At 35.3% G+C, this 72,089-nt stretch overlaps 5 protein-coding genes and 3 long non-coding RNA genes across 8 annotated transcripts; 7 read left to right on the plus strand and 1 right to left on the minus strand.

Annotated features, from left to right (window-relative positions):
- The first annotated feature begins 550 nt into the window (after nt 1–550).
- LOC144432386 (uncharacterized) lies at nt 551–1,632 on the plus strand. The gene is made up of 3 exons (XR_013480576.1): nt 551–653; nt 987–1,105; nt 1,386–1,632. It is a non-coding gene; the product is annotated as an uncharacterized LOC144432386 (long non-coding RNA).
- A 2,257-nt stretch (nt 1,633–3,889) lies between these two features.
- LOC144431400 (uncharacterized) lies at nt 3,890–4,758 on the plus strand. The gene is made up of 3 exons (XR_013479979.1): nt 3,890–3,921; nt 4,152–4,260; nt 4,593–4,758. It is a non-coding gene; the product is annotated as an uncharacterized LOC144431400 (long non-coding RNA).
- A 36-nt stretch (nt 4,759–4,794) lies between these two features.
- LOC144431166 (uncharacterized) lies at nt 4,795–7,813 on the plus strand. Its single transcript, XM_078118981.1, has 6 exons — nt 4,795–4,806; nt 5,216–5,398; nt 5,770–5,988; nt 6,584–6,686; nt 7,111–7,248; nt 7,682–7,813. Exons 1-4 carry the CDS (start codon nt 4,795–4,797, stop codon nt 6,647–6,649), a joined length of 480 nt encoding a protein of 159 aa, XP_077975107.1. The 3' UTR covers nt 6,650–6,686; nt 7,111–7,248; nt 7,682–7,813.
- On the plus strand, nt 6,856–10,645 carry LOC120336069 (uncharacterized). The gene is made up of 9 exons (XM_078118984.1): nt 6,856–6,883; nt 7,170–7,248; nt 7,682–7,840; nt 8,095–8,177; nt 8,799–8,886; nt 9,040–9,104; nt 9,727–9,863; nt 10,171–10,264; nt 10,454–10,645. The coding sequence occupies exons 1-9, from the start codon at nt 6,856–6,858 to the stop codon at nt 10,561–10,563; spliced, it is 843 nt and encodes a 280-aa protein (XP_077975110.1). The 3' UTR covers nt 10,564–10,645.
- A 5,150-nt stretch (nt 10,646–15,795) lies between these two features.
- On the plus strand, nt 15,796–17,984 carry LOC144431171 (receptor-type tyrosine-protein phosphatase alpha-like). The gene is made up of 6 exons (XM_078118987.1): nt 15,796–15,853; nt 15,997–16,076; nt 16,343–16,474; nt 16,840–16,980; nt 17,196–17,332; nt 17,843–17,984. The coding sequence occupies exons 1-6, from the start codon at nt 15,796–15,798 to the stop codon at nt 17,982–17,984; spliced, it is 690 nt and encodes a 229-aa protein (XP_077975113.1).
- An 18,106-nt stretch (nt 17,985–36,090) lies between these two features.
- On the plus strand, nt 36,091–37,454 carry LOC144431183 (ATP-dependent DNA helicase PIF1-like). The gene is made up of 2 exons (XM_078119003.1): nt 36,091–37,384; nt 37,432–37,454. The coding sequence occupies exons 1-2, from the start codon at nt 36,091–36,093 to the stop codon at nt 37,452–37,454; spliced, it is 1,317 nt and encodes a 438-aa protein (XP_077975129.1).
- Nucleotides 37,455–37,535: 81 nt separating this feature from the next.
- LOC120333084 (uncharacterized) lies at nt 37,536–38,522 on the plus strand. The gene is made up of 2 exons (XR_013479858.1): nt 37,536–37,807; nt 38,145–38,522. It is a non-coding gene; the product is annotated as an uncharacterized LOC120333084 (long non-coding RNA).
- A 385-nt stretch (nt 38,523–38,907) lies between these two features.
- On the minus strand, nt 38,908–40,387 carry LOC120326476 (uncharacterized). The gene is made up of 4 exons (XM_039392779.2): nt 40,274–40,387; nt 39,363–39,437; nt 39,220–39,279; nt 38,908–39,122 (listed from the first exon to the last, which is right to left on the minus strand). The coding sequence occupies exons 1-4, from the start codon at nt 40,275–40,277 to the stop codon at nt 38,908–38,910; spliced, it is 354 nt and encodes a 117-aa protein (XP_039248713.2). The 5' UTR covers nt 40,278–40,387.
- Nucleotides 40,388–72,089: the final 31,702 nt, after the last annotated feature.

Raw genomic sequence — 72,089 nt, forward strand, 5'->3', positions numbered from 1 at the left:
GTGCATAAAAAAGTATGTATTTACTTTTAGATCCGGCCAGGGTCCTCAAAACTGACGATGGATATTTGCTCGAAAGTTTTCTAACAGCTGTCAAAAATCAATCCACAGCAAAGCATAATTGCAATAAAAGAAACGGCTGGCTGATTAACATAAAAGATAACACAATGCAAAACTACGTGGAAAACCTCGTGAGGTAACTTTAGCATGTCAAATGTCTGTGACCGTACGTAACTATTTGATACAAGTCGTTTTCAAATTATTCTTTATATACCATAACATTTCGGAGAATTCGTCACAAAAATCCATTCAAAAGTTAAAGAAAGTACATTTATGTTTCCATATATGTATTCATTGTTCCCAAATCTTGTATGTTTTACATGATACAAGAATTTTTGGGGGAAATTTACTCTATTAAGACCACGCTTTTCGTTTTCAATTCTGTTAAGTAATTGCTCGTAAATAAATAGGAGTTTGCCGATGCGAAAGCTATTTTAAAACTTCTTTCATCTATCATTACTACTTCCACGTTCGATACTTTACATTACTAGTGGATACATGTGGGGTGGAAATAAAGATTTTTTCATTGGATTGGAATACGATTCAAAGTTAGGATGGCATTGGGCAGATGGTACAATATTGAACTATACCAATTGGTGAGTGATATATTATAAATTTAATGATGTATCTGAAAACTTTTTCTGGTTCTACACAAGTAGCGACTGACACACTTTTGCAGATACATGACGTGAGACTGAACATGGTATACCGATGACAATGTGCTTTCGAGTTAATCAGACACTGACAAAGCCGTATGCTCGGTGACGTGGTTCTTAGCAAATTTGTCTCGCATGTTGGAGGCGATTCCCTATTAGTTGGCCCAATGTCATCTATCGTTTGAAAATGTATATACTCTATGCACAATGATTCTGTTCCTTATTGTAAAACGAAATTATATAATTGAAATAAATAACTTTAATTTATTACAGGGGTGGTTATGAAGGTGGTATATCCAATAGTCAAAACTGTGCTTGTATCTTCTCAAACACAGGAAAATGGGCTGACGTTAAATGTAGTCAGGTTATTAGAAGATACGTCTGCCAGTCAGGTAAGAGAATGATCAAAACATACTGAAGAAATCGTTCTGATACAATATAATATCTGTTGCTCCGAAAACGAGAAATGGGACATTTCACTTTCGTGAATGGGTAATGAGTATTATGAACCCAACGAATACGGGTTAAACAAAAATTATATAAATTTCACGGGGTAGTTTGAAATATAATTTGAAGAAAAAAAATGGCTAAATTTGTGTAAAAAAATTTATAATATTAATATATATTTATTTTATTATATTACAGTTTCTTTTTTAATTTATTTTGCTACAGTACTTTTGACCATCAAAGCTACCGAGACGGAAGTAGTTGTGATACGTGGGAAATCGACATCGATTACGCTGAAAATAAACAGTCAAGATGAACCAGTGAATATAGAAGTTTACAAACTTCCAGACGGAACATCTATTGTTCACTCTGAACCAGATGTTGAATCTACTTATACGTATACAACAGAACCTATCGATAATTCTCAAAACATTACTTATAAGTTTGTCGCGACTCCAACAACTAAGACATACACTATAGAAACACTAGTGGATATTTATGTGCATTGTAAGTTGACTAATCTTTGTGTAGAATTTATACGCACATTATTGTTTTCTCTGTGTGACCCTTTTTGCTCCAAAAAAGGTCACCGTTATTTAACGCAGTGGTTCTCAACCTTCGAACCTGGCGGACCGGTAAAATTAAACAATATGTACTCGCTGACCGGCAAAAAATAAAGTGAGCGGGGCAGAAAATAATACCATATATTTGCGTAATGTAGCCAACCACTACGCTTTTGGAAAAAAAAAGGCACTTAAAAATATTTAACATGAGGAAAAACTATCAAGTAATGTGCCGGCCAAAAATTAAAATTTGTGGAACATAAAATAATAACATATATTCGCGTAATAAAATGCAGTGCTGGGAACCCATTATGACAGACATCAAAAAAGGTTTTGCGACACGAAGCTCTACAGCGGCTCACAATCGAATTATTTTCTTCGTTTGATTAGCGATGGGTATTCGTTATCAAGAGAGCTCAAGAATGAATTGTGATTATTTTATAAATCTGGACTGTAAAGTAGAGGTTTCATCGGGTTCATCATGTCAATCCCTCTACATTTGATCGACGCCCCAAACAAAATGAATTTATATTGCAATGATAACATCGTTGCTAACTTGGCACCAGGCTCAAAATCCTGCTGTGCATCACCTAGAAAAGATATCAGCGGTCCATGCTTTTGTTGCGTGTCGCATGTCCACCTGCAGGTTCGTAACAAGCTCATATCTCGCTGGGTGTCAAGGTGGAACTCTGGAATATTACACTGTTCTTTACAATATTCTGGTTTAAACAAATAAATATTCATAACCTTTTATTTGGATGGTTATACCAAGAAAAGCATGCAGAACGGAAAAAGCAAGCATGCGGATTTTCAGGTTTCTGAATTTTGCGAGATTTGGCGGAGCGCTCTCGCGATGAATCGGAACCGAAAAAAAACGAAAAGTGTGATTACTCGGCGCCAAGACGTCGCCGGGCCGCTGATACCGCACTTATCAAACAGCAATAGAGAAATTGCGTAATAAACAACGTAAGTCTTCGGTAAGATGATTAAAACAACAAACTAAAAAACAAAAATTTTTCCGCGGACCGGCGGTTGGGAACCACTGATCTAACGATATGTGAGGACATACTTATTGGACACGTTTAGTGGCCATAACGATCGTTTCAAAATTTTGTTGTTATTGTTATTTGTCTCAGTCTCCATTTTTAAAAAGTCGCCTTTCTCTTCGAATACTGGACCAATTGCTTTGATATTTTCAGTGGTTAAAGATAAAATTTTTCTCCAGAAGGCTATTACTTTTTTTTTTCTTGCTATGACGTCATCAAAATTATTGCCACTGGGTGGCGCTACGTGTCCATATATTTGAGCATAGCTCTCTTGTTGTTTATTCATTTGTTATTTCTAGTTTGGCATTGCTAACCAATTTTAACACCCTGGTCTAGTTGATGGATTTGAAATTTGAACCCGAGATATGTAATCTTTGGTGCTAAAACAGTCTAATGCTTTATCCAACATAGGTGTTATTCCTCTCCACTATTTTTGGAGTCTCAACACTATTTTTGGAATCTCAACAGAAGAACGCCGAGAACGACTTGAACAGTTCTTTCTATCTGATGTCATGAAATAAGCTTTTATTACTTTTATTTTTATCAATTTTACATATGAATATTTAATAAAGGATTTGTTTTCTTATATATATATATATATATATATATATACAACCCGAACTTAGTCGCAAGCGATGACGTAAATAGGAATCAAAACGTACCTCGGAACTCAGCCAGCCTGCCTGGCCGGCGTGTTTTTTCACAAACCGCAATGGCAATGAAGACAAAATACGAATAATTGACTACCAAGCGATACATTTTTTAAACCTATCATTCAGTGGTACCATGACATTTGAACGTATATGTTTACTATTCCTATACTATTTACTATTTTACAGTTCCGGTGAACATAACAGAATTGTATCCAGTCGAAATTTCCACTCCGGTCACGACTGGTCCGAGTTATGTGACCTGTGAGGCAACAGGTTCGCCTCCTGCAAAGTCAAAATGGTTCAGAGATGAAATGGAAGTTTCAATAAACAAAAATAGTACAATATATCAGAGGAAGAGTGTTGGGAAATCGTTACTTTTCATTGAAAACGCGGTTCTTTCTGACGGCGGTTCCTACACGTGTCGTGGGGTTAATTTTATCGGTGATGCGGCGCAGAAAAGCGAAATGAAGCGAAATAGAACAAAGTATCACGTTATCAGGTAAACCAGTTAGCAAATATCTTTGATCAATTATTGCGGGCGGATATTAACTGTAAATAGACATGTTTCGAGACATCACGATGTGCACAAATACAAAAACTTAAAATATGGAGAAAAAAAAAACATTTATATGCGTGTAGTGGCGCGTGTAGCCCAAATATTGCTAGAAATTGAATTATTCGGTCCACAGATAAATATTCTTCATTCAACTTTTCTGTATAAATTTTTAGTCTATGGATCACCAGAAATTACAAAGAACAAAGTACATGAATGCAGTATTGATGGGAAAATAACAATTGATTGGAAACCTAATAACCAGACTGTCGGTATATTGCACAGGTAAATAGCAATGGTTAGCAAATAGCATAACGGACATCATATTTCCGGGTTGGCATCGCTTTCTAATTCTATTACAACCCGGGCTAGTTAGGTAGTTGAGCATGGTATGAATCAATGAAATCATTGTTAATGAATGATATTTGGCACCACAAAGTCAACGGTTTGAGCAAACTCCAAAACCGCTTAAAATCGTCTAGGTCGGATAAAGCCATTTTATCCGAAGCAAATATCAATGGCCATGAACGCCATGGGAAACCATTGTTTACACTTTGGTCATGAAGATTGATTCGAGTTTAAATAAGCAGACTAATCAATTCTATAATTTTTTCCAGAATCGAAGCCGTCAGTAACAATAACATATCCAGTAACTATTCCCAGATAACTAAGGCTAACGCACAAGAATCCACAGAAATACCAGGACTTACTCCGTATACTAACTATACTATTCAGGTATTCAGAATAGATCGCCTTGTTTAATTTGAATGAACCTCAATTTACATGTGTATGCAAGACTAGCGAATATTCAACTCATCCATGTACGGAAGGGTATGATAAAAATTGCGGTTCCGCAGGAGCTACTGTGTTTTGAAAAGAGCAATTTTGATTCCATTATAGAGGGAGTATATCAAATTTATTACACTCTGTGTTAGACATAACGTTGGAATCATGCGATACACTTTGCTTTGCATCATACACAACGCTAAAAACGTTCTGTTTAAATATGCTAATCTTTGGTCCGTCGTACATTAACGTATATTTCTTCCGCATAGCGACAGCATATTAAATCTATTACACTTTGAGTGTGGCATTGAGTTTGAAAACTTGATTTTGCTCTACTCCAACGCCACCGCCTACAGATAAGCTTCCGTCTGATAAACTAACCTCGGGCCCGCCATTCGGTAACATAGGGTATTCAATTAAAATAAGCACACAAAAAACAATTTGACTTTTTCAGATTACTGTTTGTCCAGATGAATGCATTGCTAAACTACATGCTACATCTACGGTAGAAACAGGAGGTGGCTTGCCAGATCCAGTTACTGACGCCAGAGTTATTCAAGATAATACAAATACAAAATATTGTACGGTAATATGGTCATGGAGCGATCGAACACCGAGAAGCAATGCGATATTCCAGGTATTTCCACTTTCACGAACAAATTACAGAATTGGAACAAAACCGAGTTAAACTCATTCCATCAAGATCAGCTTCATATCAAAATGTTTAGATATTTTAACTACCTGAATAATATAGCAAACATGGAATTTACCTCTTTTTTTCTTATGTGTTAAATTAATTTGAAAAAGTAAAATTGTAAAGTCGAGGTGGTGCAAACATTCTAAATGACGAAATTATTTCATCTGTGACAATGTATATTCCCTTTCAATATACATATCTTAAGTGATAAAGAGGTTCCTAAAATCTTATCGCAAGTAATGAACAAAGCATAAAAATTCAGGCTCCTGCTATTTTCAAGTTTACAAATACATTTATGATTTATATTGTAGATCACTACTGTATCAACTCTCGTTAAACTCTCTGCAAACATAGAGCAACAAACATACAGTAACGAGCAATCATATGCTGGTGGAACGCTGGAATATTTCCAAGTTCAAATTGAAACAAAGCCAAACCGAAACTACAGCTTCTACATCAAAACAAAAATTATGCATGTGAGTCCAGCAACACGTCGAAAGCCGATGGACAATGTGTTACTGATGTGGCGGGTAATAATTACATCCATGGTTGAAATAAAGTTATAATACAGGCAGTTTTTGTTGAATAAAACATATTATTCGGAAATTAAACGACTAGCATTTGTTCTTTATCAGTTTCAAAAAACAGCCCGTTTTAAAACGAGGGATAGTTTTAAATTAATTTGTTTTCTGTATTCTTTATTGAAATACCTCTTGCATCGCCGTGAAACTACGCCAAAATTCGAGCCGCGTTTATATCTGTATCCAAAGCGGTCAAAAATCTGAGAATCTTTCCAATGAAACCAAACTTCACCAAAATATGATATTTAATAACAAGCTTCTGTTAATTCGTATATAAGACTAATCATTTAGTTGAATATGCCATGAATGTGATGAAAGGTTTTAGGATACATTTTAAAAATGACAAAGATTTTAAACTTAACTAAATAAATTTCGAATATGATATCACAATTTGGACATCAACTTCATAGAATCTTTATATTTGTTTTCTTGAGATGTTTTTCAAAATGTCTCCAAAGAAGTCTTAGTAATAAAGCTTTGTTCACGTATAACATCAAACCTGAGCTCTTATCTTGCTAATAATATTTATATATATTTTTCGCAGCACCAGAAACAGTACCCGCACCGAGTACATTATCTTCTACCGGGAAATTGCAAACCCAACCTATAAAAGTCACGGTACCTGATGAGTCAAATGGTCCTATAAGGTAAGACAAAAATAAATTGACCTATTCAATAATTTGACCAAGTGATGTATTACCAGCGATTACTTATCTGCAACTAGTATGAGGAAAGGCTTTATTTGCCCACTAAAAATTTAAATCATTCATTAATGTTCGAATCAAATTGACCAAGTTATCTAGTATCGACGTTGATATGCCGGTTATTTGGTCGATGGAAGTAGGTAAGTAGCTCTTCATCTTACGCACAGGATGAATCCCGGTTAGCTTAGCTAAATAAAATAGATCCGGGTTTTATAAAAATATAGTTTATTCCGTGAGTGATTACATGAAAGTTTGAATGGAGGGAATACTGTATCTGCCATATAAGTATTTAAAGTTGAACAAACCATTAATGTTAGCAGCAAAAAACAGTCAAGTTATTTCTTCACAAATTACATTTTAATTCCAGCTGTATCTTCGTGCTCGTGAAATCCGGAAGTAAATTGACGAACAACGCAATCACAATAGACCATATTGACAAAGCCTCTGAGGCTGCAAGAAATCAATCCGAGAGTGATGAAGATTATCTGGCTATTGCAATACAAAGGTAAGCGCAAGGTAAAATATGGTTAACAAGGAAAGTTCACAATAATTGATTGGGAAACTTCAACGATTTATCTGAATATTTAGTCACAAACCAGCAGTTTTAGTAGTTCACACTATCAATCATCTATCTTCCAGGCAATCTTTGGAACAATTTTCAGCCTGATGGCGGGTGATATATATAGCATAACGGAAGTAATTGGAACAAACAGCTTGTTGGACGAACACCAATACCTTCTGTTACACCAGCTCAAAATTTGATCTATAGGTTTAACCTTATCATCAAATCTCATCATTTTGTGCCAGCAGCAATTGCTTTTGTTTTTACAAAATTTTTGAATGTTTTGTTTTGAAATTTTATGCAATGCTATGAAATACAATGTAATTCTTATTCTAGAAACCATTTAAAGGAAATAAATGAAACATTTATATTTCAGACCTAAAATCTTCGGTTCTTTAATACATGTATCCCTCGGCGATGACACATCTAGTACATGCGATATCTCATCGTCTTCTGCTTTTAGTAGAAGAAAACGTGCAGTAACACAAACAATATCAGGAAGAAATTTAAAACTAGAGATCGGTATAACTTACAGGTATCTCATTCTATATATATTCGGCACAGATTTTCAACATGGGTTAGTTCGGCAATGCTGTAGAAAATGATATGAATGTTTATTCAAATACTTTCCTGTACCGGTACTTCAACTCCATATCACTTTTTTGAATCATAGCAATTTACGGATCATTATTTCCATTTCCTAGCTGAAATGTTGGACAACTGGGAAAGGTCTATAATATAATTTTATTTTAATTTTTTTTTATAAACAAAGACTAATTTTTTATTCAGTTACTATGCAGTATCTTCTGCGTCTGGGAAAATATTTCTTCAACGAAGTATTTCAACTTCATTTTATCATGAATATAATAAAGGTATGTATTTCTGGGACGATTTATCACAGGCATTAATACCTGAAGATTACCAACATTTATTGTTTTTGCAAATTGCATACTACTTTGCCTTAAAAGTTAGATAATGGCTTAATGTAAGATTTTAAATTTCTAGTTTTTGGCATGGATACATGCCTATCTACTTTCAACAAAGCTTATACTAAAGGAGATGAAATGATTTGAATTTAATATGATTAGCAATTTCCTGCCTATCTTTATGGTTTCTTTTGATATATAGCAATGCTAATAAAGCTTCATTTTGCTGTTGTTGGTGATTCAAATATTCACTCTTCTTTCAAACTACTTAACCAATCACTTCCAGAATTATTACACGTAGAACTTCAAGCGTCCACCAGGGCGCAAAAATTTGGTGTTTTTTTTTTTATCTTCACGCAGACCATCGATTTACACCATGTATGATTGACAATGATAATGCTTGAAAAATAGCTCCTCCATTTTATAGTTATCGGGAAGCGAAGAAAGAATTAGGCCATAATATGAGAATGTGTTATTGTCATAGTGTGTAATTTCACGTATTCTAAGGTACGATTAACGCAATTTCCGCTCCAACAAAAAATACCTTTACATGCTACGTTTTCTTAGATCCTAGTTTGTGGTGGATTGCTGGTCTTATCGGTGGTTTGGGTGACTTGGTATCTGTGGTTCTGGTGGTTATCTACATGAAGAAAATGTAAGTCTCTTAGGCTACAAAAATATTTTTTCATTTTTCCACTGCACCATTTTTCTGAATGTGCAATAAATAAAGGATGTTTGTGTCTACATTGAGTTTTCACGCCGTTTAGTCATTATAATCCCATAACAAATGTATGTTCTATCTAAGCAGGCGACGGACTAGAAAATCGACTGATCAAGACGACCAAACATTACAAATTGAAATGACAGATAAAGGTGAATAAGCACAGTATTTTTAGAAGTACAAGTGTGTTTCTTTAAAGTCTGATGCAAACTTTAAAATGTATTGCAGTGTTTCTAGTTTTCACATTGCACCTATACTTGTATTCATAAGTTCTTACTTCTAATCATACCAGAGACATTACACTATTTTTTTTTGCATGCTGGGTAGGGCTCATGTTACAATTATATGATTCGCGTTTTTGACTAATATGTCCGTGAATTACTGACTGTTTTTCTGAACCTTGAACGTAGTGTAGGAAACTTCTTTAATAAACATTAGATTTTCACCTATCAATTTACCTCATCGGATATGAATAACATGTATGATAAGCGTGAGTTCCGGGGAAGTTGAAGCAAATTACATTAATACTAATAGAAACAAGGCATAAAATAGTTTGTAGACGAAAAAGTTTATCACAAATAGTTCAGTAGATTAGATATTGGCAGATAACGTGAATGGATATAAAATATTATTAGGTTTTTTGGATATACCTGTGATTTAAAATCCAAGTTCAATTCAATCTTACTTAACTAATGTGAAAATTACTGACCTGCAAAAGTCCCGATCGCGCCCACGAGACATCTCATATTGACATGATAGCATCCTAATTTTCAGCTACAGTCAATTCCCACTTTCGTACTTATTTTGTTGAGAGGGACGAATCGAAAACCTTAATTGCATTGGAAGAATTACTTTCAAAATTTGAGCAAAAAAATGCGAATGGCGGAGAAAAATTTCTAGAGGAATTCAAGGTAATATATAGTATGCTCACTTTGGGTAACCTTATAAGCAATGATTCATACGAGTTCGCTACTTCAAAAAAGAGCACTTCAAAGTAACCAAGCTGTAAAACGTAACTTCAATGGTTCTTTTCGTGTACTGTTCTGTTCCTGTAATATACAAAAACTCGATATGTCAATTGAAATTAGAATGAGTATTATAGATATAGGTATCAATGCACTCAGAGCGGTTAAAAAGAAAACGGGTCATACTTTGTGGACAAACAAACTGCGCGATAAATCATATTTATTCATCTATTTTATTTATTTATTTATAAAGAATCTTGAACAAGAAGCCGTAACGATGTTTTCAAACAGAATGGCGTTGAAAAATGTTATAAAGACTGAGAACAAACACAATAATATTTTACCTTGTGAGTATGGAAAGTATGGAAAGTGCAAAATTGCTGCAAATGTTTTTATTGTGAATTAAAATAACAGTAATTGTGAGCATAAATACGCGCCAAACTTCTAACTATCTGCTAGTCTACCGAGTTTTGTCAAAATCAAAAATGCCGCGTGCTTTATAACTAAGAATACAAAATGCTCATTCCTTTTTTCAGTGGACTTGTCCCGGGCTCCTTCAAATAGAGAAGAAGAAACACATGCCAATGCCTGCTACATTCACGTAAGACAACATTTTTGTCGTGTGATGCTCAAAACAATTTCTTAATAATCTCATGATGACATAGACGGGGGTTCTCAACCTTTTTTTTGTCAAGTACCCCCCGAGTCACGAAACAATCAACGCGAACCCCCGGTAATCAGACACCGAACAAACTTCGTCTTACAGTTCATGAACGCACAGTTGAACCCCATGAGGGCGCTGTCGCTTGTATTATTACTCTGTGATATGTTGTGATTTTGTTTTTCTATAAATTTTGATTGATTAAATTTGTATAATTTTTTTTCATTCTTTCTAAAACTTCAGCACACAGGTGTCGCTGACTCGATGACTGTCACAGTCTTTCCCGACACCTTATCTATTGCTATGAATCTCTCACTTGTATCAATTCTTATGTGTATGATTACATTTTTTACGATTGTATTGAATTTTTCGTGCTTTAAGTTTTTGTGTTGATTCTTGCATGATAAAAATAATTCACCTGAATCAGAATCTGTGATATATTGACTAACGATTTGTTGAAACAACAATTTATTGACCAGATGTAACTAAATTAAATTTTCGTGTTGATATTATTGCCCTTGTCCCCCGCCAAATTGATGAATTCTTAAAATCTCTCTCAGGTTTTAATAGGCACAATCACTTTCTTCAATGCTTGCAGTACGCTGTCGTATAAGATTTCACAGTTTGGTTGCAAATCCGTGAATTTCACAATGTTGCGTCACAGTCACAACAACGCAACATCAGGAAAAATCTACGTTTGAATTGGCAACTAGTTTCAATCGACACGCATTTTCCTCTGATAGTAATAAAGGATATTAAAAAACAGCAACACACAAAAACTCGACTTCCGTCTAAGTACCCCTGGAAAACTTCTCCTGAACACCTGGGGGTTCGCGAACCCCAGGTTGAGAACCCCTGAGTCATAGATGGATGTATTATTAACAATTTACTCTTAAACGAAATAAAAAATGGTTCAAAGACCCAGCAGAAAACTTCGTAAATCGAAGCGGCATATACACCTCCGAATGCGAATACGATAACCTAATCATTTAGTTGCAGTTTGACATTTTTTGCTAATTTTTACTTCATGAAGTCATAGAACATTTGTTTTATACCTGGAAAACAATGTACCTTTGACATCGTTTATATTGCTTGCCAAATCTAACAAAACCGTTTTTTGGTGAACAAAATGCGAATACGATAACCTAATCATTTAGTTGCAGTTTGACATTTTTTGCTGATTTTTACTTCATGAAGTCATAGAACATTTGTTTTATACCTGGAAAACAAATTTGTTAAGAAAAAGGCCTAGAAACTCCCAAGCAGCTTCGATTCAAATTTCACTTGTTTCACACCTTTTTGAAAGATCTAGAAATAAATTAGCAATATTTCATTTTATAATTTTGTTAATGTATTCTGAATAAGCAAAATATTGGCCAGACCATGGAAAAGATCTAATGTTCGGACATATCAAAGTATCGTGTAACGAGGAGAAATTCTTCGGAGGCTACAAAAAAAGAATTTTCACTATTTCTACTGGAAATGTGGTTTGATTAATTAAATACCTATAACATTTTTATATTACAAACTTCCTACTGCACGTTGCTCCCATCTAATACACTGTCTTTAGAACAACCAAATTATATTGAGTTTTGATGTATAACCCTTATATAACACGATTTGGTACTCCTGAAGTATGCACACCAAGATATCGCACAACCTGAACCTAACCGGGTACGCAACCTGAGTTCAGGTTTTGCGCCATCTTGGTGCGCATACTTAAGGAGGTCCCACAATATATTAGAGATTGTCTGCGATCTACACGGATTTTGATATAAATAATTGAGCCACTATGGAAGTGAAAACGAGAAAATATATAAAATTAGGTTTAATAGGGATATTGCCTATAAGTACCAATTCTTTCTTCGCCTGAGATGGGCAAAAGAATTGATGTATTTGTACCACACGTAAAAATAAATATAAAAGTAATTAAATTATAAATTTCGGTATCGCTCAGTTACGCATTCACTCAAACTTGTTTAATCACAGCCTGCCTATCAGATTGAACAATATCATTTCCTGAATTGGCCTGATCACGGAGGTCCTGTTACAACTTCTAACTATTATCGATTCTATGAAGCTTGTATGGAAAGTCATGGGAACGAACATTACCCCATTATTGTGCATTGCAGGTAATATTTTGCAGGCATAGGCAATATATTTTTTCTTCGCTTGTTGGAAAATAATCACAAGCACACTTCAGTAGTTGAAAAGCAATGTACGAGATTAAATTTGGGCGCTCCAGAAGTATGTGTACCAGCATGGATGTAACTAAGTTTTTCGCCTAATCCACATTAAGTAAGTTATGTAAACGTACTGAAACCTATGGGCAGGGGGTATATTCACTTGGCTAACACAGACGGTCTCTGAACTCGTAATAGAACTAAAATCAAGAAAAGAGGAATAAAATCATGGCCTAACCAAACCCTGGTACACATACTACCGGAGTACCTAAATTTGGCGATCGAGCTCAAAATGCTCGATCCAAAATAACAAAATAATCGACACCACCCTTGTAATCCAATCTAAATATTTAATAACTTTAAAAGCTAGTTTCAATTGTGCACGAACGTCTAGCAGAATGACGTTCCCAGACATGTTCTGGAGTGATTTTTAGATATACAGAGATACTAAATTTAGTTGTCCCGGGCTTAATGTATTACAAACGATCTCTATTGCTTGTTTTGTGTGACAAGTTTACAGTAGCAACAATTGTTAACATTTCAAAATTGATGTAACAGTTGGCAATTTTCGTATCTGACTTTTTTAAATGTTAGTTTGAGGGGATTAATGTTTTGATCGTCGAGTTGTTTAAATGCACTGAATCAATAGTTGATAAAACTATGCGAGAAAAAGTAAATAATTAAATAATTTTTATTTAGCCAACTATATTGTATATTTTAACCACTGAATTTAGAGAATCCGTTCAGTCAAACAGTTTTTTTATTATTAGAAACAAAAGGAATCACTTCTTTTTGTTATTATTATTATATTGTTGTTGTTGAAATTCTTTTCTTGTTTTGGTTGTTATGAAAAATCGCTTTTCTCATAAGTACAGACCAATTGCTTTGAAATTTTTAGTAGTTAAAAATTTTATTTCCGATAGAAAGCTGTCATTTTTATTTATTTGAAAAAATTCGTTGGACTTTGATGGATTTTTTTTTATTTTGTGCGCTGACGTCATCACAGTTAAACATTAAACACCTTGTGGTGCTTACGCGTTCACGTTAGCGATCTGGTGGTAAGGCGGTATCAGTAGTCTACAGATATCTGTGACACTTTGCTTTGATTTTTGTGTCCATATATCTGAGAAACGCTTTTTTTGTTTTGCCGTGATATGTTTTTGTGGTGTGTAAAATCCAAGATCGAGGTATAATCTAATCTCTGACTGGGAATGTTCACATTCGTTTCTTACTTGCAGTACTGGAGCAGGTCAAACAGAAGTGTTCATTGGTTATGATTGCTTAATTGAAAAAGCTGCTTCTGCAAATCGTGTTGATATCTATCAGTGTGTTCTTAAGATAAGACAACAAAGAGTGGACATGGTTCAAACATGTGTGAGTACTTTACAATATTATCGAATAATGGATTTGAAAATTAATGACTTTTAATTTTAACAGAAGCCTTTCCAATAACTTCAATCCACCCGATCCATCCTGATTGTCTCTGATATTTTTGGAGACATAACATAAAACTAATGAAATTCATTCCTTTCCTTATCAATTTAAACTTTATAATAGTGTACTTTTTGTATTCAACAAAACTTTCTAACTGTAAGCTGCATTATCGCCAAAACTGGGCTTATTTGATTCCACGCATACTGGTGTCAGAATTAGACTGAAGAACCATCAATATTAGATATATTCTTTGGACTGATTACAATCAAAATTAATTGACAATTCATACAATTGATTATTTAACGGTTCGAATACTTTACTAACTTTAGATACTTCTAACTCTACTGAAATTTCTAGTTGGTAATAAATATCTCCAATAGTTTGAAAGAACAACGACAATTCTAATTTTTATTATTATTCCACAGGATCAATACAAACTTCTTCATAAGTTTTTGGTCGAGTATCATTTGTTTGACAAATCAGATACAGATGGCATTGGACTCGAGGAAAAGATTCAGGAAGACAAAGTGTAAGTGACTGATTTTCTCGTTTTCACAGTAATTTAGAAATGTTAGACCAAAACATGGCTTTACGTCGCTTACGTGGTAAAATACTGTTAGAGCGCCATGGGGTGTTTCCACCCTCACGATGAGATGTATATGAAGGTTGTTTGAGAACAAAAAAAGGTGTCGGTAGGCAGATCTAGCATGTGTATGTCCATAACGCTGGGTGAAAAAGATCATTGCACAGTGCTTTTGAATAATATTGTATTTAGCAAAAACTATAATCGTAAAATAGAAGTTTGTGAAAACAAAACAAAATGAATTTGAATCATCAATTACTTTAGGTTAGCGCAAACTTCCAGGATAAAGAAAGAGTTCGAAAACCTTGATGTGACTGCTAGTATCAGCAAGATCGATGCGAAGCATGGTATGTATCCTGCTTTTACCTGAAGGATAAGCAAATAACATTAATATCATTGCAGGCAAAAGATTACCAAAACGAAACGAATCGTATGCTAACTACACCATCAAGCACGGGTACTACTATATCTAGGGTGACAATAGCTTATAACTGGTTGACTAATATTAGGTTATTAGCTATTTTGCAAATTATTAATAAGCCCTAATGTACACTAATATAATTGGTAAACGATTGAAATATTATTCAAAAATTTTACCCATTGCAGATGAAATAAATGATTTTCATCTCATATGATAATATCATTAAATAAATAGGAATTGGTAATCAGTATAAATCGGCGTGTTGATTTCAAACTATAATCCCAGTTATCATCCTTTTTGGATTTATACAAATATAACTGAGACGATAGGCTTCTACTTTCTAGTACAAATCTTTTACACTTGGCCTTTCTAGCAGAAACTATTTAACCTCGTACTCATCAATAGTATGATCATTTGGTAATACCCATCGAATACATTATATATAATGAGAAGATATGTTTTAATTTTGTGATAACTGTGAGTGATCGTTAGGTAATTGATAAAATAAGTACGCTGTATAAAATTGTCTGTTATTGACCAAATCTTCTTAAACAACTTACATGATTTTTGTCTCTTTATCTGTTTATTAAAGCTTCATGGTTGTATCATGTAAAATGTTCAAAATGCAATATGATGTTTTTATTGTTCTTGATGGTATTTATTTAACAAAGTTTTCAATTAACTGCAAGTGTACATTTTTACTGTCGGCTTCATTGATGGCAAAAAAGTTTTATTGACAAAGAATTATATGCTTGTAATTAAACTTAATTTACTAATCGGGAACAATTTCATTACAGCTGAGAACTCTAAAATCATTTTATTGTGGCAACAGGGAGATGGAAACGTTATACCAAGAATAACCGCTAATCATCTCGAGGTATTTTTTCCAATATGCTTCTATTTTGATATCATTTTTATAACGAATTCTATATCACGTACTTATATCTCTCCTAGAGTACACATCTGTTTCTAGTGGTTAAAATTAGTCAGACACCAAAAACTTCTTTTTATTTAATTAAACTCGGTCTGAAGTACTATCTTGGATCCTTTGTTGTTTTAAAAATACCATATATTAATGTACAGTCAAATATAAAGTCTTAACTAAAGGGTTTTTCTATTCTATCAATTTTTCTACTTTTGCAGATATACGACGAATCTATTCGCATGATTGCTTGTGAAGGGCCAACGTTGTCAAATGTGGAATATTTCTGGAGAGCTGTTATTGATAGTGACGTCACTACGATTGTGATGCTAAAGGAACTCGTAAATGAAAATGTTAGATTATTTGATAATTAATTTATTAGGAAACTACTTGACAATTGTTTTTGGGCGCGATTTGACACAATTATCGAGGCATAGATATATTCAAAAAGGTTATTATCAATCATCAGTATATGTTCTAATATTAACATTTTATCTCAATCTAATTCCCTATTCATGAAAATAAGTTTACTTTTCTGAAAAGGTATTTGATACAAGTTCGAAATAGTTTACAGGATGATCAATCATTGATTGCAATTTTTACCATCATGACCATAAAAAAAATTAATTAGGATTTACACCGAATACTCACACACACTGAAGGTTCGTTCCGCCTTTTTCTCTAGTTATAGAAGTTACAATAATATCTAAAAATTTAGGGAGACAACATACAGTACTGGCCATCAGAAAAGGGATCCTTGAGAATATTTGGAAAAGTAACTGTTCAGTTGAAAAACTCGTACGCCACGGGGGAATATGTGCAAAGACATTTTAAAATTGCGCGTGGTGATGAACAAAAAGTGAGTTTGTAAGAATTCATAAAAACAGTTTTTACAGGTTGTTAAGTTACTGTGATATACAACATGACTGATGCACAAAAGATTTGTTCATTACAAAGTCTAATACAGCATCAGAATATTGATATACTCTGACAAAAATATGTCAAATCACCAGCGATCCATGAAATATATGAAGTGTATCACATGTTCAACAAAAGTTTTTGTTGTTTTCATAGGAAGTAACGCACTATCAAATCGTGGGATGGACATCCAACGCGTGTCCTGATGATACTATTACCGTCCTCGACATAATCCAGGAAATTCAGACGAATTTTAGGAGTCGAGATATTTCGACGGTAATGGTGCACAGCAGGTATATAAATAAATTTGAAAATGTCACAAATTTCATGTATTATTATTCAACGTTTTAAATTGTTCCAAGAAGTAAAATAGTATGTTTGGTTGAACCGATATTAGTGCTTGTTATTCATTCAAGTTCGCAGACGCGGAATTCCTAAATATCTCACTCAATTAACCAATTGGAAGTTTTACAAAATTATTGCTCATACTATTATAAGCAAACTCGAAATGGCTGCCTATGCTCACAAACATTCATACAGATGTATAGAAATATATAAAAAAAAAAATTCAATTCAATATTCCAGAGTAAACTTTTCATTGCACTGATAGTAAACAAATTATATTTTGAAAACATCAAATAGTAACTTTCGGTTGAATATATTAAATTTAATTGTGTTTTTCACTGTTTTTGAGCGTGTTAGCAAGGTTTCTAATATTTTTAGACGGTTTTTTACTGTTTCTAATGTTTTTAGACGGGTTTTCACTTAATTATCTATATCTTAAAATCATTTTATATTTTCAGTGTTGGCTTTGGAAGAACCGGTACATTTTGTGCCATAATGAATTTGATTTCCTGGGCGACTGTTGATGGAAGAGCCGATGTTTTTCGAGTGGTGAAGGATTTGGGAGATTGTCGACCAGGGATGGTTCAAACATTGGTATGATATTTTTTTTGAATATCAAATTATATATACTTTAATAATATTATTGATGACCTTTATTTTGCTAACAATTTCCCCCACGCAAATTGAGTGAAATTTTCTCATGAAGAAATTAAATTAGAATCGAAGTTTTTGTCACCAAGTTTAAAGTACAAAGATAAAATCGGGTCGGAATTAGCAATTTGCAAACTGTATTTAGATTGTAGTTTTGCTCCACCGTAGTACGAATTATTGACTGTAGCTATATAATGGTCAAACAATAATCCGCGTAGTTCGTCCAAGAGATCCAAGTGATCCATGAGAAAGTAGATCTAGTATTTGATGTATTCTATGGCAATTGTTTTTAATTTTGACTTTATGCTTCGACCATAAGTCCAACTCGAGCACTATCTGGAAAGCATTCCCACAATAAAATCCTAACACATTTTCAGGATGAATACCGGTTTTGCTACCGAGCTGTTGAGCAGTATCTATGTTCCACTAACGTCTACAAAACTGTGAAAACATGGTGAAAGAGAAAACATACGGAAAGCCTATGCAGTTGCATGGCCGTGGAGCAATTTACGAAAATCATCAGATGTCAGATTGATTCAAATATCAATAAGAAAACGTCGATATAGGAATTACTCAATTTAATTGAATTTGAAATGTCGTTATGGCTCTATGTACTATTGAAGTGTACCACTATTCTAATTTATTTTATAAATATATTGGTAATTTCGCAATATTTTCCTCGATGTTATTTCCCATAAAATATTTGTTTCCGTTGCAATGGTTTTTTTCCATTTGTTTCAAATCAAAAGCAAAATTATTATTCAAATAAAACTTATTATTTAAACAATTCTGGTTTCATCATCAGACGCGAGACTAGATTTGGCTTAATTTATCATCGGAAAATTTTCGAGATTTATTGAATCTATTAATTAACAATTGTTTTTTACGAGTAGTAATCATGTTATAGGGGTTCATTGTATAAATTTGTGATTAAATTTTTATACCAATATATATCATGTTCCAATTCAATTCAAATTTGTCTATTTTGAAAAAACTTTTAGAAGACAAAAGTAGTAGAAGTTTTATTTTTTTATATTTGCTCCTATGACCTGTTCCGCATATTTTCTGTAAAATGCTTTTGAATTGATTCTGATATTGATTTGGCGAGGTCTAACCAAATTGGCAAAGTCAATTTTATTTTGCACACGTACTAAGGAACAATCACAATAATTATATAAAATGCAATATTAAATAGAAAGAAACGCATGTAACTGGAAAGAAAGAAAATTATGTAACGTCATACCTGATCAAAACTTATACGGTTAACTAAGTTCTAAAATGAAGTTAAAATCTTTGCAAAAACCGAATTTTTATTTTTTAAAACGCATTCCGACATATCCTAAGTTTTGTCAATGATGCATGAATTTTGGTTGTTTATGATATTTCAAAAAGTATTACAAAGTTATATTTATATGTTTAAATTATGTTTTGGTTTATTGGCCTTATGCATAATGCATTTTAGCAGTCAACGCTACCTATTTCAAAATGTATTCCAAATTCTCGGTTTTTCATATTTTCTTATTTCATGTATGCCACCAACATACGTAGCATGAAACAATAACTGTAAATAAATTGATGATTCATTCATTAAATTGATATTTTAGAAAAATAAACAGAAAAGCTTAGTTATATATGTCTATCAGATTACTGAAGATTATATACAAAGGGTCGTTATTTTAGAAATGAAGCGATAGTTGTAGTACAATGTATTAATTACGACGTTAACCGTCGAGGCTTCTGTTGCCGATAAAGACGAACGGGAGAGTAACGCTCAAATATATGGACACGAAGACCAAACAAATATTTCACCGGAGCGCCAGCCCAATGTAGTTCTATTACATATATATTAATATTACAGTGTATATTTGTGACAAACCGTTAGGGAATAGTAAGGAAACAGACTTTGATATCATTATTTTGAAGACAACTTTGTAGATTCTTTACCTTTATCAACCACTCTTTTTTCATCTGTGCTGTACTAGCTAGTATTTAATTTGGGAGTCAAATCCAATCCCACCCTATCAATAAAGATATTGTTCCAATCAAAGATTCATCAAAATAATTACAAGAAAATTTTCATCAACACCATATACATCTCTATTTAATTGAATTACGGCATTCTCAGCTGTTCATCGCCAAAACTCCTCAAATATTAGTTGTTTTTTGGCAAATGGACAATGGGATAATGCGCTCGTGTGTGAACGTAAACATTTTGTAAAACAGAATATTGTTGAGCATTTGAACATTAAAAATATAGTATCTACAGGTATGTAGTAGAGTTAAAAAGATAGTTGCATTTCGGATTTGTTTGCAATTTGGAATTTGTTTTATTAATTTGTTATATCCCCATTTTTAACGACTGTTATACTCTACGAACAAGATGCCGAAACGCGTATTACTTATCGATCTCGATCGGTAAGTATGTTGATAGGTATTGTCTGTTTGTTTGTTACTTATCGATCTTAAGATCGGTAAGTATGTTGATAGGTATTTGCCTGTTTGTTTGTTTGTCTGTCTGTTAGATGCACGTGATATCTCACGAACGCAAATCTGAATCTGCTCCAAATTTCACATGTGCATTCATCATAGCTCGGATCAAAAGCCTATTGATTTTCGATGAATTATGTCGTATAATTAGCGAGTTATTAGGTAATTGGTGATGGGACACACGGTGTCACTATGGAGTAAGAGCACTGTTTTTGAGGAGCTCATAACCTCCGATCGATAAGTCTTCGGTCTTCGACCAATATACTCGTTTGTTTGTTTGTCTGTTAGACACTTTCGTATGTTACGCGATATCTCACGAAAGCGAGGTTGAATCTGCTACAAATATTGCATGTGTATTCATCATATATCATACCAGGAGCCTAATAATTTTGGATAAATTGTGTCGTATAATTAGCGAGGTATTGAAAAATTAGTGATGGGACACGCGGTGTCGCTATTGAGTCGAAGCGAAGGGATCGAAACCGCAGTTTGTGTTTTGGGAGATTTACTAACTTTTGTCGCTGCGAACGATTGTGTGCGTAAAAATGCCCTGTCTGCGATGTGAAGCGTTTAGGTTACACGCCGCAGTCAGAACAAAATAAAAAAGATTTTCATTTTTTATCGAAACGTTGAATAAAAGATTTTGTCAAAATACCCAACTTCTCAAGTGCTCGTTTGGCTGCCGACTGACCAAGATTCTATCCTCTACGTGTGAACATAATGAGTATTCATTTGCACTTTTTTGATGCGACAACGACAGATATGCTTTATAACTGAAACTGACAGTGATGTATTGCAACTTATTCATACGTTTCCTGTTTTGTTATCTGCCTCCATTGCAATATGAGCAGATTTCAAACTTTCAGTTTTCGAACTTAAACATGAAATGTACATTGCCTATAAGTACTGCTAGAAATGAATTCTATGTAACAAGAATAAAACAAATCTGCGTAATGATTTATTTCAAAAATTTTGTACCGCCCATTTTGTTAACACAAATTATAAGCTAAGTCAATATAATATCAACATGTAAAAAATAAATGAAAAGTTTGAGTGTTTTACAAATATAATTACGATTAAATGAGTAAAACCAATGCATATTTCTTGTAATATTTTTAATTTTGTTCAGCATACCCAGTATTAAATCTCGGTGATACTAATTAATAAAAGCACATTGCATTATATCACAAAATTACAGAATTTTTTTTTTTTTCGTTTTTCTGGAATGTCGCGGAACATTTACAGATTCAAAAATAAAATAAACATATTATTATAAAGATAATATTTCTCCTACTCCATATAATCATCATATTTCACAAATCATACATATATAACTCAAAACCATAATCATGTTCTAACAATATTGAACATAATCGAAAGTTGCCAATGAAAATACCCAAACAAATATATCATATTTGATCGAACATTCAGTTTCAAATCTGCCTGTTTCTGATTATGAATGTAATGTTTATCGAAAACAAACGATGGTGTAATTTATAAAATATTCAAAGGCTATTTCTACACATCTTGAATTTTTAATGTTACATATTACTCAATATTAGTAGATCATTCGTCAGGAACATCTATTAATATCATACACAATTCTGGGAGAAATATTTGAATTCCAACAATTTCTCGACATTGTGCCCAATATTTACAATCAATTAAGTTTTCCCTTCATATTTTTGACACCACCTATCCATCCGTAGATTTTTCTTAATTTCTCCCTCTTTTTAAAATACGTCCAATTGATTTTTCTTAAACATAAAAATAATATTTGTTAATCTATGAAGAATACAAGTAAATTGATCGAATAAAATCTCGAAAACCATATTCATATTTCTTCGATGTTTCAAAATTTATATTTGGTCCTGTAAAATTTATTTAAATCATTTATTTCTGGAATCAAATTTGTACGTCTAGTTAATATACTAAAGTAAACATATCTCCCTGTATTGTATATTAGGCAACATTTGTGTGAGAAATGTAATTTAGAGTTTTGGTTCCAAAAATACCTTGACTGGACATTGTAAAAAAGCACTACATTGTAAATTCGTTAAATGTGACACACTTGTTGTAAATTTTCAATGCCGGCTCCTTGTTTATTTCAAAGTTTGACTTACTTATACGTTGAATTCGTGAAGGTTGGCTATCTTGATAAGTGTGTGCTGACAGATAACCATTGCTGAGGTGAATTAGTAGCTATATGAATAAAAAATAAATGAATTAAAGCGTATTTCTTTATGGACGTTCTAATGGAAAGGGTATAATCAAGACAACTGAGTACGCATACGGCTTGTTCAACATTTTAGCAAAGTATATGCGACATGATCAGGCATGAGACGATAAAAAAGGGTTAACACTTTGAGCTATTTCCACTTTTTTAGGTTTAAAATGGAGGCAATCTCAATTAACGCACATGCCTTAAGCTGAATAACAATAGCTGATGAAAAATCAATTATCCAAACATTTGAGTCTTATTTATTTTAGCATTTTGACTGTATCCCATTTTGTACTTAATGCTTTTTTAAAGTGAATTGACAAAATATTCTAAAAATGCTCTTTGAATTGTTATACATAGAACAAGCCAATATAGAATCAGAAATATTGATAAAATTGTTGCATTTACCAATTAAATATAGGATTGTGGCCTAGATACCACGTGACATTCAGATGGTGCAAACTATTGAGAAAATTCTCAAATTCTAGATCTGTTCCCTAAAATTTATTTATGAATCTTTCTCTAGCATGCAAATATTTAATCAAATTGATGTTTCCGGTTTGAAAGTGTATTAGCTTAAAAAGAAAATGATTCAACTGAGATTTTTCCTGCTTGTATTTCAAGATGGCTATCAACTCTATTCAACGGAGGGAGGGGGGGGGGGGCAATTTTACTGCTACGGTTCTGCTAATATTTATTCCTGGGAATTATTTTTATTCATCGTCGATTTTGATCATACAGGTCTTATCCAAGTATTCACGAAAATCCAAAAATTAAGCGTGGTTTAAATATCATTGCATATACCTGAGTTTATTTACACTCTTCAACTAACAATACATTATTTGAAGCAAATAATCCATAATCCTGCATTTTTTCACGGTAATCATCATTTCAGTTAAAATTTTGACTCAGTTGAATGAATTTAAAAGTATCAGTAAAGGTTGCAATATCAAAGTACACCCGCCTCAAATAGTAACATTTTCAGTTATTTTCTTTGCCCCTAATTTGCGTCTAATAAAGGGTTAAATTAATTCATCATTTGTGCTAATATTTTTTCATGACATTTATCAACAAAAAAAACATCATCTACTCCTACCGTTACCACGGTTGCTCATAAATTGAAAATTCGTCTCGCTTGACGCATGCGATATATTGACACCCTATTTATTGCTGCATAACAAGCTTCAAAATACCAATTGCGAACTTACTTCGAAATACCCAATATATGCCAACTCGGAAAGTAAATCTCCTCGCACTTCGCGATTTTCAAAAATTGATAATTCCAGCCTAATCAATATAATGGATAACGTAGTTTTTGTCATGTTTTCGAGAAAACTGATAACCGTCGGTAGTTTGGATTAAGTAGTGGATGTCCTGCAATCGTTTTTAATAACAAAATAACAATGAAATGTTTAAAAGCAATAAAACTTTAAAATTTTTAACAACAACATTCCAATTTCTTACTTTTACGCTGGAATTAGTGGATCCTTTTGCAAAAGCATTCAGCTTAGCAGTTGATAGATTGCAGTCGAGAAACTGCACAATTTCGGCTTTAGTAGTTGAGGCAACTTGAGCAAATTTGTGAAATGCTTCAGACTCCATTGTCTTGTTTGTTCAACACAGGAAATGGATCTGCAAATTCAACATAAAACTATTAACTTTGAATTAAAAACACCATACACCAGAACTGGATAAATCATTAAACAAAAATAGCACGAGCAAACGGAAAAAGGGCAATGCGGAAATTTCCATAATTAAATTTACAATGCGCCTCACAACTTAATTAAACAATTCGTGTTCCAGACACCTGAAGATTTAATATTGGTTAAAAAACTTTTTACTTATTTTTCGTTCTCAAATATATCACTTCAAATCTTTCCATAAATTTTCGTAGTCATAGGAACTATTTCCAAAACATATCATGATTATTGATCATAATTTGGTCTCAATTAGTAATGAATAAGAAACAGCTTCTTTAATACCAGCTAGTACACTAGTTTAATTGATATAATATCGTTTCTTTATTGGACTTTAATGCTAAGGACCTCTGGAACTGTAAACGGCATGGTCCGACCTTGAACAAGACAGAATAAGCTTTTGAAAACTAGAAACCATCATTACCGTAACATCCACTATGTACGTATACTGTTAATATCAAAGTGAAAATGACATAAAAAAAGAGATAGGTGCAGTCGGTAAGTTAGAAATAAGCTTAACACTATTCTGCTGATTGTAAAATCGAGTGGGGTACGGCTAGCGTTTCCTGGTATGGGTAATTCGCCATTGGGAATGTTGAACTTCAAGGAATACCGATCGTCAGTTCTCTCAAGAGAGCGTGGCCCGCGGATGGGCTTCTTCGAGTGGGATTTTCTCCGGATTTGGACATACAACTAGCAAGTGTTTACTTTTCATTTTTTGGATATATTCAAACAGGACTCGAAATTTACTTAAATAATTAAGGTAAAACGTTATTGCTAATAGGCATAAAATGCCATTATCTCAGCCTCCTAACAGTGATTGCGTCGAAGTCAATGGTTTGGGAGCAAGCAAAGGGGGTTGACATTTCTTCAAAGAGGAAGGCAAAAGACCCTATTGACTCTGAGATTTCATGTAAAAAAAACTAAATGATATGACATCAGGGGCCCCATTCACAAAGCTTCGTTACCGTCTAACGTGTTAGTTAAGCGCCGACTCTCTCGTAAAAAGCAAAAATGGTATTCACAGAGCTTCGTAAATATTCGAGAGAAGTTATTCGAGAGAATTTTTTTGGCGCCAAATGAGACGTCTCGTAAAGTGCCTTCTTCTCTCATTTTACCGAGAAATGGTATTCAGCAAACTTCTTTAACTCGCTGAAGAGCTCGCTAGCAAACGAGAACAATCTTCGCCTCGTTAACAGTTCGTATTGCTCTCGGCAGTGATTCAAGTTAAAATAGTGTCGTTTAGACGTTAGCATACTTTGTAAAAATTGGCATAGTATCAAAAGGCCTTACTCGGGTAAGCGTGTATGTAGTCTAGTGTCGGTAACTTAGCTGTGGGATATCTGCCGCATTTACAGAGTAAACTAGGGTTGAGATTCAGAGATTGTTAAATTCATTGTTTTTATTGTTTTTGTTTATTCTAGCGTTATTATAAACACAGATTCAAAAATGGCTGCTTATATTGAAGCTTGCAGAAGAAAAGCCCCAACAATCTCTCCATATCGTATAAGAAAGAAAAATCCGCTAGATGCAGGTGAAAGGACCTTAATAGAGGACTATAGACTCAATAAAAAATTAATAACAGAGTTGTGCCAACTATTACATCCAAAACTGGCACCCTTTACGAGGCGTTCACGTGCACTGTCGGTGGAGGAGCAGGTCCTAATAAGCCTGAAGTTACTAGGCTCCGGAAGCTTCCAGTCTAGTGCAAAGGATATTATTAACGTCTCCCAGCCAACTGCTAGTAGAGTTTTTTCTAGATTTCTTAATGCCCTAGGTGAGCTTGCAAATGATTTTATACATATGCCAGAGGATCCATTTGAAACCAAAATGAACTTCTATAATATAAGCAAGTTTCCAAATGTTATTGGTGCTATCGACGGGACCCATGTGCCCATTATTGCTCCTGCTGCCAACGAACATCTTTACATTTGTCGAAAGAATTTTCATTCCTTGAATGTACAGGTGAGCATGCTTATATTTCAATAATGTTTCATTGTTTTCTGTGGGCGAGATCTTTAGAATCACTAATGTTATTCAACTCTTCCTTTATAAAACTGCTTTTACATTTTATTTATTTCATCTTGTCTCAATTGCAGGCAATCTGCGATGAAAATATGATCTTCACAGACATTGTGGTCAAATGGCCTGGCTCGAGTCATGATTCGTTCATATTACAACAATTCAACATATATGACAAATTCGAAAGTGGCCAATTTGGTAACAGCTTGCTGCTTGGGGACAGTGGATATCCATTAAAAAATGGTTGATGACACCAATATCAAATCCCAATGGGACAGCCGCTGAAAGATATAATATTGCACACAAAAAGACAAGAGTGATTATCGAAAAGTAAGTTTATTCATAAATTAATATTATGCCTTTTATAGCAGATAGCAAATAAACAAATCTTAATGACCATACTTACTCCCAAGTATTTCCAACCAAACAGCTAGACAGAAAATTTACACAATGTACACAATAAAATATTATGTTGCATTTCAAAATTGTATGTTAAATGCCGCATCAGAGATAAATGACTGCATTTTGTTTCAGAGCATTTGGAGTGTTGAAGCAAAGGTGGCGTATTCTTGATCATACCGGGGGCAAATTGTGCTATACACCATTGAAAGTTGCGAAAATTATAGTATGCTGTGTTATTCTACACAATATGTGCAGGAGAAATAATGTTCCTCTGCCTTCCAATGGGAGAATTTACCCTGTACCAGACACAGATGACACTGCAGCACAAGATGATTTCGAACCCACTGCAGAGTCCGTGCGTTCGGCCATAGTTTCAAGTTTTAGTTAGTGTATCGTCAAAATTTTTGTGTGCTTGCAGTAAGGGTGTTGTCAAAAACTTAATACACATGAAATTGGTGACAAGCGTGACGTCACCACAGATTACCTCATACCCTTGCGACATGTGTCATGTACATTTCAGATCGAGTCGATTTGAATATGGCCACTCTCAGCTTGGTTGGGGCTGTTTGTGTCACAATATCAAATTTGAATATTTGGAACACTTCGTCATTCAATGATTGTGACATAAGCAGCCCCAACCAAGCCCTTAACTGAGCTGGGAGTGACCATATTAATATTGACACATCTTTCTGAAATGTTTGATAGACTTGTCGCAAGGGGATGGCGGAATCAATGATGACGTCACGCTATTCGCCAATTTCCAGGTTGTATCAAGTTTTTGACAACTCCCTGGCAGCGAGTCATAATCCCCCTATACATGTTGAAAAAGTAACGTGAAATTAAGTCTTCAAATTTCTTTAAGAAAATAAATGAGTCTCAATTTTGCGTTCCTTTTTCAATTTTTAAGTACCGGTATTAAATTTTGCGTTGGAGAGTATACAAAATATGAAAACTCAAAATCGTTTACTTATAAATAACACACTTTAATTTTAAAAGCTGCTGAACATAAATTTTTTAAAAAGTAACACTTGGGCTTGACCATGTCATTCATCATCTTCCGGAATTTCTTGCAAGTCACTAGATTCAGATATTTCAATGGAGTTTTTTATTCAACTTAATTTTTACACCCACAGTTTGATGTTGAGAAATAAAGATCTTTGGCCTGTCCTGTTTCATGGGAAGGGCTCATTTTAAAATTCCGGCTAGGTCTTATTTTTGGGAAAACACATAAATAAGAAACCCAAAAATAAGACCTAGCCGGAATTTTAAAATGAGCCCTTCCCATGAAACAGGACAGGCCAAAGATCTTTATTTCTCAACATCAAACTGTGGGTGTAAAAATTAAGTTGAATAAAAAACTCCATTGAGATATCTGAATCTAGTGACTTGCAAGAAGCAAGAAATTCCGGAAGATGATGACATGGTCAAGCCCTAGTGTTACTTTTTGAAAAATTTATGTTCAGCAGCTTTCAAAATTAATTATGTCAACATCTACGCCAGAGCTGTATTTTATCATTTTGTTGCTATGTTTTATTGCAATAAAGAAACCACTTTGAATAATAGTCTAGTCTCACATATCTCGAAAGTGATACTGTCAGTTTCGTATTGCTTGCTATAGGAGGGTCTCTCCCACTGTTGTGCTCCATCAAAATATTCGAATGCGATTTAATGTTTGGCAGACTGACTGATGCACGATTATGGTAGGAGCAATAAGCCAGCACATTTCTTATCGCCTACTCATTTCGTGGGAATTTCCAAGTAACAATATGTATTTAATTCAACAGAGAGAACCAAATGTAGTTTGACAGTATTAATCAAGTTTTTTGGCAGCCTGCCCACTTATGGATCACCCCATATACAAGGTACAGGTACTACAATTTTGAGTCACTATATTTTTGAGTCACAATATTTTTCAGCAATTTTTGCCAGACTTTTTTCCATTTTCTTGTGAGAGTCTACCAAACTATGCAGTAGTTCTTTTATTGGACACGTAGTGGACATAACGATCGTTTCAATATTATGTTGTTGTTGTTCTTGTTCTTGTTCTTGTTGTTCTTGTTCTTGTTCTTTGACACGTTTTTAAAAAGTCGCTTTTCTCTTCGAATACTGGACCAATTGCTTTGAAATTTTCAGTGGTTGAAGATAAAATTTTTCTCCAGAAGGCTATTACTTTTATTTATTTTAAAATTTCCTGTGGAATTCGAGAGATTCGTTTTTTGTGTTCAAAGAAGTGATCAGAATAAAAAATAGTGACACCTTGTGGCGATTGTGCGAAGGCATATCAACTGAGAAGCGATCGTAATTCTTGCTCCGCTAAGAGTTGTTTATGGGGAATCGAGATGTTTGGGGTTACCGGTACCCGCAATGCAGCAATGCAACGGTTTGCGATAACTTCTTAGCTAGTTGACTATTACTACAGCTTCGCTTGGTGACCATATATTTGTTGACTGCGGTATTTACTGTTATCAGTTGGTATTTCAAATTATTTCTCAATAAACTCGAAAGGTTTTTGAGGTTAAGTTAAACTACCGGTACCGGTACTGTTTCGCTCGGTGTTCAATCAATCAATCAATGTTCGTTTGCGATAACTTCTTAGCTAGTTGACTATTACTACAGCTTCGCTTGGTGACCATATATTTGTTGACTGCGGTATTTACTGTTATCAATTGGTATTTCAAATTATTTCTCAATAAACTCGAAAGGTTTTTGAGGTTAAGTTAAACTACCGGTACCGGTACTGGTCCCGTGTTAAGCGAAAGTGATACCGGTACCGGTACGATAGCTGGGAAAGCTATGACAGCCCCTGTGGCCTGTACGGCACGTACCGGTACCGGTACCGTTTACAGGTTTACGTACCGTCTTACCGGTACCGTAGTCCGTTACGGTACCGTACGTACCGGTACAGCTGTACAGATACGATATCGGTAGACTAGTACAGTATTACTGTACTAGTTGCATTAATTTGTTTAGAGTGTGTGCCTGCATTGAAATTAAGTTTTTGTAATGAGCCAGCATGTCTGCACAGCTGCTATGCCTTTCTAATTTTTCGCTGTTTCAGACTTTACAAAAAGGATAAGATTTACATAATTATCCCGATGGAGAGGAAGGCCTATAGAACGGCTTAACCATATTGCAAACCACAGCCTCTTGTCTGGTTACCGGTAAGGTACCAGTCCAAGTCTGGTATGGCTGTATGGGATTAGTTAGTTATTTGTTTTCGGAAGCATGGATTTGATTAGTTTAAGTGGCCAGCATATCACTCATCTTTTTGCTTTTTTGTTACAGTTCTGCTGTAAACAACATAAATATGCCAAGAAAGAAGCATTATAACCTTTCCAATAGTGTTCAACATGTTCTGAAATATGGTGGCCGAGGTCTTACCAATACAAAGAATATTTGCTGGGTTAACAGTGTGTTACAAATATTGGTTCGGCTTCCACTTCATGTACAACATGATTTTCGCTTGTGCTCAATAACACAAGTATGTAATTTCTGCAAGCTGATATCTCTAAGACGCAGAATGCTATATTCACCAGCTAAAGCAACAAGACGTATTTCAGCATATGAATTTTCTCTGTTTGTTCACGATTTCCATGCTAGGCCATTTGAAATGTTTGATGCTGCTGAATTTCTGAGCATGATTTTATCTAAGATTACAGATGACCAAATTAGGTACCATAATGAAGTTGCTAATACCCTCCGTTCTATGTGCCTTTTCTCAGCATCCCTTTTTGAACGGTGTTGCTGTGGTGAATATTCTCGTATCCTCAGTGCAATGACATTTAACATTTTCAATTTCAATCAGGGAGAAAATTTCCAAGACATTTTAAACCATCAAGAAGAAATATGTCACAAATGCAATTCTCTCAAATGTGTTAATTATTCATATAGAACATTGCCTTCTGTTTTATTTATTGCAATTTGCAGAGTTGATCATGAGCATAAAAAAAATGTTAATACGCTGCGGTATTTTTCTAATCTCGAATTAGAAGGAAACAAATATAAACTTCTTGGTGTTGTATCTCACGAAGGATCGACTATTCAGTCTGGTCATTATGTTTCATACTGTTTATCTGGAAATGAGTTCTTCAAATACTGTGATTCGGTTGTAACCTGGTCTGGCACAGAAAATGTAGAATGTCGGTCAGATGCATGTACACTGTGTTTTGTGAAAACTGATGTGCTATTGGATCCATTGATTTATGATACACCTCCAACATCACAAATTCATGATTACTTGGTATCAAACACATACTCCCTTTCAGACTGTTCATTTGCTGCTTCGCAACAGTGCCTTTCTGGAGAGTATGCCGAAAATGTGGCAAGCAACTCAAATCAAGGGAAATATTTCAAGATGTTTGATGCTCCTGAGAAGTCACTGACAGACGTTTCCTCAGACCATTCCTTTGACTCTTCTCTGCTACCTGTTGATGAGAATAGTGGATGTGCGACAAACAATTCAGACAACAATATAACGACTGTAGAAATTTTATTTCAAACATGTGACACTATGAAAAGACATCGACGTCAACACAATATTCAAAAAGCTGGAACAATTAAAACAAAAAAGGCATTGTATTATCAGAAAAATGCTGGAACTATTAGAAAAAAGCAAGCAATCTATGATGCTAATAATGCTGGGACCATTAGAAAAAAACGAACGTTGTATAATGTGGTCAATGCTGGTGCCATTAGAAAAAAGCAAGCAATCTATGATGCTAATAATGCTAGGACCATTAAAAAAAAACAAGCGTTGTATAATATGATCAATGCTGGTGCCATTAGAAAAAAGCAAGCATTGTATAATGTGGTCAATGCTGGTGCCATTAGAAAAAAGCAAGCATTGTATAATGTGGTCAATGCTGGTGCCATTAGAAAAAAGCAAGCAATTTATGATGCTAATAATGCTGGGACCATTAAAAAAAAACAAGCGTTGTATAATGTGGTCAATGCTGGTGCCATTAGAAAAAAGCAAGCAATCTATGATGCTAATAATGCTAGGACCATTAAAAAAAAACAAGCGTTGTATAATATGATCAATGCTGGGACTATTAGAAAAAAACAAGCAATCTATGATGCTAATAATGCTAGGACCATTAAAAAAAACAAGCATTGTATAATGTGGTCAATGCTGGTGCCATTAGAAAAAAGCAAGCATTGTATAATGTGGTCAATGCTGGTGCCATTAGAAAAAAGCAAGCAATCTATGATGCTAATAATGCTGGGACCATTAAAAAAAAACAAGCGTTGTATAATGTGGTCAATGCTGGTGCCATTAGAAAAAAGCAAGCAATCTATGATGCTAATAATGCTGGGACCATTAGAAAAAAACAAGCCTTGTATAATATGATCAATGCTGGGACTATTAGAAAAAAACAAGCATTGTACAATGACATTAATGTTGCTACAATCAGACAAAAACAAACGAAATATAATCACAGGAATGCTCTCACAATTAGGAAAAAAAGAATAGAATATTATCGTCAAAAGAAATGGCCACAGAAACAGATGTTTTACAATTTTGCCAAGCTTGATAACCTATGTTTCATCCAGGAGAAGTATCGCTATGTGAACGCAAGAAATCTCAACCTACATAGACAAACACTTCGTTCATTACCTTACACAAACTTGGAATTTAGGAGAAGGGTATTGTACACCCACAAACATTTAAAACTAATTCATCTCAAACAAAGAAAGTTTACTTCTGACTTCAATTCTGGACAAAAACAGTATCAACTTGCTAAAGTCGTTAATAAATCCTATTTGGCAGCTTTTCAGCATGCCCGTCAAGCATTGCTACAAGGACCAGTATACGTTTGTGTTTGTTGTGCACGGCTACTTTTCAAAAAGGCTGTAAAACAAGTTAATATGGTCCGCTTCAAGAACCTTGAAAAAGTGGACCAATGTCTTTCCAGCATGGAATCCTTTGATGGAGTTGAATGGATATGTTCATATTGTGTAACATATTTAAACAAGGGCAAAATGCCGCCAATGGCTATTGCTAATTCATTGTCTCTAGATGCCATACCTGACGAGTTATCTTGTTTGTCAACAATTGATGAGCATTTGCTGAAATTGCAAATTCTTTTTGCAAAAATAGGAAACCTTGTGATGGGACAAAAAAGGATTAAAGGTCCTGTAATTAATGTGCCTTCAGAGGTTCAAAAAACAGTGTCGGTACTTCCCAGATGTGTCAATGACAATCATTTTCACCCGATTCAGTTGAAAAGAAGGTTAAAATACACTGGATATTATAAGTTCCGCATGTCCAATATATACAATGTTTTAAAGGGTCTTACATGGCTCAAAGTACACAATGATCTCTATAGAAAAATTGAGCTTAATGGTAACATTAACGTTCATGAAATAGACCCTTTTGCACACAATGATAATATTGATTCTCCTGGTTCTGAAATTGTAGAAATGAATGAAAATTATATTCGGGGTTCCAATCCTGTTCCAATTGGAAATAGATTGCTAAACAATTCTGCCTCAGCCAGCCGTGTACAATTAGTTATTGAAGACCCAGTGGATGTATGCAAATCAGAATCACCAGTTACATCAGGTGATGAAATGGAGGTGCAAGGTGGGTGTGTCTTAGACAGTTGCATGCAACCTGTGAATGGGCCTTTGGCTGCTGCGGACACAGTCATCCACAGAATGGCGGATTCTTTACACAGCACTATTATAATTGCACCTGCCGAGGCGAATGCGCCTACAAATTTTTTTGATCCCATAAGTAAGACACAAGAAGAAGAGAGCTTTCCGAAGTTTTTTCCTTTCGGGTGTGGAGGTTATCACTCAGCAAGAGAGATGCCATGCTCTTTCACGAACTATATAAATTGCAGATTAAGAAATGTGGATGGAAGGTTTCGGGATTTGACCTACCTTTTTTGGTGCCAATATGTGAAAGAAATTCTTCAGATTCGTGGGGTACAATCTGTTTATTTGCGGCAGATGCTCACCAGAGGTGTTTATACAAAACAGCATATTCATGAAAAAGGTGGTTTGGAAAACCTTATTAATTCCGATGCTGCATTCAATGCATACAAAACTATCAGAGGTACTCCTGCATATTGGCAGAACAAGAAAAAGGATGTTTTTGCAATGGTCAGACAATTAGGGAAACCTCATATATTTTTCACTCTTAGTGCAGCCGAAACAAGGTGGTCAGAGCTTTGGCAAATATTACATCGTGCAAAGTTCAAAAAAGATCTGTCTGAAGAATCTGCCCTCGGTTTATCATATACGGAAAAAATGAAACTCATACAAGATGACCCAGTTACCACAGCTTTGTATTTTCATCATCGTGTTACAGAGGTCCTCAAGTTTGTCAAATCGCCATGTAAACCATTGCTTTGCGCAGTTAAAGACCATTTTTATCGAGTTGAATTTCAGGCAAGAGGCTCGCCACATGTCCATGGCTTAATATGGTTAGACATCGGCAATAACGATAATGATACCATTGTCCAATACACAGAGAAGATTATCAGTTGCTCTATTCCTGATGCACAAAATGATCCTGAACTATACAAGCTCGTCACTGCACTACAAGTACATCATCACACATCTACCTGTTTGAAAGGCAATAATGCCGGTACTTGTAGATTTTTCTATCCAAGATTACCTTTGCCACAAACAATGCTTTTATCAGGCATACCCGATTCCACCTCCGATGCAGATATCAGAAAATTCAGAAGAATTAGGAATAAACTCCAGGAAAAGCTGTGTGACCTACTACAAAATTCTAATGATACTGAAGTTTCATTTACAGATTTTTTAAAATTATGTGACGTTGACGAAGAAACGTATATAAATGCCATAAAAACATCTATTAAAGGCGAAGCAGCAATTTTTTTAGATAGAAAGACATCAGAGGCTTTTGTTAATAATTATAATCCGAATATTCTCAGGCTACATCAAGCTAACATGGATATTCAATTTATTGTTGATGAGTATGCTTGTGCTAATTACGTATTATCTTATATAAATAAGAATGAAAGTGGTATGTCAAAACTACTGAACGAACTGAATGAAGAAGCCAAAACTTCCGGAAGCACAATGAAGGAGCGTTTGCGATCTTTAGGCAATTGTTGGACACATCACAGAGAGGTGTCAGCACAAGAAGCTGCGTATCGCGCTCTGAGCATCCCTTTGGCAGCTTCATCAAGGATAACTAAATTCATTCCCACGTCTCCGATGCAGAAAAGGTATGCTTGTTTAAAGCAAAACTGGTCTGAACTTCCTGAAACTGAAAATGTATTGAAAAATGGTGTCATTGAATACTACATATGTCGGCCAATTGAATTGGAAAATACCTCGCTTGCAGAATTTGTTGCCAATTATGATATTATGCCTGGTACAATATCTGGTGACATCACAGAAACAGAAGAAGGCGAAAATTTTAACCACAATTCAAACAATCGTGCTAAACAACGTTCAAATATTTTGCAGATGAAAGAAAACATGGGATGCCTCAGAAAACGTAGGAAGGAAGCAGTTTTGAAGTACTTTCGCCATTACAAGACTGCTGCTGAAGAATCCTTTGCACTTTGTATCCTTTTTGTTCCTTGGCGAAATGAGTCTGTTGATTTGGGCAATACCAACATGCTTTGTGACAAGAGAAAAACGACCATTTTGCAGCAGTTGCGTCATTTCGAAGAAAATGCTTCGTTCGAACATCTCGTGAATAACATTTTGAATGAACTACCGGAGGATCAACTTGAGGAACATTTTGAATATGAAGAGACAACAGATGAGAAAGATATCAACAATCACATATCAACTCGACTGATGTCTGCACCTCGAATTCTTCATGCAAAGGAAGACATTTTGATTTCTTTGCGTAAATTAAATATTTTACAAAGAGAGTTTTTCGATGATGTTCTTGCACATTTAAAAACTCCGGAAAATGAGAGAAAATCGAAGTATGTTTTTCTTTCTGGTGGCGCAGGGACAGGAAAATCATTCGCTCTTCAAGTGCTTACACAGGCTATCGATTATACTCTTATGCAGAGGGCAAATGTGGATCCGGAAGAAATCAGGTGGCTTGTGGTTGCACCTACTGGTTGTGCAGCTTAATGTTAACGGCTCAACTATACATTCAGCCTTTGGCATCCCAATGTTAGGAAGTACCAGGTCATATTGCAAACTTTCAAATGATAAATTGAACAGCTATATGCGAAAATATTTCTATTTACAAGTCTTGTTCATCGACGAAATTAGCATGGTTGGTGCTACATTGTTCTCATGGATTGACCAGCGACTGCGAGAAATAAAAAAAAGTAATATTCCGTTTGGGAACGTTTCAGTTATAGTTATAGGTGACTTATTTCAACTTCCACCTGTAATGGATTCATGGATTTTCTGTACTCCAACTATTCATGGAGAAGCAGGTTGCTTGTCTACTAGTATATGGTCGAAATTTTCCCTGATCGAATTGACGGATATATTAAGGCAAAAAAATGATCTTGAATTTTGCCAGATTTGCAACAGAGTGAGAGAAGGAAAGCAAACTCAAAATGACATTGACTTCTTTAACAAGAAACTTCACACAGTATGTCAGCAGGAAGATACTATTTGTACACTGCTTTTTAAAGAAAATGCATTTGTCGATCAGTATAATGCCCAAAAATTAGCATCACTTGATAGTGAAGTTGTAGAGTTTTTTTCAGTTGATGTTTCAGCAGATACTATGGAGAAGTGTGACATACCTTCTTCCTTGCCTCTTTCTAGAACAGCAGGTCTTTCCAGATGTCTTCAACTAAAGGTTGGTTGTCCAGTTATGGTCACATGCAATGTTGATACCAAATGTGGTCTTACAAACGGAGTACGGGGAGTCGTGCAACATTTAGAAAATACTAACAGTATGGTCGTGTGGGTAAAATTTGATGATCCAGCTGTCGGAAATACTATTCGAAATAAAACCCGTTTGCAGAGGCCAGACAACTTCTCTGTGCCTATTGTGCATTTGAAATGCAATTTTTTATACAAGAAAAAAACTGTAAGTCGTCGACAAATACCATTACGTTTGTGTTTTGCTTTGACAGTTCATAAAGCGCAGGGGCAGACACTTGATGGGGCAATCATATCGATGGATGGTAAGAGACGCACAGTTGAAAATGGTCTTTTTTATGTTGCGATAACCAGAATAAGATCAAGCAATCATTTGCACTTAAAGAATTTCAACGAAAGTTACATCAGAATCAGTGCACAAGTGTCACAAGAAATGAAAAGACTTCGGAGCAAACTATATGATTATTGTGAAACACCATTACGAATAAAGACACACAAAAAAGAAATTTCAATTTCATACTTGAATATCTCATCTCTTAGAAAACACATTAATGATTTGAAATCTGACTTCAATTTATTAGATTCAACAGTTCTATGCATTGCAGAAACCTGGCTTAGGCCATCGGATTCTGGTCCAAATTACTACTTGGAAAATTTCAACATCTTAGAAAGACTTGATGGACTTATTCAGACAAATGGAAAAGGATTGCTTCTTTATTCAAAAAGTAATATCAGATATTCAATATACAACTCTGGAAATGACGCAATTCAGTGGATCATGGCCAATATAGATGATCTAATTTGCTGTTTCGTATATTTCCCACCAGGAACTGCTTTGTATATGATGTCTGATTCGTTCTTATCATGGTTCAATTCTCAAACAGTACCGGATTTAATCATTGGTGATTTCAACAAGTCAACTGCAGAAATGGAAGTGTTATCATCAAAATACTCCTTGCTGTGTTTGACAGAAAGCAAGACTACTAGAGGTTCAAGGGATATCGATCACATTTTCTGGAGGAAATCTGATCACATGTCAGTATCTGCACAAGTTTACAATGTGTTCTACTCTGATCATGATGCAGTTTCAGTGCGTGTGGAAAAAAGGGAAAACTCAATGCTTCTTTGCAATGTGGAACTACCAACAGGTAAGGATAATATGATCTCTGATACAGAAGTATTTTAAATGTGTTTTTTTCATATTGTTGAGGAAAATAAAATGACACTGTTGCAACGAGAAATATACTTTTGTCATCTCACACATAAAACCCAACCTTTATATGTGACAATCTCATCTAATAAATGTAAAGTATTATTTGGCAGTGAGAAATTTTTTTTTTATTTTTTTTTATCAAAATCAAACTATACCCCAGTTTGTCTTATGTATTGTGTACATTTTTTATGATGCTGTAATCTGTTCAGTTTTATCAAATATAATTTATTATTATTCACTTCATTTTAAAATCAATACATTGTTATTTGCAGATGTGATAATTTGATAGCTGCTGAGCGTGAAACCATTCCTACAATTGTGAGCTGATGTGAAGAACCCCACCACCAAACATTTAAGCTTGAAATTCTCATTAGAGTTAGCTCGTCAAGTGCAATATTTTTCATGTTATATGTGTGAGAGCTATTATTGACATATTCTAATAAGTGGGAGTGGAGAATGTACTAGCATTGTCAATGTCTGATACTTTTCATGGTTTGAATACAATGTCTTCAGTCTCATATTAAACTTTGAGTTATAACACCAATGGTCCTTACCAATGAACAACTTCATAAAACATGCTGTTTTCGTGAGTCCGGTTTTGAATGATTGAGTTCGTTTAAATTTATAGTGTAACATCAAAAACTGGCTGATGTAAGTATCGCTGGATTTATTTCAAAGACACTTATGACAGATGATTTTTCTGTGGGTAATCTGATCATATGTCAGCATCTGCACAAGTTTATAATGTCCTCTACTATTTTAATGAGTCAATGACGTAGGTATGTGCCAAATCATATCAAGTTTATTCACATGTTTACTCTTACTGCATTTGCAGTCAAATTAACTTATTTCATTTTTTTGTACGCTTGCACAGCTGCAATGTTTATGCTCATCTTTTAGCCTTTTTTCATTACAGTTCTGCGGTAAACAACATCAATATGCTAATAAAGAAGCATTACAATCTTTCCAATAGTGTTCAACATGTTATGAATTATGGTGGTCGCGGTTTCATCAATGCGAAAAATATTTGCCGGTTTAACAGCGTGATGCAATTATTGCAAATAGTTTTCGTGTCCATATATTTGAGCATTGCTCTCTTGTTTCTCTTTGGATTGTGACAATGTCACTCGCCTCGTCATCGCAGCGTCTTCTTTTTCTTTTGCTTCTTTTGCTGCTGACTGTAGACGATGCAGAATGGTCATGACAGGAAGTTTCACTTTCAATATATGAAGTGTATGGAAGCGCACCCCCTAGGAACAAATATTGGTTTTTTGCTATTATCAGAGAAAAAAAAAGGCAGGTTAAATTTCATTGTGTAATTAGGGCACAATATAAAATTATACATACCAGTGCCTTGGTCTTCATGTTCTGCAAACGCAAATGGTTGCGAAGATGCAATTATTGGACCTGTAAAATCAAAATAGGTATTGATAAGGGTTATATGTCGTTAGCAGCAATAGTGATTAACTGATTAAAGGTACATGACTTACTTGATGATCCTTCGTACGTGTCACCTGATTTGACTTGAGAAATTTGCATCGAAAGTGAGGATGTTTCAGCATGACCTAAGAAAATAAATCATATGCTCAATAATCATTGATATGCTACAATATTTTTTGTATAACGTATTTTTGAAATTTCAACATACAAAGCCAGTTTTCGATTGCTGCAGCACCTGGTATGCCCTCAACTGACTCATTTCCCATAAGGGCTATTATCCTGTAGTCCATCTCTGTAGGTGGTTTTGCAGTAATTGTACCTCCTCCAGTTTTTTTTAAATCTTTCCTGTACAAAGAGACCCTCTTTTTGGCATTCGACTCCATGTCGTACCACTTGTGTTCTATCTGGCTATCGGTTCTAATACTCCCTGTAATATTGACTGAATTCACCTATGAAGAAAATAGTAAATATATGATAAATGATAATAAATTTGATTAAAAGCTCTGCTATCCTGCAATTGCACTTTCAACGTATCAATAACTGTGATCTACATTAGCAACTTTTGGCATTTGTACACACCTTGTTCGAAATATCTCTCCATGCTGCTCTTTTGGTTTGTGTAGTAACACTCTGAGAGTAAGCCCCAAAACTTGTTCACGGTGTTGTGAAACCCCAGAAACTAGTGCCTCAATCTCATCAGGTGAAAAGCACGTTTGCCCTTTTCGTTTTCACTGACATAGTAATTACGGTATGGTACCTTATATACTAGTTACACTCGATAATCTGCAAGATGAAAATAACATTAAAGTTGAAGCGACCGCTCTTACTGCAATATATACCTACTCTGATGGAATCATATACTGTTTCACTGCAATACTTGAATACAGCTACACGGACTAACTCAAAGCTGCAATTAGGTATGGTACGGTACTAACATCAAAACGGTACTTTGGAAACTCACTCATTTTATTGTATTCATTCCATGTATCCGTCAGTCTAGATTACGGCGCTGCTATATGAACAAAACGCAGGCTGCAAAAAAGAAAGTAGCGATACACGCTCGACCCGATGGCGGCGATAACTGATACGGCTGAGTGACCAGTCAGTGAATTTTGTTCAACTGCGAACGAGCGTAAGATTTTGAGAGTATACATTAACCGTGCGTCAAGTGCTAACGAGGTCTTTGGTGAATCGCATTTAACGAGATTTCGCTATCACGATTCTGAGAGACACAGTTACGAGATCGTAAACCCGACTTTTTACGAAGTTTAGTGAATGGCGCCCCAGGAAAAGCCTCCGTTGAAATCAATAAATTTGTGGTGCTGAAAGGTATTGAAACAAACCTTCGCTTTTTTAAACCAAATCTTATTCATAGTAATATATTAGGGAAAATCGGGTCCTTTGTAGAAATTAAAGTATTACATACCGGAAACCTGAAAATTGAGTGCGCAAATGAAAAGCAAGTGAAAATTCTTTTAGAATTTGAACCCTTAGGAAACAGCAAAATATTCCAGTCGAAACAGAGTTATTTCAGTAAAACAATCTGGTTCGTGGGGTAATAAGTGACATCTGTGATGATTTGAGTAATCAAAAAACTCTTGAATCACTGTCTGGACAACAAGTTGTTTATGTCAGGCGCTTGCAGAAAACAAATAATAGACTGGCTAAGAGTAGATCCGTACTCTTGCAGTTTGATACCCATATTTTGCTTTCGTTAGTTAAAATAGCCATCTTAACTTTCGAACGATAATTTATAATCCTCCACCAACTCGTTGTTTTAATTACCACCGATACGGTCACCTAGAAACATTTTGCAGAAGTGCCTTGCACTGTGCACGAAGTGAAGGACATCATAAATATGAAGCATGCAACAGTAGCATCAAATGCCCAAATTGCAGAAGAAATCACAATGCAGGGTATAGGGGTTGCCCAAAATATAAACTGGAAACAAAAATTTAGTCGATTTTGGCACAACAAAAAATATAATATTCTACAGCAGGGTGTGCAACCTTTTTTACAGGCGGGCCAAATACAAGTAACTCGGTGTAGCCGTGGGCCGCACCTAGAAACTCTATCTACGAAAGCATCTGGATACAAAACATTTGTAGTTTTTATTCGGTATTTCTCTGTTATTTTTTTTATTATTTTTTTTTTTTAAGAATTTTCTACTTGCAAAGCGGTTTTCGTAATTGGAAAAAATGCATGTAAATGCATTAATCCGTTCTAAGCCCCTACAAAACCGGACATAATATTTGACTAGGCTATGCGAGTACCTGGAGGACGGCGGTCAGAGGAGGTGAGAGGAGGCGTTAAAAGTAGAAATCTAACAGAGAACTTATTGTACAAAAATGAGCTCACGCACATGATATTAGACCTTACTCGTTTTACTTTACAGTTTTAATTAGTCATTTTTCAATTTCATTTTTTTAGTTTTAACTGTTACGCGTATCATCGTCTTTTCGACTGAAAGTGAGTGAGACTTATTGTACGTACCCGCGGGAAACAAACGGTAAGATGGCAGATATTTGATTGGAGTGTGGCAGCTGCCACTTACTTTAATTTTTATATTGCTCACGACACCATTCGTTGATTCAGAAAAGCGCAAATACCCGATTCCCAGATTCCCATCTGCCAATGGAACAGAATTAAAGCCGGAAAACTTCTCTTATTTTGCGAGTCGACACTGATTTAAATATTTCATGTCAGCTGTTAAAATGCTATTTTTTATTATAAATTAATACCGTTAACTTACATTGAACAATATTGTCATCAACGACGCCGCGATATATACTAAATACCAGTGGCGTCGCGTGGTCATTTTGACAACCGGGGCAAGCTACTGCGGGACCAAGACACCCCCATCTACGGGGACAGGATGAGCGCTGTAAGTTCTCCCATCATTTTATGAGTATAAAAATCATTCCATCGGTAACAACCAATCGGCAAAAGCGACAATTTTTAACGATAAAAAAGTGTCTTTAAAACCGGTCCAAGTCAAGGGATTAATAAATATAGACATAGTTTATTTTGAAACCTCTTTCAAAAGGAAAGGCAATATTTACCCAGATAAATACAATGACATATTAACAGAAACTTCGGGAAAGCAGACAAAACCTAAAATAAGGTTTAAAACGTTACTATGAAGAAAGGAAAGGTATGCAAAGATAAGGACATGCGTCGCTCACTCATAGATATATATGCTGCTAGACTTCTACTGCTTGAACATATATGCAACACGCCGCGGTTTCTTGGAAGCAAAATGCTCAATAACGCGCTGATTAAAGTCATGCATCCCAGAAATAACGTCTCTGTGAATGGATAAAACAGCCAAGGAATTTAATCTATCTTGCTTCATTGTGTTTCTGAGATACGTTTTAATACGCTTCAGCGTGCTGAATGTTCGCTCTGCGTCGTCGGAAGAAATAGGCGTCGTCAAAATGATGTCCAGAAATTTTGCAGACGCCGCAAATGTAGTTACTGGAGTGTTATCTATGAGGAACCCATAGAGCGCGCAAGTTGATGTGATGTTCAAAAAAGTTTGATTGGTGTATATACATCGCAATTCATTTTCCAATTTACCCACGTTTATCATGGGGTAAAATTTGGAGACAGTAGCCAACAAATGGATGGGAAATTGACGTGCAAATTGTGAAAAATTTTTGGGGTTCATCAAAGAGAACGCGGCAAGGTGTTCAGTGCGCAGACGATCGCCTATTTGATTCACCAGAATGTCACAGCATTCCATTGCAGACAAAATCAAACGCTGCGTTGTTTGCCCGCGGCGTAAAGAAGCACTCCATGTGTCGTCGTATTTTATTGTTTCCCGGATACGAGATACAACATCGCAGAAGTCTGAAATACACGACTGCACAGACGCTCCATCCATTAGCCTTGACTGCAATGCGCCGTATATTACATCCAAGTGATAGAATGTTGTGGAGAAAAAAGCGAGAAAAAATGAAAACTCACCATCTTCTAGCAGACGCTTTAGACCTGCGCCTCCCTCACAGAGCGTTCGTTCCAAACCGGAGAGCTCTGAATGCCATTGAAACACTCAATGAGCTCAGACCTAATTTCGGACACGCCCTGCACCACGCGTGATTGAAAGTTCCAACGTGTTGGTGCACAAGCTGGGAGACGGCGGCTACCTATCTGGCGAAGGAGGTCAGAGCGCTTCGGCGAAACGGAAACAAAAAATGAAGAAAACCCCGAAACATTTGCAAAAAATATACGGACTAGAGGGGTATCAAGACACATATTTTTAATAACGAGGTTAAATTGGTGTGCATAACAATGTAAAAAATGCGCATGAGGAAAATCTTCTTTTATATAAACTTGAACATCATGTTTCGACCCACTCATGACTGCCGTGCCGTCATAAGTTTGAGCTATCAATTTTGACTTCGCGTTGTAAGGCTGTAACACTTCTTTCAGTACAGCCGATATCCCGCAAGCCGTGCGTTCAACGATTGGTACAAAGCTGTGAAATCTCTCGGTAGGTTTACCATCTTTCACAAACCGAAAAATCAAAGCCAGTTGGGAAACGCACGTGATGTCAGTTGTCTCGTCAGACTGAATCAAAAGGAACTGGCAATTCTCAATTTCCAGAGCCAAATGTTGTAAATAAATTTTATACATTGAGTCGAGCAAATCATTTTGGATATCCTTAGATGTCCCTTTCGAAACAGTTGCGGCATCAAGATGATCTCTCATTACTGTATCTAGGAATGCGGTGTATTCCACCATATCCAAAAATACCACTCTATTAGAAGAGCCAGCCCGTTCATCGTGCCCACGGAGGGACAGCTCGTGACAACCAATGAACATCAAAACATCCATCAATCGACCGAGAACATGGCGGTTTTTCTCGACGTTTTGGTTGTGCCGACGAATAGAAACCGCGCGTGCTTCATCCAACTGTGCTGCAATATTAACATTTCCGAATGTTCGGTATTTTACTGCATTGTCCAGATGCTCCATAGAAGATTGATGATCCCTGACACGCTCGGAAAGATGTTTAAGATCTCTAAAACCAAATTTTCACCAACGTGAGTCACGGGCGGTAGCAAAAAGTAGGCAATAAAAACAAAAAAGTGCAATTTTGTCGTCGCTGTAACACAACCATTCGTGTTTTTTATACCACGTTTCTGCGCAGAATGTACGCCGACGCTTTCCTCCGTCATGGGATTGTTCCAATGAACAATTTTTTGGTTGATAAGGCCCAAGACGTTGTACCTCTAATTTTTGTTCCAGCGGTAGCTGCGAAAACGGAGTGCAAAGCAGTGCATCAACCTTATTCATTATGAGGTCTAAGGCTAAGAAATGCGAAGCCGGAAAGAAGTGAGGAGCTCAAAAGAAATGTGGAAAATCGAAAGCAAATGGACTAAAGGTCTCTAACTGATTCAAATAGCAAAACAAGCGACAAAAACGAAGGCGAGGAAACTATCAACTCTTCAACCAACCAACGAACGACAAGGAATGCGTGAATATGTCAACACGTTGTTGTAAGAAACGTCGGCATTGTGTCGTCATAATTTCGGGGCTAGCCCCGATCGGCCCCGATGATTCAGTAAAAGAAACATGAAACAAACGAGACAAACGCGGCGAGTGGAAGATAAAAGAGAGAATACGATATACAATGAGCAACCGGGGCAAAATCGGCGTCGCCCCGTCGACGTTCGGCGAAGGCTTTGCGAGCAAAAAATGAGAATATGGCTAGTGTAGACAGTCTGTGCAACCGATATTGAGGTATTTTTCTAATATTTTTTATTATACCGAAAAAACAACCGGGGCCCCGGTTGGCCCTATTGACGCGCCGCCACTGCTAAATACTATTTAAGATCTATTTTATACACTCTAAATTGCAAGAAATGGAAATATTTTCCCTTATGTTCGGTCACTAACGAAATGGAAGGACGGAAACAATTAATTACAAACTATCTCGACAAAATTGAAATAAACGATAATAATTGTAAAATATTTTAAACCAAAAACATCCTCACTGCAATAATCACTTCAAAACAGCGCTAATTGAAATCCTATCACGCCAACTGCAATTTACTGTCACGCCGCACACGAACGTCTTCGATTACAATAAAAAATGAAATAATTGTGAAATGTTTTAAATCGAAACGTTTACAGCGGCGCTGGGATATGTGAGCCATATTCGATATTTTTACAAACACGAAAAACGACACGATATTTGAATAAAAAAATCAAATTGAACATCCATGCGTACAAGCACTGCATTGAATTAACCTAAAATTAACAAATGTCACTAAACGCGTTACTTGTTTTCAGCCTTTCGTATGTAGAAAATCTTACTTAAGTTGGTTAGTTAGTCTTAGTTGATTAGTAATATTTTTTGTATCCAGATACTTTTGTTCCTACTGTAGATGCAAGCACAAAAAATTGTTTCTTTTTGTTACTGATATTACAGCATTTTTCGGGGTCGTGGCAGAAATGTTCTGGGAAAAAGCAAAAAAATTCTCAAGAAAACTGCTATTTAAATTTATTGTCACGTCTACTTTAAAACGAATTCAGTGTGTAAGAAACACGCTTTTGTAACATTGTGTCGTTTCCAACGGGATCTTTCCAGCTTTTTGCTAATACGACAGAGGCACCCGGGTACTAGTTTAGGCCTCGCGACTCAAGGAGATTGAAATTACTTGCTAGTTTCAGATTAAATAAACTAAAATCTCGTTTACCGGGCACATCTTTTAAAATCGGCACTTCTCCGCGGGCCGCACAATTGTTTTTTGCGGGCTGCGTTAGGACCGAAGGCCGCAGTTTGCACACCCCTGTTCTAAAGCAAGCAAGTCAAGTCCTTATCATGAGCCTTTATCTCAGCCACACAAAAATTACTCATGTATTCATCATGAGGCATATAAATCGATGCCTAGAATACAGCAACAAACAAACTTGCTAATCAACTTTGAACCTTTGCTTTTTATGGCTTTCATCGCTGAAGTTATTCAAAATACTATTGCCACTCAATCCAAGGGATAGCAAGCAGATATTTTTCAGATAATATCATTGTCTGCAGAACATAAATTGAAGAAGTATTTCAAAGAATTCAGTATGTTTTGAATCAAATGTATAATGATAGGGAGTTGCATTGAAAAAGTTTGAACTCATTCACACGGCCAACAAATCAATTCCTAAATCTAAAGTTAGAATTATGTAATGATCAGTTTCATGGTGGACAGAGGACTTCGCAAAGACCATTCGACTCAGAAAAGCAGCGTATATAAAAATGAAGAGGACATTTCACGAAACTTATATTATCTACTTCAAAAGGATGAAAGCCAATGCTTGGAAAATAATATCAGAAGACTCGATTAACTCGCCAACCACGTTTTCAAAAGGGGTACACGCATTTACAAATTCCCCACTAAATTACAATATTCCTAGGCTTATGGATCAACATGATGCTTCTGTCACAAGTGATTATGTAGAGGCAAATCTACTGGGGTCTACATTTCAAACCATAAGCAGTACTGAAAATTATAATAATCAGTTTTTGGATAGAAAACGAAACATCAAATAATAAATTTGGACGTCAACTATAAGAACTCGCTGAATGTTGTGTTTACTATGCACGAATTAAAAATGTGCTCCATTCCCGTAAAAGTACAGCGCGTGTCCAGAATCAAATAGGTTATCCTAGGATTTTTAATTTACCACAAGGTATACTTTCTACTTTGTTACAGCTTTTTAACCGATCGTGGGTCAAAGGACGCATGCGGAAGGCGTGGCAGCATTCGATTGTGGTACCGCTACTCAAATTAAGAAAGAAGCACCACTCGTCGTCATCTTGGCCAACAAGTTGAAATAGTTTCTTGACAGGTTTAATTCACTAAACCCAATCTGGCTTCAGGTCAAATAGATCAACATTGGACAATATTATCAGGCTGCACGATGACATATACAGGGCTCTTTCAAGTAAGCGACACGTTATTGCAGTTTTTATTGATATTGAAAAAGCTTACGATATGGTTTGGCGTGAAGGACTGATTTATAAACCTCATAACATTGGCATAAATGATCGAATCTTATCATATATAAAGTCATTTTTATCAAACCGATCTTTCCGAGTACTAGTTGGATCTACTTATTCTAACAGTTTTAAATCGAGAAATGGGATTGTTCAAGGTAGTGAAATAAATTCATCGTGATTCATCCAATCATGATGAATAATCCCCCAAAAAATCAACAAACTTATATTGGTTATGCAAATGACATTAAATCAAATCAGTTCGTGGTGTCAAGCGTTGGGATTTAACATCTCAATGACAAATTCGTGTGCTGTATTATTTTCCAGATCACGTAAATCTCCACCATTACATCTCAACATTGGAGTTAACGGTAAATCCGAGTATAAATACCTTGGTAGTATATTCGGCAATTCGTTGAAATACAAATCTCATGTAGAACTTTCAACACACAAATGTGATAAAAGATTAACTCTGTTGAGACTTTTAAACGATTAACTCTGTTGAGACTATTGACAGGCACAACATGGGGAGCTTCCAAAAAAACTTTGCTTAAATTATACAGGGTCTCAATACTTTCAACAATTGAATACGGAAGCTTATTATTTTGCACCAAAGTATGTAATTGGAAAAATATCGCTCATACAAAATAAATTTCTCCGTATTTGCTGTGGCGGTTTTCCTAGCACTCCGACCTGCTGCCTAAATGTTTCCTGTAGAAAGATTCCTTTTAAATTTCGTCACCGACAGGCGTGCATGAGATATAAGTGCAAAATTTTATCGATTACGCAATATCCGAAAACCAACATCATAGAACAAACATGTCACGAGCTTTACCCAAACTCGCCCTTGTTTCAAATCTTCAACATGCTAATCACATCGGATGTTTTCAAGCAAATTTCATCAGTCACCGCCTTGCGAAATGGAACTTACAAATATTGATGTGTCGCTTGCTAATATTACCTCGTAAACAGATCCCTTACCTATAGCATGTGATGAATATATTACCGAGAATTACGGTCAATACTTCTTAATTTACATGAATGGATCAAAGACGGATTCGGGATGTAGTTCTTCCTTTTGTAACCTAAAAAAGTATTTCAAAACTTTTATATTTGACAAAATGCTAAGTTCGTTCATAACCGAACTTTATGCTGTTTACAGAGCTTTGCGTCTGGATAGTTTCACATCGACCGTCACAAATTTTGATTTCAACCGTATGTCTGGGTCTTTTACAGGAATGAAGTAAAACTTACTCTGTGAGTCATATGTTGTTGTTTAAAATTAAGACTGTTCTATCTTCTCTTAGGAGGCAAAATATTTGCGTAGATTTCGCGTGGATCCCAGGACATGTGGGAATTGCTGGCAACAAAAAAGGCAGATAAACTAGCAAAAGAAGCAACAACTCAAGAAAGTAGTTTAACATCAGTTATCAAACTCTCGATAAACGCAGCAAAGTCAATTATCAATACAAAGTGCGAAATGGAATGGAATAACTATTATATCACACTAGAAAAAGATCTACAGTTCAAATTATTTTTCCCGTCTGTTAAAGATCGCGACTACAAACAGACCACTGACGGTTGAACTATCATCTTCATAAAATTGGACTCCACCTCAATGGACTTTGCGACCCTTGCCTGGAGAACGAACTGTCGAACATTTAAAATTTTTTTTTACTTTGAGTACTTTTATTTCGGTACTGCGCCAGTAACCCTGGCCTCCCCCACGCAGGGGTGCTAAAACAGTATTTATAAAAAAATAAATACAAATGAGATTTAATCTAAATAAGGAATAAATTGAACATGTAATGAAAATAACACGCCAATATGAAAGTATATAATGCGGCTTATCTAACTGGGCCAGCCCTCCAAAGAAATGGGAAATAAATGTAGGATGCTCTTCGAATGGCTCGCGATCTCGCGGATATATAATTGGAGTGTAACATTTGAATCAACGCCAGCCGCGGCCATCTCACCGAGCAAAACCACACAGAAAACAACAACAAACCAAAAATAACGAAAAACAAGTTTGCTGCGAAGGGCTGGCCAGCTCGGCAATGGGTTCCAAAGATGAAAACTACTGTATAACAGGTACCACTCGCCTTTTACTATCAACCAAATTAAGTTATGAGAAGATTTAAAGTGGTCGGAAAAATAAATAAATAAATAAAAGACAATTGATCAAAATTATAACAAGTTGACATATGATAAATCTGCAAATTGAAACTGGGATAATGGAGGCGAGCGATATAAAACTAATATATATATGTATGGCATATTGCCGAACGTGAATTTGTGGAAGCAAGTGGTGGGGATGGGGGAAGGAATTAATTTCAACCAGACAACTTTAAAGCCACTGGATCAGTGGAGTTATTTTAGTGAGCAAAGGGCTCAAACTACTTCGGGAAACCGCTAGTGGGAATCAACCGGGTGATTATGACCAATCGAATTATGAAACAATCACTCAATCTCATAAACACATATCATACACACACTAAGAAAAAAGAAGAACATAAAGAAAGAGTAGAATGCAGTGTCGGAAAAGAGGGTGAATCAGATTAGCCGAGACTGTCAGGAAGTCCACACCAAGCCCTCCAGACGCGTTGGAAACCCCGGATGAAGTTCCTAACGCAATTCCGGGAGACCGCCGTAGCGTCGGCTCCGATCACACATAAAGCACGAAAAGCAGTCTGGTTTCCAACGGCGTAACTGCCGAGAGAACCAACCACAAATGCGTGCAACTCCACCACTTCGCCAGAGGCAAGAGCAATAGAGCGACATAACTCCTCATACTTCAAGTGCTTCTAACGGGCGTCATCCAATGGGGCCTCACCGTTGTCAAATGGACACACCACATACAGTACTACAACCCGATTCGTCCCGATTTCCTCGATAATCAAATCGGGCCGCAGCATCTCAGCTGTTCTAGCGGTGTGCTCCCGACAAACTACGTCGACATCGCCCCTAGAAATACTGGCTGGGGGTAGGTGAGTCAAGATATCTTCCTGCACCAAATCGTGTCGCTCCTTGATGGTATTCATGACTGGACGACAGTGATTCAGCCCATGAGAAAGAGTCTCGTTTGCGTACCACACTTACTACAAGTCGCCCGTGGTTCCGCATATGCCTTAAACCGTCCACGAACGAATCGCAGCGGCAGAAGATTTAATCGAGCTTTCAAAACCCACGAAATCTGAAACTGAGCGAGAGAGACAGACGTGCAGAGAAAGTTGTTTGAGCAACCAATCCGTGAATGATAGGAAACTGTCTTCCCCTGGTCCCGAAGCTCGCCCCATCTTCTCAACCAACGGTTATTGGACACGTGGTGCAGCACCCGAGGTATCTCTTGCCGCTCTCGATCAGGAGATTGGTAGTGGTGACCGTGAAGTTCTCCTTCGCAGTGACAGCACAGCAAACAACGACACGGCGACTCATGGGCCACACGAGCCAATGCGCCGTTCATCTGGCTCAGAGGAGTGAGAAAGTCGATTACCAGGGCCTGCGTCGCCTTCTGGATTCGATAAAACCTCGCCACAGCCGAGCACGAGCAACCAAACGGGCTATAGTCGGAAGAATTCAAGGCCCTAAACTCATGGGTAACCCGAAATATGTCCGCTTCACGGGCAATTTTCGGGACGCCCTGACTCCCGACCGCAGTCGTGTAATGAAAAAATGGCTGACAAGTCCGGACTGGTAACCGAAAACGGTTCTCATCAGACAACGGATGCTCGCGTCCAGCCGCTCGAGGTCGCGCCGACGAAAATACCAAATCCGTAACTGGAAGAAGGGCTTAGGCAGAACAAACCTCTTCAGCGCCAACAGTTTTTGAAACGGAGTGAGCTCAGAAGCAAAGAGCCTCCGGAAAGATTTTAAAATTTGGTTTAAAAACTCACTCCGTCCGACGATCCGGTATCCCATATCCTTGCCAATGTATCTCTAGAAGTCATCCCGGCTGAGAACAGCAACCCCACCGCCGTTGAGATGGAAAGGCTCACTGTCCGCGACCATCGTGCCTCCCAAACGAACCAATGCAAGAACAGGACATTTGGATGGTTTGAATTGCATTCCGGACCATTGGGTAAACTCGTCACATATTGAGAGTTGCGACTCCAACTGTTACCGCAACGACGCACGCAGAGCAAAATCGTCTGCGTAGCCCTGGTCGTTGACGGTCACATCCGGCGCATATCGTAACTGGTAACCAACGTCCGGCAAACTCTTGACGCCCCGGAGAAGAACTTCCATCATCATATTAAAAATGCTTGCTGAGAGAAGGTATCCTTGACGGACTCCTCTACCAGAAATAATAGGGGACGTGTCACCATCCATAGTTTGAATGGTGAACACGTTATCCCTGTAAACGTCGGCAATTGTTTCCAACATGTACCCCGGTGCACAATAATGTAGCAGGACTTTGAGAATGACACCATGCCCTACCGATCCAAAAGCATTACGGATGTCAAGCCACGCCACATAAAGATTACACTTATGTTTCTTGGCATCCGCAATGACCGAATCAAGCATGAAAACATGCTCGAAGACGCCTTCGGAAGAAACGAAGCCATTCTGTTCCGGAGAAATCACTTTCCCCTAGCTGCCCAAAACTGAAGGCGACGTGCAATCACGGCTGCATAAATTTTATACAGCGTGCGGCAGATTGCGATGGGTCTCCAGTTCCCGACGTCATTCATATTGCCCTTAAGGTCCTTAGGAACAGGAATTATTCTAGAGAAACGCCATGCTCTTAAAATACGTCGGGAACCCCTGCGGATTTCAAAGAGCTTGGAGAGAATTTCACCCCGTTGGTCAATGATTTTCCAAAATTCATAGGTGAGCCCATCTGGTCCCGGGAAAGTGCCAGACCGAAAAAAACTGCCGCCGCACTGACAGCCACGTCCTCCTCTACCACCCCTCAACTGAAGACCGAACCCCGGCCGATGACCGCGTTCGCCGTCCAATTAGTTTGATTTGGCCCGTTTCTGGGCTGAACGGTTTGGGGGCAGGCGTTCGGCATTCTGGAAATTAGAGGCACCGGTAAACCAAAGTTCAAACTGCCCTCAAGATGGACGAACGCCTCGCCTGGTGAGAACATCAAGACAATTCATCCACAAAGCGGGACAGTTTTTAACGCAGATCCTCCAGGTTTAGAACACCCAAAAAACGCACCCTCCTGAGCAGGGGCGGACACCCGGGGGGGCGAGGGGCGGTCTCCCCCCCCAATAATTTCGTAAAAAAAATTAATACATGTTGTTTCCGCCTTATAAAATTATCATTTTCGAAAAGTACGATAGTCAAGCGCAATCAAACGATTAATAGTTACCGATATTATAACTGTTTTCTTACAATAATGTGGACCAAGAGCGCCTTGGAGCACCTAACATTTTCGTGAAACATGCGCGCCCGCACGGGTAATACTCCGTCTTCAAACGCACCGCCGATCACGCGCCACGGTTTTGCACAACTAATTAATTTTTGTACAATTTGATATGATTTTCTCATTGTCAAAATCTTTCAATAGTGTTATTGTTGGCACTTGCGAGAGAAGTGAAAGAGGCAAACTGTGTTTCATTACAACAATTAATTATTATCGCTGAAAAATTAACTAGATCTAAAGTTGTTATAAACAATTTTCACCGCTGGACGTATCTTTTCACGTTATGGATTTCGTGCAAGGCCCAGCATAATTTGCGGGCAAAGATCAAAGCATTTACTATGTCGAAAAGTTGAAAAGCGGAAATATGAAATACTAAAAACAAAACTGAAAACAATATAAGTTTTGTTGAGGCCCGCGACAGTCTATAAACGCTTTTCTAGGCATCGAAAATCGCAAAATTTCGTGTGCCTACGGCACAAATTATGTTTGCTTGACCTTTAAAAACATTTCGTCACTAAAATCAAAACACGGTCAATTGTGAGCGGGATTCGCTTTTTTATCCATTACTTGTAAATTGACGTCGAAAATTTTCGTGTTAACATTAAACAAAGCTGGGAACGCGACTTTTCCCCGGTTTGTGATGATATATAAGATAATTAAAGTATATTCGATCACTTTTTGTATTTATTTATGCATTTTTATTGTACTGAAATAACTTTTACTACGTGAGAATTGACAGAAAATTTACGGCTTTTTCGAAAGGTTTCATCTTTAAAAATAATCGGAGTGACAACATTGCGATTGAGCGGAGCCAGTGTGACAAGTACATCTCAAATTTATCGAATTCGCAAAATAGCAAAAATACGGATCAAAACAATACATAAACGGGCAGTTTACCTCACACTGTTATGTTTGCGGATTGCCGTCGTATTTTAGAGTGGCTCTTGTTTTGTCGACTCAACCGCAGTTTAAATTGAAGACAATTAAATTAATAAATCAAGACATTTTGAATATGCCCTCATCGGTCTTTGATTGATTAGTTTGCACAAGTGAAAAATCATTTTTCGTTGATAAAATTGGCTCTTTTAACAAGTGGCGCAATCACGGCGACTGTTCCGCGTGGATTTCGAGGCGGTGAATTTGTATTTTTGATTTACTAGTATATTTTATAATTATTTTCATTGTATGAATTAAAATTGACTATATGGGATTTTATATCAGATATCGAGATTTTTTTAACGGCGATAACGAGTTCGGAAGATTGCAAAAATAGGTATCAAAATTAAATACATCAGGCAGCTTATGTCATATTTTTATGTCCACATATCGCCGTGGTACTTTAGTTTAGTAATATTTTTATTTTGACGTAAGAAGTCGCAACCGCGAGTTACGTTGCACACTATTAAATTAATATATAAGTACATTTTAGAATCTCGTGGCTGTCATGGATCGACAGAAAAATCATTATACGCTTAAATAGGCGGCTCTTTTAACGAGCGCGTAATCGCGGTGCTTGTTGCAGATGGCAATGGGAAGTTTCTGAACTTGTGCCTGTTTATTTTCGTATTAAATTATAAATAAATACCCTGCAAAGTCATTGCGTGAATCCTGAATGTAATTTCGAGTTCAAATGATGATTTAATAAATCGGCAATAATGGCAATTCTACTAGTCCAATGATAATTCCTTGGTCAAATTTAGGAAAAAAATTCGCACAATGGCTTGTTACCTTGTTTTGCATTTCTAATTTCACAAAACGGCGTTAGTGCGCTTTATGCAGAACTAGGAATTGAAACAATAACCTAATACGACTTCTCAAATTTGTTATTTTCTGTTTTTTAGCGAGAGCCGTGGGCTAATTCTCGCGGAATTCTAGAAATTGGTTCAGTGACGCGCAAGTTCCGTGTCCGAGCAAAGCAGCCTAGGTACTCGATATATGAGTAGCAAAATGACATTCTAATACTTAGAGAATGACATCGACAGGTTATTGTTACGTGACGATACGCGGCGCGGTGTTTTTCGGTAGGCGATCCAAGTTCGCCCCCCCAAAATTATGGAAAGTGTCCGCCCCTGCGAGTCCTGAGGAGATGAACTCTGGCGATCATCCGGCGCAGAAATTAAGCTCTGATGTGTCATGGCTAGCGTGGGGGTTAGGAGTGGCTGAATTAATAATTCTTGCATGACCACGGGCTCGAGCTCAACCACGAGAATAGGTGAGGTCGGATTCGAGACCGCAGATACGACAACATCAGATCTTGAGTGACGTAGTCCGTTGAAATCACGGCCAACAGGACCGGAATTTTTCGCCGACTCCCCAATCTCAATTACTCAGGGCTTTGGGGCGGCGGAGGTACTACAGTGAATAAGTGTGGATCAGGTTCGGGTCGGGTGGAAGCTTTGTTTCATGCCGTACGCAGCCACGACATAAACGACTGCCTTTCGGAGTCCCCATTGACATATTGGCGCACTGGCATGGAGGCGCGTTTAGGCAAAAATTCCTTTATTGGAGGTCGGATTTGACTGGGGGGAGGAGTCTTTACGGCCATAGGAAGGGGAAGAGGTTTTACTTTATGGGAAGGAGGTTCTGGTGTAGCCAGCTTCAACGGGTTCAGTCGGGGCGAAACGGGCAAAGATGAAGAGGAAGCATAAAAGATGAAAGATTTTTTCTTACGATTCAAATTTGGAGGTAGAATAGGTTTTTGAATCCGGGGAGGATAAAGATGGGGTGATGTTTTTAGAATGTGGAAAATGGAAATTATTGATTTAGGTGAAGATGAGGAAGCAGGAGAAATAGGAAGGGAGCCTGGAAAAGAAGTTGCGGCAGAAGATAAGAAAATGTTGGATGCAGATTGCTCCGGTATGGGAGAAACTCGATGATCGAGCTTAAGAGCCCGACTCGGCCAACGAGAACCCTAAGATTGGAACAGGTGACAATCGGAGAGGGGTACGGGGACCCAATTGCTCGAGTGGCGAGAGAGAGAGCGCCCGGGGCGGCAGGTAATCCAATGGGATTTTACAGGTATGAGGTTTTTTTGATCCCTGCATTATCACCTAGAACACCTGCCGCACACCGGATTCAGCAAAAGTTTTGCTCGCGTGAGCCGGTGTACATTCAGAAAATGTTTTTACAGCGATCTTAATTTGCTGTACCGGTGAACTCTTTCACGACACTCGGGCAGTGGGCAAAGAAAAAAGGTAACTGTGCCATTGTATAAGAGGGGGATGGAGGTTTTAGCCGTAGTAATAGGAATCACCACTCCAAACTCGCCATCAAGGGGAACAGTTTTTCTCTTTATGTACACGTCTAAAAGGGCACGTCTAAAATGGGACCCTGAACGAGAGAATTAAAATCGGATGAGCAAATGGGACACACGATCCGTGGACGAGACATTCCTTTCCCCTTGCAACAAAATAACGAGTCAATGACGGGGAGGTTGAATTATATTTCTCGCAACGAGTGCAAAAGAAGTTTATTATTCCGGAACGCCGGTGCATAACGTTCCAGTGCTTTAGTAAAAGAGTCGGGAAGGCAAATTTAAGTTTACATGACTTGTAGGGGCAAGAATATGTGCCCACGGATCGCTCATCTACAAGAACAATCAAGGGAGGATCAGAAGTTGAACCACTTGCCATGACTGATCTGGATAATAGTAAAATAATGTAAACAAACGAGAATAGAGCAATGCGAACAGATAACTGATCTGAACTAAACTGCCTTAATTTACCTTATTATAACAATTGTCAAAGGGCAAATCAGTCTAGGTCTTTTAATGCGCACAAAGAACAAAAAATGTACAGAGCTCAAATTGAGCTTTCTTTGATGGAACCGCAAATGCTTGAAAACCAAGCCTGCTGAGTAGCTAATTGGTGTGTTTAGCGTTCTTCAGATTCCTATTGAAGTTGAGCGTCAGCAGGCCCAGAATTCGACATTCAAAGCTACCTCGATGTTCGCCCAAGGCAATGAGTTGCACAGCGCTGTCAGGGCAAGAAGTTGAAAATTCCCACTAAGGCTCCTCGGCACGCTTCCGATGCTCACAACTTCCACCTTGTGGAGTCTTCACTCCCTGGGCTAAAGATGTAAATTTGCCATCGGCATCATCTGCTGGTATTCAACATATAGATAGATATTTTATATTTCCTACCAGCACTTGTATTATTGATGTTACACAGCTGACGGCAACCCAGAAAGACTTTGTTATTCTTATGGCGATTCTTATGGCTGTTTGGCGTTGGGTTTCAAAGGGGGCTATTGTAGATTATGATTTTCTCGGAATCAACGACTTGGTTGGGTGGATGTAAATAAAATTCCACGACAGTTGAAACAAATCTCAACGACGGCGGAGCACGTGGTGTTTTCACTCGACGACGATGATTAGGGTCGGAAAAGTTGGCGTTATTATTTGATCGAAAACTTCGCCAAGTCGGAGTTGTTGTTGTTTTTTTCAATGACGGCTACCTTTATAGTTTGTTATTCCTTGCAGTTAGTATTCCAATAGGACAAGAGATGGTATTCTCATAATCTTGATTTCCAGTACAGAGGTATTGTATTGCACTACTCTTGATATAACTTGAACGCCGAGAAGCGATAACGACAAGGAGCATCGAAAACACGCCCGCACTCCACGACGTCCGGCGTACACTGCCTAACAATACATGGGTCCATAATCGTCAAGCGCGTTTTATCCCCAGTGACATACATAGTGACTAGCGTGTGTGATGATAAACCTATGAACGTTCATTTCAGCCGTCTCAAACCGAGTAAAGGAAATTTGATAGGACCACCAATGGATACATTGTTTTGCATAATCATCACATTAGCCCAGATCCCGAACTAGTTGAATTCTATTTTTAATTCTTGTTTAAAGAGAACATGACAAAATCGCCGCGTCAGAAGTAGGAATATTTCGTTTCACATTTCATTTTGATGTTGATCCCCAAATTAGAGCTAGCCTTTGGTAGGACATGACCTTTTTAAAGTTTAAATTTCGTCTGGTGTGTTATTTGAATATGTAATATTAACCAAGTTTTCCTGACATTAAACGACGGCGATTTTTTTTTACTGTAATACGATTTGTGTAATTTTTTTCACGAGTGTTGTGAATTTTAATTCATGAGTCAATTTATATATGGGAAAAGCACTAGATCCACTGTTTTGTCATATATATTAGATTACAATTTCCCATAATTTTGAGGGCGATTTAGAATTTCAAGAATGATCGTATGATGAAAAAATGGATGCAATAGCAATAGTCAATATAATGCAATAGTCGATATAGTGATGATGATGATAATTCATAAATGTGAATTTTTGAAGAAAAATGTACATAACACGAGAATTAATACTGGTAAAATGTATTTATATGCGGCACAATATCTGACACGACAATTGCATGTGTTTGCGAAACTTTAACAATGCTTGTATTGCGCGATATTGTAAGGTAAGATAAATCAATATACTTATAAGTGAAATATATTTTATACAATATGTTATTCTTCTAGTTTATAACAAATTATGTTTCAATCCTATTGAAATACGATTCCCACATAGTTTTGAAGAGAGGATTTGTATATTTGAAAACAATCCATAACAATTTGACCGGTCTGCAATATGTATTGGTTACCTCAATGACACGTGAATGAAGATTAATTTTACATATTTTCAAAAGTGTATACTAAAAACAAACAGAGTGGAAACTGCTGTCTCACAACTATTTCAATGGGGCCATCTCGAGCAAACAAAACACATCATGCATTGACCAAGCGTAATCTGAATAGATTTTATTATATTTCATGCTTAGTAAAAAAACAGTATGATATAGTTAATCATTAACAAGTTTTATGTAACTGATCTGAGCAATACATTGTACGAGTACCTTTATTATGTGACAACTTTTACTAATAGGGTATAGCACAATTTTCAGGTTGCATTTTTTAGATTTGTCGAAGGCAATGGTTATACTTGACACTTAGATGAAGTATTCTCGATTTTTTTGAGGAATCCCAGGTATCAAGATATAAAATAATATATATATATATATATTCAGGAAAATATTGTGTATAAGACAACAGTTTTATTTATTGAATACGAAGTAAATCTAATTATAGAAATGAACGTTAACTGAGATGTTGAGCTGATACGCTCTATCATATCTAAAAATGAATAATTCAATTCAATTTAGTTTTCAGTTTTTTGTCAGTTTGCCCATAAATTCGTAAATGTTTATAGCTGTGCTAGCCTTTCTATTAATTTTGTGTAAGTACTTGTGTGTGTTTTCATATACAAATGATATTTACTTCTGATGCTTTGTTTTATCATTTTTGCATTTCAACACATTTTATGAATATGGTATTTCGAATATTGAAGTCAGTAGTAGCATTTTGGATTACCGGATATTTATGCATGGACTTAAGAGCGAAATTGAAGGCGAATACATAACATGGCAACGCAATAACATGGTGCTAGAACTTTATTTGCTGGTAATGTAAAACAACTATCTCGCTCTTTTGTTGGATAATTTCATTAAAAAGGTTTTCAATTCTTTTTTTTAAATAATTTCTTGACAATCACACAACATCAAATTTTGTCTTTTTCTTGTTAAGTTATTACTCTTTTTGAAAAATTATAATTTAGACTTTTAGAAAGTATATATTCTCAGTGATAATGAAGCAGGAAGGTCAGCTATAGATTGAGAATAGAATTTTATTATAAGTTCATGCACAATTGCCTTGAAGTATGTTATTTAAAAAAATTGAATGAAAAAAATGGGCAACTGTCATGGTCAAAAAATAATGCTAAATTTCATTCTCTAAATATGTCTTTGTAAAGAAAAAATATCGATCCTATGATCATAAATTTATGAATTGAACAACATTTTGCTTCCCAAAAAATCAGACAAAATATACGGTCTCAGTCGTCAACAATATATTTAATATAAATGAGTTTTTTGCTGATGGCAATATAATAAAGAAAAACAAAACATGGCATTGTAATTGAAATTGATATATTTCTTCGATTGGGAATAAGGTAATTGAATTTTGTTATTTTTATATTCAACTATTTAACACTTATGTGCAGTTATGGTGCTTTGTTATTTGGTATTTGCAAAATATTTTTAATATAGAAATATTTTGATAAATTGGTGCTTTCGTAATAGGTGTACCAAGATGACACACTACCTGAACATAGTATGTGTTCCAGGATAGGGTTATTAGGTTGTGCGCCAACTTCGATTACATACTACGGGAGCGCCGTAAAAGTTGAGTCAAACTGAGCAGTCTTATTCAACACTATTCTTGATTAATAGGTATATTAGAAATTGTATATACCTACCCACATTTTTGAATAATTTACATCTTGTAAATTTTAACATTTGATTTGAAATTAAATAAAATTATACGTCACCACTTGAAATAATCGAAGTCGATCAAAATTAAAATGGATTAACAAATTTGTGTCAATTTATTAGTTAATAGGAAATTTTTAAATTTGAAATGTTGTGAGTTTTAAGTTAAATATTTACAAGCTTTGTTGGTTTGAACAATAAAAGCAGTTTTATTTAAGAGCATTTATTAAACAGTTTCAAGTGTCAAAGTTAAAACTACTCCTATATTCAGTAGATAAGACAAGCAAAGTTGCGTATACCACAAAGATTTGTCATATTCGTACATCATTGCTGAACTAGGCAGAATACATAGTACATTATTTGAACCAGTAGTTAAATTAAACTTTTAAATGAAAAATTCCTGTGTTTGAGCTTTGTACTTCCCTTAGTAATAAATTTATTTTCTAAATCTCGTAAATGTTCAGTTGTTTAATTTTGAATTTTATCATATAATTATATCATTTGTATTCAATCTATTATAGATGAAACTATAGTAAACAATTCACTAACCAGTATTGTAGTAAGCGGATATTTCAAAGTGTTTTAATTTTATACTCAAGGCAATTTGGCAATTTTAAAATTTTAAAGAATGGTAATGAGGTTATATCATAATGTTCTATCTGGAATCAACAGTGTAATGGCTACACAAAAGACCGCGGTTGTCAGTAATGTGCTTTTACCAGGCCTGGTCATTTATCAAAAATATGCTCCCAATGATTGTTAGGTAACCAGAACCAGAATATATTGAACAATAATTTTGATAAATATTCGATTTTATTATTCATAACTTTATGCCAAATACCTACTATTTAGCAAACTATTTATCCATTCCAGTAAACATATTTTAAAATTATGGTATTTTAATAATATTTGAAATATGATTTGTAGCTTAGGTCTTGGGTATATTCAATGTTTGATATCAATGCGTGACTGTTGCTAAATACTCATTTTACAAATCGATACTTGGGTTTTAAAGCCGTGCTAGTCGCGATAAATCGCGTTTGCATGAGAAGAGTTTGTTCAGCAATACTTACTCGGCGATGTGTAAGGAATTACGTTACAATTTTCTTAGACAAAAAAATTATGCTTCTATTTTGCTGAAAACGTTTACTCGACTTAAAAAATGCCCGATTAGTTTTACCGGTACGCCGGTCACGTTACAATTGTATGTATTAACGTGTTATGTCACAATGTAATCGTAAACAAGACGTCCACCTTCCATCACGTCGACTTGCGCGCTTAGTTAGGCTAACAGGAAAGTAAGTTTGGACAAGTCTATTTGCTTAAAAATTCTGTTTAAGTATTGGTCAAAGAGCCATAAAAATGTTCTAGCCGTTTGAATCTTCATGGCTCTGTAAAAATGGATTATTTGCTATGGCCAAATTTAAAAGCAAAAAAGGACTGGACGGAACCTAGATTTAATTGTTTTTCAAATCGGGCACACACATCGCATTAACATTTGTAGAATAATTTGTTCAAAGCTAACTTTTTTTTACAAGTGTGCCGCAAATATTTTTGTATTTGCTTAGTGCGCCGCGAGCAAAAAAATGTTTGAGAATCACTGCTTGGCTTTTGATTTTGCAGATAGATATTACCAACAATAAATCTGATATTTGATAAATACATTCACCCATATTACTTATGGTCATGTAATTCCAATCTATTTAAAATAGACCAAACAATCAATACTTTGGATGAACCTTGAACTCATTTTTATTTCTCCATCTACTGAAGAACAATGTTTCAACCTAATGTATCGTCACGCAAATACTGAATTGCGTAAGTCATTTTTAGCAGTTTTGAGAAAAACGTAAAAAACTTCCTAATGATATTGTCATGCCATTGAGAGTCAATAATTTGCCATGGTTCAATTTTTTGATCGTAGCCGGATTTAAGTTAATTTGTATGACGCAGTTAAGTGACGTCATAATGGCGCACTGTGACTTAGGCAGAAATGTGTCTACGACTTGGGGACATACGCAATTTTGCAACTTTACTATACGCACCAGTACTGAAAATAAACATTTCAAAAACGAATGTAATTCTCAGTATCTACAATGTCTAATCCCCAAAATAGCTAATCTGTTTTAAATATATTATTTTTTATGTTTGAAAATATATATTTCATCAATATTACACGCTCTGCACACCCACCGAAATAAGTCTAAGATTAAATAAAAAGGATAAAACAGCAATGCACCCAATATAAAAGCCAACCAAGGTGAATTGGACTCGGACAGTGAATATCACAAGTACACGCCTTCCTATACTGCAGTATAAATTCAAATTAATACGCGCTAAGCTAGAACCTGAGATGCAAAAATTCAAAAATACTTCGCCGAGGTAAATTTACCTTTGTGACGTCACAATAGTCCTGCGGTAACAATGATAATTCATTATGACAAAACAATTGCACAAATTTGCATGTCATACTGAATTTCCATTTTTATGGGTTTCGGAATTCTTAAAATAAAGTTAACAGACAGGTGCGCAGCATTACATAAATACCTATTTTATAAAAAAAAAAAACTCAAAATCGCCAAAAATGACTTACGCAATTCGGGTATTAGCCTGACGATATATTTTTGAAGTTTCCTGAGCTGTAATAACATTTAATAATGCTATGGTGATTTATTGTATGTTTATACCAAATAACCTATTTACGATCCATTGACCGACCTTGATATTAAATCAATTAAATGGTATATAGTGAGTGAGATGTTTTTGTCAAAAATAGAGAACGTATGGAATAACGTAGTGTCAGTAACTGCCGATATATCAAAAAGTTTAAACTTCAAACTTTTAGAGTATACGCCGGACGATGGCGCTGTGGTGTCACCTCAAATTCGTCATGTATTATTCGATTCGCTCATTATCGGGGCATCCGCCTTTTTTTAACAATTCCAAAATAAAAATCGACGAAAACGATCATTTAGCAATTTTTCTTTTTTAAATGAATTACTTTCCAAAAATATACGTAGGAATTTAAAATGTAAAAACCAATTAACTTTTTTTCACAATACAATCGTTTAATCTACTAACCAATTCGAAGACAGCGTATTATTGAATTCCAATTTGTCGAATCAATCAATACATTTGTTTGTAAAGTAGTTTGTCTAAAGAAGAATCAGAAATAATTTTCAAATTGAATCTTCAATCCTGCTCACGGTAATGTCAACAATAATAATATGTTCAAGTAACAAAAAAACAAACAAACGCGAAAAAGTCAAATATGGCAAAACAAACAGTTCCTTGCCTAAAAAATTGCGGTACCAGATATAATTCTTCCATTTAGATATAGTTCATTTGTTTGTATGAAAACTTAGAGGCAGAGTTTAAAAAGCTTTGTTTCGTTATTATTTGTATTTAAATTGCTTGTTTTGCGATCTTTGTACTTGCTTCATTTTTACTATTTCAAAATATGTTCTAAATATCTTTGATTGTCCTACTTAAAACTACTTTTTCATTTACCAGAGCAAGAAGTGAAAAAAAATTCAATTTTCTAATATGAACTTACTCCCTATTTGATAGTCGTTATTTCATCCATCTTTAGTGATAATCGTCGAAGACAATCTTTTAAAATTTTCTGAGAATGTTCTGATATTTTGGCTAATTGTGCTTATATTATATTTATATTTTATATTAATCTAAATTATGTTTGTTCTAACTCAGGCCTGCACAACATACGGCCCGCGGGCCGCATGCGGCCCGCTAGATACTTCGGTGCGGCCCGCAGGTGATTTGGAAACACGCCACTTCTCGGGTCTAACAATCAAAGCCGGCATTGTTATGCAAGCGCGCCGCTACTCGGATCATATTCGAAATCGTGAGATTTAGGTTTTGCACTAGTTTCAATAAATATCAAACTTTGTATGAAATTGGTGTGCCCTTCGCGACCCCTAAAATTCGTCGCTCGACCCCTCGCCCCCCAGTTTGGGAAACCCTGATTTAGATATCTCAGTATTCAGACTGAATCACGTTTAAAACAATATCGGTATACAATCTCACACCCATTAGTGCATATTAGCAACCTATTAATAATTTATTATTTTACATTATTTTTTAATAGCAGTTTATGAAACTGAAGTTTATTTTTTGATTCAAATTTAGAACCTAAAAAACAATTTCTTCATTTATGAATGGTGCAGGAATTCTCGCACAAAAGATTTTGCTCTTTACTGTAAAACTTCAAATAAATTGGAGCAGATTTTGTTGAAAAATCTAATTTAACAGACAGAAATATCCAATAAGGGTAGATATGACTAAATAAATTGTCATACATATATTTGGGACGTTTTTACAAAACTGAACCTGAGTAAAATATTTTCCTGCAGTCAGTTTTTTACTGCAACACGCAATACCTAATTCTAATAAAAAAGAAATATTGGAAAATGAAGGGTGGGTTTTCAAGGTAGATGAACCACTAAATACATATTTGTCATTTCATATGCTAAAATACGCTACCTTGTTTTTACCCAAGAAAATAAGATTTTTCATCTTTTTAAGCTCCCCAGTAATGAAAATGTTTCATTAAATTCAATTGTTTCACAATATTATTTTGATATGTAGTTCATCTTGTGAAATATGTATGTGGCAAAGTTTGCGGCCCGCCGGGCCTTCGGATTTATGCTTGCGGCCCTCGTGGTAATTTGAGTTGTGCAGGCCTGTTCTAACTGAAATCCGTAGAGAAATTATTAGCTACATGGAATATCCGGTCTTTAACGTAATAAAAACCTAAAAATTCATAAAGATTGTTAAGTAATGAGAATGGATAGGAAAAAAAATCACAATACATTACAAACAAAAATCGTAAAATAACTTTTCGCTTCAATTATTCATATTCTTTATCTGAAAGATTCAAAATTATAAAACAAAGCACCACATTTCAAATAAACGGTGTCTAATTGTTGTAGCGGAAATATAGAAATTCTATTAAATTTTCCTATCAATCTTTCAAGCGTAAAAGTGAAAAGCCTATATAAAACACTTCAGTGTCATATAAAATATAAAAAAATAAGGCTTCTGTTATTTTATGTAATCCTACTTATAATATTTATGGTGGTAATCAATTTAAACTTTTATGAATTTGCTTCTATTTTAACCCAAATCAGTGAATCATTCTGAATGAACTATATCCTGTGAAATTCAAAAGTTGTCTTAGCAGTCCAAGTCGTTTTCAATAATTGTTACGTGAAATATAGTATTAGTGAATGTACCGTCAGTTCATGGCGCTATAGCGTGGTCTTTAGTCCATGTTTCTCTAAATTTGGGTGAAAGGTTTTCGATAACAATAAATTTGGACCCCCTTCATTGTAAACCGATATCCTGAAAATATCTCGATTCATTAGAAATCTCCAATCGAGACTTCGCAACAATAATGTTTCAGTAACTGTATTCTTTGGCATGCCATGAAGCACGGAAAATATTAGCATGAATCGCTTACGTTAAACGTACGAACGACACAATTTCCGATAATTGTTGTTATTGATTATTGGTATTATTTTCAATTTAGCACTAAGTGTCTGTTTTAAAATGGCACCTTTCACTCTCCCAAAATGTACCAAGACAATTATGCGGCTCCATTTTCTTATGAGCTCCTATTTACAAGTATTTACGAAAATTTGCAATAATATCAAAATTATAACAAAAGCGTCATGTTTGTTTTGGTACGTTTTTACAGCGTCATAGTTAAAAAAAAATACACTACTTGAATTTTTCAGTATTTAAAACTTTACCAATAAAAACTCGCTCTTGTCGCTGAATCATGTCACTGAAACAATAAGATTGTAATTTCAGCACTAGGTGACAACAGAGTGCTATTCGATTATGTCTCTTATGGGTTGTAACCTAATGACCTCATAAATTATAATAATTTAGGAATAAAACCTTGAAACATGTTTGGAGTAGATAAAACTATTTGCTCATACTTAAGATTTAAAAGGAAAAGAATGTCATATGTCTGCAGTTTTGGCTTCACTTGTTTGGTGCCACAGTAAACGCATTATCATGTATGTCAACGTTCAATCGTTTTAATTTATTACAACAAATTTGATTTCATGGGTAAATTTATATATGTGTATAGCACTAGATTCACCGATTCGTCATCTTTTTTAGATAAAAATTTCACATAATTTTGAGGGTGATTTAGAAGGATAAGCATGCGTTATTTTTGTGTTAGTGTTACCTTAGTCCGTTATCAACAATTTTGTGTTCAGCGTGACCAGGAGCGCATGGCCTTTTGAGGAAGGGACTGTTTTTGTTTTTTCTTTGTTATTGTGAAATAAGGAATTAATGCTTTTCTTTCTTATTATTGTCGTCGAACGTGAAGGCTCGAGGTTATCGTTTGCCACTTTCAGGCTGGGACCAGACAGACTTGCGTTGTGGTAGGGAAACACCTGCTTTTGCGTAATTGTCTGCTGTGTCACTTCAAGTTAATTTATACCTAATAATTGGATGGCGTATTCTTGATTTTGGGAGAAATCTGATGTAATAATATATAAAATAATAAAAACATATATATTTATTAGGAAAATATTGTGTATAAAACAACAGCTTTATTTATTGAACGAAATAAACTTGAGTTTAAAAATTAACGTTGAGCTGAGATGTTGACTTGATAAGCTCAATCATATTTATCTAAAAATGAATAAATCAATTCATTTTAGTTTTTCGTCAGTTGGCCCTTAAATTCGTAAATGTTTATAGCAGTAATAGCCTTTCTATTAATTTTGTGTAATTTCTTGTGTTGCTAATTTAAATGATATTTAATATATGATGCTTCTTGTTTATCATTTAAGCATTACAATACATATTATGAATATGGCATTTTGAATATTGAATGTTTTTTTGGGTACATTTGTAATATTCTGCGAGTTTTGAACAAGCTTTTATGCAGGAAGACTCGTACAAATTGGAACTTTCACAGTGGAAATATTATTATAATTTTGAGATCAATTTGCAATTAGTAGTTGCGTTTTAGTTTACCGGATATTTACGCATGGATTTAAGAGCGCAATAAAAACTAAATACATAGCAAGACAACGCAATAACAAGGTGCTCAATGTTTGCTGGTAATGTGAAATACCTATTTAGGTTTATCTCTCTCTTTTATCTCTTATATTTACTATTATTGGCTCCTTCTTGATAGGTTGTTGCCATTTTCAAAAAAATTATAGTTTAGAATTTTAGAAAGCATATATGCTCAAGTGATTTCGAAGCAAGAAGGCCAGATTGATAATAGAAGTGCATGCACAATTGCCTTGAAATGAGCTATTTAAAATATTTATGATTATCATGTTTCGTTTATAGCCAATGAATAAGTTTTTATTAGATAGCTACCAGAGAATCTAATTATTTATTAAAAGTGTGACAATACTCGCCGTAGTCAAAAAATTGACATTAAACTTTATCTATAAATAAGTCTTTGGAAAGGATCGGAAATTTAGCAATTTTGTTTAACGGCAATTCAATATTGTGCTTTTCAAAAAACTTTTGATATAGAAAAGTCTAGTCAAACTGACAGATTGGTTTAACATTATTCTTGATTAATACGATCTTGCTATATTGTAAAATGTATACCCCTGCCCACATCTTTAAATAATTAACATCTTGTAAATTTAATCATTTGTTTTGAAATTAGCACGTTAAAAATCTCACGTTACCATTTGAAATATTCAAACTCATGTAACATTAAAATGGATTAACAATTAACAAATTTATGTCAATTTATTAGTGAACAGGAAACTTTTAGATCTTAAATGTTGGACTTTTGTGTTTAATATTTAATATTGCTAGTTTTTTAAGCTTTATTGGCTTGCACAGCAGAAGAAATTTTATTTTAAAAGTGTTTTTTAACATCATCGAGTGTTAAAATTACTTTTATATAAGTTTCCTTATACCACAGAGTTTAGTCATATTTGTACAGCATTGCTGAACTAGGCAGAATACATTGTACATTATTTGAACCAGTAGTTGAATTTAACTTTTGAATAAAAATTTCCTGTGTTTGAGCTTTGTACTTCCTTTGGTAATAAATTTATTTTCCAAGTCTCGTAATTGTTCAATAGTTTCATTTTTATTATATAATTATATCAATTGTATTCACATTAGTATAGGAAAAAACTGTAGTAAGCAATTCACTTTACATTTTTGTAACAAGCGGATTTTGGAGTGTTTTTTAAAATTATGGTATTTTTATATTATTTGAAATATGATTTGTAGCTTTGGATATTTAATGTTTGATATCAGTGTTTGGAATGTTTGAAATTCATTTCAATATACAAAGCAAAATGTAAAAAGAAGTTGCAAGTGAAGTTTAAACTAATATGCATGACTGGTGCTAAAATATTCATTTTACAAATTGATACTTGGGTTGTTAAGCCGTGCTAGTTCAGTTTTCTTAGACAAAAAATATTGCTCCTATATTGCTGAAAACGTTTACTCGAACTAAATAGGCCGATGCGTTTCACCGCTAAGCCGGTCACGTTATAATGGTATTATTATGTTCTAATGTAATTGTAAACTAGACGTCCACCTTCCATCATGTCGACTTGCGCGTTTAGTTAAGCTAACAGAAAAGTAAGTTTGGACGAGTCTATCATCTTACAAATTCAATTCAATCATCGGTTCAAAAGCCATAAAAATACTCTAGCTATTTGCATCATTATGGCCTTGTAAAAACGGATTATATGCTATGGCTGAAATTAAAACCCAAAAAGGTGAGCGAAAGAACCTCGTTTTAATTGTTTTTTTTAAACCTTTTTTAGAACAAATAATTTGTTTAAAGCTTACTTTTCTTACAAGTGTGCCGCAATTTTTTTTTTTTGGCTTAGTGCGCCGCGAGCAAAAACAGTTTGAAAACCATTACTTGACTTTCGATTTTATTTATAAGATGCAGCTAGATATTACCAACATAAATCTGGATTTTGATAAATACCGTCACCCATAATACTTATGATCATATAAACAATCAATCCTTTGAATAAACTTTTTAATCCTTTTCATTTTTCCATCTACTGAAAAACAATAATTCAACCTATATATATTTTTTTAACTTGGTTGTAAGCTGTAGTAGCATTATATAATGCTATGGTGAAATATTGTATGTTTAAACCAATTGCCTTTCCGACCTTGATATTAAATCAATAAGATGGTATATAGTAAGTGATATGTTTTTGTCAAAAAAAATAAAATGAATAGGTAACGTATAGTCAGAAACTGCAAATTTATTTAAAAAGTTTAAACTTCAAGCTTAAGAGTATACGCCAGACGATGGCGCTGTGGTTTCACCTAAAATTGGTCATGTTTATTTTGATTTTCACGTCTCGGGGATCCGCCTTTATTTAGCAATTTAGAAATAAAAACCAAAGAAAACGATCATTTCGCAACTTTTCTTTTTTAAATGAAGTACTTTCCAAAAATACATGTAAGAATTTAAAATTTAAAAATCAATTAATTTTTTTCACAATACAATCGTTTAATCTACTAACCAATTCGAAGACAGCGTATTATTGAATTCCAATTTGTCGAATCAATACATTTGTTTGTAAAGTAGTTTTTCTAAAGAAGAATCAGAAATGTTTTTCAAATTGAATCTTCAATCCTGCTCACGGTAATGTCAACAATAATATGTTCAAGTAACAAAAAAACAAACAAACGCGAAAAAGTCAAATATGGCAAAACAAACAGTTCCTTGCTTGAAAAATTGCGGTATCAGATATAGTTCTTCCATTTTAGATATAGTTTATTTGTTTGTATGAAAACTTAGAGGCAGAGTTTAAAAAGCGTTGTTTCGTTATTATTTGTATTTAAATTGCTTGTTTTGCGATCTTTGTACTTGCATCATTTTTACTATTTCAAAATATGTTCTAAATATCTTTGATTGTCCTACTTAAAACTACTTTTTTATTTACCAGAGCAAGAAGTGAAATAAAATTCAATTTTCTAATATAAACTTACTCCTTATTTGATAGTCGTTATTTCATCAATCTTTAGTTATAATCGTCGAAGACAATCTTTTAAAATTTTCTGAGAATGTTCTGATATTTTGGCTATTTGTGCTTATATTATATTTATATTTTATATTTAATCTAAATTATGTTTCTTCTAACTGAAATCCGTAGAGAAATTATTAGCTACATAAAATATCCGGTCTTTAACGTAATAAAAACCTAAAAATTCATAAAGATTGTTAAGTAACGAGAATGGATAGAAAAAAATGACAATACATTAGAAACAAAAATCGTAAAATAACTTTTCGCTTCAATTATTCATTTTTTTTATCTCAAAGATTCAAAATTTTAAAACAAAGCACCACATTTCAAATTTTGTAAAGGGGAAATTATGAACAATTATTCAGATGGATATATACTTGCGATTTAAAAAATGTTATTCCGAAAACACGTGATAAACATTCGAGTAGACGGTTTTAACCCGTGTCAGTCGCGATGTGTTTGCATAAGATAAGTTTGTTTTACCAAGCTTAAATTTGGTGATAAGTATGATTAATGATGTTTGTTAACTGTGTGAATAACAGGGTCGTCTATTGTGCGAAATCGTGGAACTTTTCAGATTGCAATAATTATCTGGAATCGAAACTTTTAATAACATCTTCCTATATACACATTGTAATGTTTTTATATTTTTGACACAAAATTTCTTGCACATAGTTAAAATTTGTGCCTAATAATTTAAATAAATTGGGTCGAATTGTTGTAGCGGAAATATAGGAATTCTATTAAATTTTCCTATTAATCTTTCAAGCGTAAAAGTGAAAAGCCTGTATAAAACACTTCAGTGTCATATAAAATATAAAAAAATAAGGCTCCTGTTATTTTATGTAATCCTACTTATAATATTTATGGTGGTAATCAATTTAAACTTTTATGAACTTGCTTCTCAACCCAAATCAGTGAATCATTCTGAATGAACTATATCCTGTGAAATTCAAAAGTTGTCTTAGCAGTCTAAGTCGTTTTCAATAATTGTCACGTGAAACATAGTATTAGTGAATGTACTCGTCAGTTCATGGCGCTATAGCGTGGTCTTTAATCCATGGTTCGCTTAATTTGGGTGAAAGCTTTTCGATAACAATAAATTTGGACCCCCTTCATTGTAAACCGATATCCTGAAAATATCTCGATTCATTTGAAATCTCCAATCGAGACTTCGCAACAATAACGTTTCAGTAACTGTATTCTTTGGCATGCCATGAAGCACGGAAAATATTAGCATGAATCGCTTACGTTAAACGTACGAACCACACAATTTCCGATAATTGTTGTTACTGATTATTGTTATTATTTTCAATTTAGCACTAAGTGTCTGTTTTAAAATGGCACCTTTCACTATCCCAAAATGTAAAGGACCAAAATGTACCAAGACAATTATGCGGCTTCATTTTCTTATGAGCTCCTATTTACAAGTATTTACGAAAATTTGCAATAATATTCAAATTATAACAAAAGCGTCATGTTTGTTTTGGTAAGTTTTTACAGCGTCAGAGTTGAAAAAAAAATACACTACTTGAATTTTTCAGTATTTAAAACTTTACAAATAAAAACTCGCTCTTGTCGCTGAATCATGTCACTGAAACAATAAGATTGTAATTTCAGCACTAGGTGACAACAGAGTGCTATTCGATTATGTCTCTTATGGGTTGTAACCTAATGACCTCATAAATTATAATAATTTAGGAATAAAACCTTGAAACATGTTTGGAGTAGATAAAACTATTTGCTCATACTTAAGTTTTAAAAAGAAAAGAATGTCATATGTCTGCAGTTTTGGCGTCACTTGTTTGGTGCCACAGTAAACGCATTATCATGTATGTCAACGTTCAATCGTTTTAATTTATTACAACGAATTTGATTTTATGGGTAAATTTATATATGTGTATAGCACTAGATTCACCGATTCGTCATTTCTTTTAAATAAAAATTTCACATAATTTTGAGGTTGATTTAGAAGGATAAGCATGCGTTATTTTTGTGTTGTGTTACCTTAGTCTGTTCCCCCTGTTATCAACA

This window comes from Styela clava, chromosome 2 (assembly GCF_964204865.1).
Source record: "Styela clava chromosome 2, kaStyClav1.hap1.2, whole genome shotgun sequence".
Taxonomy (NCBI): domain Eukaryota; kingdom Metazoa; phylum Chordata; class Ascidiacea; order Stolidobranchia; family Styelidae; genus Styela; species Styela clava.

Coding starts and splice junctions, on each gene's coding strand:
- LOC144431166 (XM_078118981.1), top strand. Junction 5,399..5,769: donor GAAGCAATGCGATATTCCAG/GTATTTCCACTT, acceptor TTTATATTGTAG/ATCACTACTGTATCAACTCT. Junction 5,989..6,583: donor ATGTGTTACTGATGTGGCGG/GTAATAATTACA, acceptor TATTTTTCGCAG/CACCAGAAACAGTACCCGCA.
- LOC144431183 (XM_078119003.1), top strand. CDS start 36,091: ATGGTTGGTGCTACATTGTTCTCATGGATTGACCAGCGACTGCGAGAA. Junction 37,385..37,431: donor ATTGCTTCTTTATTCAAAAA/GTAATATCAGAT, acceptor GACGCAATTCAG/TGGATCATGGCCAATATAGA.
- LOC144431171 (XM_078118987.1), top strand. CDS start 15,796: ATGGTTGTATCATGTAAAATGTTCAAAATGCAATATGATGTTTTTATT. Junction 16,077..16,342: donor TAACCGCTAATCATCTCGAG/GTATTTTTTCCA, acceptor CTACTTTTGCAG/ATATACGACGAATCTATTCG. Junction 17,333..17,842: donor ACGGTAATGGTGCACAGCAG/GTATATAAATAA, acceptor TTATATTTTCAG/TGTTGGCTTTGGAAGAACCG.
- LOC120336069 (XM_078118984.1), top strand. CDS start 6,856: ATGCCGGTTATTTGGTCGATGGAAGTAG. Junction 6,884..7,169: donor TATTTGGTCGATGGAAGTAG/GTAAGTAGCTCT, acceptor CAATCACAATAG/ACCATATTGACAAAGCCTCT. Junction 7,841..8,094: donor GAGATCGGTATAACTTACAG/GTATCTCATTCT, acceptor TTTTTTATTCAG/TTACTATGCAGTATCTTCTG.
- LOC120326476 (XM_039392779.2), bottom strand. Junction 39,280..39,362: donor CACGTACGAAGGATCATCAA/GTAAGTCATGTA, acceptor TTGATTTTACAG/GTCCAATAATTGCATCTTCG. Junction 39,123..39,219: donor ACATGAAGACCAAGGCACTG/GTATGTATAATT, acceptor ATTTGTTCCTAG/GGGGTGCGCTTCCATACACT.